The sequence below is a fragment of the Chrysemys picta genome, chromosome 1 (genome assembly GCF_011386835.1).
Source record: "Chrysemys picta bellii isolate R12L10 chromosome 1, ASM1138683v2, whole genome shotgun sequence".
In the NCBI taxonomy this organism is placed as follows: Eukaryota; Metazoa; Chordata; order Testudines; family Emydidae; genus Chrysemys; species Chrysemys picta.
The window spans coordinates 327,346,528-327,401,203 of NC_088791.1; the positions used below are offsets into that span (position 1 = coordinate 327,346,528).

At 46.1% G+C, this 54,676-nt stretch overlaps 1 protein-coding gene across 1 annotated transcript; it reads left to right on the plus strand.

Annotated features, from left to right (window-relative positions):
- The first annotated feature begins 4,933 nt into the window (after nucleotides 1-4,933).
- Nucleotides 4,934-49,479, plus strand: LOC101948261 (high-affinity choline transporter 1-like). Its single transcript, XM_005309143.5, has 8 exons — nucleotides 4,934-5,379; nucleotides 17,226-17,339; nucleotides 28,310-28,465; nucleotides 31,414-31,562; nucleotides 37,296-37,439; nucleotides 42,106-42,259; nucleotides 44,822-45,039; nucleotides 48,595-49,479. The coding sequence occupies exons 1-8, from the start codon at nucleotides 5,202-5,204 to the stop codon at nucleotides 49,126-49,128; spliced, it is 1,647 nt and encodes a 548-aa protein (XP_005309200.1). The 5' UTR covers nucleotides 4,934-5,201; the 3' UTR covers nucleotides 49,129-49,479.
- Nucleotides 49,480-54,676: the final 5,197 nt, after the last annotated feature.

Consider the following 54,676-nt stretch of genomic DNA (forward strand, 5'->3'; position numbering starts at 1 on the left):
GGTTGGACTGGTAGAAATGAGTTTTACCATCACGGCAGTCACCATCTCCTGGGACCCTAGGCAGAGGTGTCATTTCACATAAATCCAGGGGTTGGGGGGGAACCTGCATCAGCATAAAACATTTTATGTGAATAAATTGAATCCTGCAAAATCTCGCCCCCCTCCAACTTCCCCCACAAAAGTGGAAGACATAATGGAGCACACAGACTTATGAACAATCTGGGAGGAGACAACTGCCCCCCTTGCTTCATAGCAAATGACGCCCCAACCCCAGAATCCATTGTGACACCACTGGGCCTTTATCGCCCTGATCCGAAAAGGTGTTCTGGGTAGACTGGGCCAGAGAGTGAGCTCTAGATGACACAGTCACCTCCACCGGTTTTGGCTAAGTCCTGAACACCACCTGGAATGTGAGACTTGGGTTCCTGCCAGCTGCCCCCCCCCATGTGTCCTTTTCCTTCTCCACTTTATTCCTTCTCTTTTATCCTCCTTTTTCATGATGTTTATAAAGAGTCTGGCTTAGCCAGCCAAGACAACTGCATCTTTTGCAACACTCCTGTGAGCCCATGACCAGAGAGGCAGCTAAAAGCACCACATTTGACAGCCTAATGCAAGTGCCAGCCCCCGCCCCCCCTCCGAGCGCCGTGCTGCGCTGCACCAGCCCCCACCCCCCCCAGCGCCGTGCCGCCCAAAGCCCCACCACCCCGAGTGCCGCAACGTGGAAACAAAAAAACCCCCTCCAGCACTGCCCCAACAAACCAATAAATAAATAAATAAATAAAAACCCGAGCGCCGCCCTACCCCAAGGTGCCTCCCCAAGCACGTGCTTGGTCGGCTGGTGTCTGGAGCCGGCCCTGCTGAAAAGACCATACACTGTGCCCAGGTTTCTCCACCCTGAGGTTACAATTTAGAACTACAAGTCAGCACCAAAGATGGAAGCGCATTTTCTATCTTTAGTGTTCTTTTCTCTCCCCTGCACAGGTGCCGGCTTCCTCCTTTCCCCAGGGGTGCTCAACCTCAGCTCAGCCCCAGGCCCCACCCCCACTCCACCCCCACTCCACCCCCCAAGTTCCCGCTCCCACCCTACCTCTTCCCACCCCCGCCTCTTCCCATCCCCGCTCTGCCCCCTGCCCCTTCCCACTCAGTTCTGCCCCCTCCCCCAAGCGCACATATCCCCGCTCCTCCCTCTACCCCTAGTGCCTCCTGCATGCCGCTGAACAGCTGATCACGGAGGGCAGGCAGTGGGAGGAGTTGATTGGTGGGGCTGCCAATGGGCGAGAGGTGCTGGGGTCAGAGGGAGGAGCTGGCTGCCGGTGAGTGCTGAGCACCCACTAATTTTTTTCTGTGGGTGCTCCAGCCCTGGAGCACCCACGGAGTTGGCGCCTACACTCCCCCGCCTTTTGTGGGCGTTTGTCTTCAAGGAAGCAGGATCAGACTTACCAGCTCCAGCCTATCTCAATTAACTTTTTCTCTTTTCCTTCCAGAAAGGATAGTTATTACCATCTTTAGCACCCTTGAACATACTGTGAAATGGTGGTTTCCTTATATATAGTCTCTACAACTACAGGGAAAAGCAATAAAGGGTATTGTTAAAATGAAAGCCTGACTTAATATTTTACCTTTACAATGCTTTTGCTGTTTTTCCTTCTTTTTCATCATATGTAACGAAGTAATAACGATTTTAATGAGGTATTCACCATGGAACTAACAGGCCAAAATCTCTGTACTCAAAACCCTAAATCTTGTTTAACTGTCTAGTGCTGTACGGTGACAGTCATATTAACACCTTTGACTCTCTGGGCCCATTTACTCCACCAAAATTAACTCAACAGTGGCAACTGAGCTTTGTCCCTGTATGTGTTGCTAATGATAACCCCAGTGCCCCTGCGAAATTGGGATATCCTCTCCTTTATCATGGTCCTGGCTAGGCTCCATCACCGATTCCTCCATCAACTCTTGTCTTAACTCCCTCTGCAAACATATACAAATACACCACTTCTGGAGACATTAACTATTCCCCCATTCAGTATAAAAGATGTTGGGGCAAAATGTGGGGAATAAGACGCTACACCAACTCTTGGGCTGTGCATCCAGCAGTGGGCTACAAAGGGCTACATGTGCTTGGAATAAGCACTCATCTCTTTGGGTAATGGGCTGAGTAGAAAGAACCATTAGCATGCTAGCACTGTGATGTGGAGATAGAACGAGGGCTGGCCTTGTAGCAGAAATCTGCTTGTTCTCACTGCAGTTCCATAATAGTTGCAGGGAGAACAGCAAACATGGAACTACCATGTCAGATTACACCTATATTCAGAACACACACTGCACTGCACATCCATTAATTTTACAATGTTGGGTAAAAGCATCATTATCCCTGTTTTACAGATGGGGAATCCAGGGCTCAGTGAGATTAAGTGGCATGGTGGTCACAGAACTAAGTGATGACACAAACAGGACTAGAGAACTCAGCTCCCTGGCCAGTCTCCATTTTACTGGAACGTTTGGCTGAAAGGCAAGTGGAATGCATTTTAACAAAATATGATTATGTCTATTGCTTGATACCAAGTTGTTCTCCTTTTGCTGTTGTTCCACTTCCATATCCTATTTGGAAAAAAAAAGGACATCCAGGACCTTAAACATTTAACCTACTTGTGACATCACACTGGGATAGTCATAACTTCCCAAGGACAGACTTGACAGCATAATTTTGCTGACAGCAACTTCCCAAAGACAGCATACTTTTGCATTTCGTGCTGCTGGTTATTGTATAAGCAGAGGAAATGGGGGTTTTCCACTTATGGAGACCCAACCTCACTGTACAATTACAAAGATACAATCACTTGCAACACTCTTTAATGCTTATATCACACTTCCCATTTTCAAAGCATTGTACAGATACTAATCAGTCCCCAGAACACCCCCATGAGGAAGGTGGTGAGTGTTACTATTCCCATTTACAGATGGGGAAACTGAGATGCAGAATGATTTAGGGACTCACTCTGGACTCCATATTAAGAAAAAGTGAACGCTTAAGGTGCTCAGGTACCATGCTGATGCACCTGGTCTAAAAATGTAGAGTTGAAAGACACTTGTTGGAATCACAGGTTCAAATCACACTATGATCAGTTTGGTCTCTCACTTTTCTGAGGTACAGGGAAACCCCGCTATAACGCGCCCCGCGATAATGCGAATTCGGATATAGCACGATCATAAGGTGGCTCCCGCCGCCCAAGCACGCAAAAAAAAAAAAAAAAAGGGAACGTGCCTTCCCCACTGCCTCTTCCCCCTTACCCCTGCTTCTCCTTTTGGCGGGAAGAGACATTCTCCTCCCCAGCTGCTCCTTGCTCTTCCTCTGCCCCTTGCACATCTCCCCTGCTCGCTGCCCAAAAGAAATTGACCGGCTTGAAACTGACCGGCTTGAAATGGTAAACTTTTCATAACCCCGCTATACCGCGACCCCGCATTTATCACAATCGAATTTTTTGGCCCCCAATCATCGCATTATAGCAGGGTTTCACTGTATTGTGGATAAAGATCCAGACTTGAAGAAGAAGAGCTCCGTGGAACTCGAAAGCTTGTCTCTTTCACCAATAGAAGTTGGTCCAATAAAATGTATTACCTGACTCCCCCATTTATTCAGGTGAGCAGTCTCTTTGAAATCAATGGGAGTAGTCACATGGGTGAGAGTATGCAGGATCAGGCCCAAACAGAGACTCTGGCAGCTTTACTGGGTGTGATGTTTTCTTAGGAGACTTTGAAAACTGAGATCCTATCAGCTTTGCACAAACAGTAAAGATCTTGTATCTCACTTTCCAAGAGTGGGTGGGGCGGGATCTACTGCCCTTAGCCAAATTCCACCTCTCTCCCACTATGAGCCAGTTGCTTTATTGCATTTCAATGGTGACAGATTATAGAGATTAGATAAATAGTAAAGCTCTGGGGGATAATGGTGCTCTATAAATGTAAAACATAATAAAGAAAGTAAGGCCATTGTTTTCTCAATTGAATTTTAAACACATGAATTTATTTATAGCTGGTTTTAATTAAAGTGAATTTAAATCTTCAGACCTTCAGCTGTTAATTAAAACCCCGACTCAGAGATTTTGGAGGAGGCAGGGATATTGCAGATTATGGTTTGAACAGTATAAAATACCAAGACTCCTGGCTCTCTTTTTTAATATCTATTTTTCCATTGCTATGACAGCACAGTTCTTGAAATATTATTTAATATTTTGGGATATCTAGGTTTTTAACTATTGTAGAGAAGAGACAAATAATAATAATGCTTAGATTCTTCACAAATAGAGCTGGAAATAGGGTGGGGAAATTGTCAGAGAATATTCGTTCAGATTTCAAAGTGGATTTAAACTGACTTTTTGCCTTCCACAAACATTCAATCCCTAGTGACAATTAAAAAGACAGACTTTGGAAGGACAGTCTGATCCCTTCTGCTCAGGACAAGCCCATTGGCAGTGCAGTCTGGGGAAACCTTGCTTTGCTATATCTCTTCTGGAGACAGAGGACTGGAGTCTCCCAGGTTCTGAAGACTTGATGCAAAGCCCATTGAGATCATTGCAAAGACTCCCATTGATGTCTATGTGCCTTGGATCAGGCCTCAGTCTGGTACTTTACTCAAGTACCACGTTCAAGATAATCATTTGTAAATGCTTTGATGTCTTATTTTGTATTCATTTTGTGCGTCTTTCATAGTCTGTGTCATTTCCCAGCTGATGTGGGGCTGGATTCTGCTGTCATTTAAGTCATTAGCAAAGCTCCCACTGACTTTAATAACAGCAGGATTTAGCCCTTAGCCAAGAAATGTCTCTTCTCCTTGACCTATCTACTGATGCAGGATTGGCTATTTCTTCACTGAGGGCGGAGTCTGAAAAGAGAGTGAGAGTCTGAAGGGAAAGAGCATGTTTCTCTTGGTGCCAGTCTGGGGCATGCTGAGTGCACGTCAGCTTTTGGATCATGTAATCATTCCTATCACTTTGGGAGACCACTGTTATTTCTTCCTCTGGGTTCTTACAACTCAGCAGGAATTCAAAGTGAGCTAATTCACCACAATAGGGCATTTGTATATAAAAAACAAAACAAAAACCCTTAATGCTTTTCCAGTCATAAGACTTTTAATCTTCTATGAGGTGCTTCGTGTTAGTCCTGGTGATCAGAATTATTTTATAATACAGCCTTTGCAGAAAATGGCTCTAAACATCCCCGGTCTGGTAGCCACGATTGTGTTCTATGCGATAATGTTGGCAACTGGGATTTGGGCTGCTTGGAAAACCAAAAAGGAGGAGAAGAATGCAAACCGAAGTGAGGTTGCCATGGTGGGAGGCAGAAACATGAACATTTTTGTGGGATTATTCACCACAACTGGTGAGTTTGTTTCTTAATATTAATTCCTGTTCTAGTTTATAATCTATATTTTAGATCAGTAAGAGTTTCTTAAATTCTGTTGTGTATTCTCCTTATATAATTAACCTAAGGAGCTGTCCTCTACATGTATTTGGTTTCAGATATTTTGGCTAGAGGAATTGTTCTTCTATGTACCTATTTTAATTTTATTGGCGCTCTTGGTTTGTTCTTTTTTTCCAGTAGCACAGGATATCAACAGGTGATCAACGGCTCCATGTCTAGTTGGCAGCCGGTATCAAGCGGAGTGCCCCAAGGGTCAGTCCTGGGGCCGGTTTTGTTCAATATCTTCATTAATGATCTGGAGGATGGCGTGGATTGCACCCTCAGCAAGTTTGCAGATGACACTAAACTGGGAGGAATGGTAGATATGCTGGAGGGTAGGGATAGGATACAGAGGGGCCTAGACAAATTAGACAATTGGGCCAAAAGAAACCTGATGAGGTTCAACAAGGACAAGTGCAGAGTCCTGCACTTAGGACGGAAGAATCCCATGCACTGCTATGGACTAGGGACCGAGTAGCTAGGCAGCAGTTCTGCAGAAAAGAACCTAGGGGTTACAGTGGACGAGAAGCTGGATATGAGTCAACAGTGTGCCCTTGTTGCCAAGAAAGCTAGTGGCATTTTGGGCTGTATAAGTAGGAGGATTGCCAGCAGATCGAGGGACATGATCGTTCCCCTCTATTCGACATTGGTGAGGCCTCATCTGGAGTACTGTGTGCAGTTTTGGGCCCCACATTACAAGAAGGATGTGGAAAAATTGGAAAGAGTCCAGCAGAGGGCAACAAAACTGATTAGGGGGCTGGAGCACATGACTTATGAGGAGAGGCAGAGGGAACTGGGATTGTTTAGTATGCAGAAGAGAAGAATGAGGGGGGATTTGATAGCTGCTTTCAACTACCTGAAAGGGGGTTCCAAAGAGGATGGATCTAGACTTTTCTCAGTGGTACCAGATGATAGAAAAAGGAGTAATGGTCTCAAGTTGCAGTGGGGGAGGTTTAGTTTGGATATTAGGAAAAACTTTTTCATTAGGAGGGTGGTGAAGCACTGGAATGGGTTACCTAGGGAGGTGGTGAAATCTCCTTCCTTAGAGGTTTTTAAGGTCAGGCTTGACAAAGCCCTGGCTGGGATGATTTAGTTGGGGATTGGTCCTGCTTTGAGCGGGGGATTGGACTAGATGACCTCCTGAGGTCCCCTCCAACCCTGATATTCTATGATTCTATGATCATGTCAGAAATCCTCCCCCTTCTATCTCTTATACCCTGGAGGCAGTGCCATCTAGGGGTTAGGGTCAGGGGACTATAAGTAACATGGTTTCTGTTCTCAACTCCATAACAGACAGTATCTTAGCTACCTCTGTGAAGTGTTTTGAGATCTTCAGAAGAAAGCTGCTATGTAAATGAGGAGTGTTGTTATATGAAATACAAGTGTCTGTCTGCAGCTGAAACACATACAGGCTTCACCACCCCAAACTGTTGAAAATTCTACTCAGATCTTACACATAAGTGTAATAAAATAAGTTGAGCCCTCTATTCACTAGGACAGTGGTTCTCAAACTTTTGTACTGGTGACCTCTTTCAAATAGCAAGCCTCTGAGTGCAACGCCCCACCCCTTATAAATTAAAAACACTTTTTATATATTTAACACCATTATAAATGCTGGATGCAAAGCGGAGTTTGGGGTGGAGGCTGACAGCTCGCGACCCCCCATGTAATAACCTTGCGACTTCCGAGGGGTCCTGACCCCCAGTTTGAGAATCCCTGCACTAGGAGAAATGACAAGTAAGGCTGAATATCAGGCAGAATGTCTTCCCATTGAGACTGTGGAACAGCCTCCCAAGCGGAGTGGAGCGGATCCCATTGGCGCATGCAGATGTTCAAAACCGGACAAAGTCTTAGAAAATAAATGGAAGGGAACACTGCATGGCAGGAACATTGACTATGGCCTGATCCTGCAAGTCACTGAGGGGAGTTTTACAAAGGCACAAAGGGGAGTTAGGCGCCCAACGGTGAACACCTCGGAAATCTCCCCCAAGTGCCTCCTGCAAATATCTAGCATCCTCAGTGCCTATTGCAGTCAATGGAAGGTGTCAGTCATTCATACATTTGAGCCTTAAATGACTTGACTTAGAGTCTTTTCCACCTCTCTGATTGGTTAATAGAACTTTAGCAAATTGATCCAACCCTACCTGGAGCAAGTAAACAGAAGGTTCAGTAGAACCACCCAGAGGCAGATTAAAAAAAGTTACCTGAACTAGGGATAGGAAGGAACCCATTAAAATTTTAGATACAGGGTTTCCTAAGATGAGATTTGGCCTCATAACCACACCAGAGACATGAGTGTATATAAATGTGTGTATGGTAGTTGTGAGGTTTGTGCCAGTGAGAGTATAATGTGTGTATAAATGTGGGGTATAGTAATTGTGAGGTTTGTGCCAGTGGGTAGGTACTCTTAGGGTACTTAAATTTTCACATCCTTGCTTCTGTGGGTTGTGAGAGTTATGTTGCTGTGTAGCAACCTTACCTGTTTCCTCACAAAGTTTTTTGTGTATAATGTTTAAGCATTTGATGTTGTGCCTACATTCAGATTATCTGGTGTCTCCTGCTGGGATAATGGGGGAAGGTGGAGCTGCGTCTGTAGCTGCCAAGAGGGGTAAGGCAAGGATCTGTGCCGGGGGGCTGGGATCCCTGACAGCTATGCAAGTGGTCTGACAGCAGAATTTAGACAACTTTCTATGATGGCCATTGCTGATGATTTCAGCTATTTAATAAATGATTGGCACACCAGGTGGCAGCTCCCGGGGGTTTCTGTGATCCAACCCATCACAGACATATCTCTCTATAGGGATCCAACCCTATAGATCACAGATGGGTTGGATCACAGAAACCCCCTGGGAGCTGCCACCTGATGTGCCAAGACTACTTCTGCCCCCTGCTTTCCCTGCCAGCTCGGGACCCCAGCATCCTGTCTTGCTGAGCCAGACACTCCCGTCTGCTCCAACAAAGACCCAGGGTCTGTATTACTTGCCCCAAAGCTGCAGGTTTACCTGAAAGCAGCTAACAGAAGTGTTTCTGTCTTTAACACTCAGATGCCCAACTCCCAATGGGGTCTAAACCCAAATAAATCAGTTTTACCCTGCATAAAGCTTATACAGGGTAAACTCATAAACTGTTCGCCCTCTATAACACTGATAGAGAGATATGCACAGTTGTTTGCTCCCCCAGGTATTAATACATACTCTGAGTTAATTAATAAGTAAAAAGTGATTTTATTAAATACAGAAAATAGGATTTAAGTGGTTCCAAGTAGTAACAGACAGAACAAAGTAAGTCACCAAGCAAAATAAAATAAAATGCGCAATGCTATGTCTAATCAAACTGAATACAGATAAGATCCTCACCAGTTCCAGAATGCTCCCTTTTACAGACTAATCTCCTTTTAGCCTGGGTCCAGCAATCACTCACACCCCTTACAGTCACTGTCCTTTGTGCCAGTTTCTTCCAAGTATCCTGGGGGGTGGAGATGCTCTCTCTTTAGCCAGCTGAAGACAAAATGGAGGGGTCTCCCAGGGGTTTAAATAGACTTTCTCTTGTGGGTGGAGACCCCCTCCTCACCCCTATGCAAAGTCCAGCTCCAAGATGGAGTTTAGGAGTCACCTGGGCAAGTCACATGTCCATGCATGACTCACAGTTTTTACAGGTAGCATCCATTGTTTACATGCTACCTTGACAGGTTTCAGAGTAGCAGCCGTGTTAGTCTGTATCCCCAAAAAGAACAGGAGTACTTGTGGCACCTTAGAGACTAACAAATTTATTAAAGCATAAGCTACAGCCTACTTCTTCGGATGCATATAGATGCATCTGAAGAAGTGGGCTGTAGCCCACGAAAGCTTATGCTCTAATAAATGTGTTAGTCTCTAAGGTGCCACAAGTACTCCTGTTCTTTTTACATGCTACCTTGAACATCCTCAAGTAGACTTCTTATGTGGATTGGAGCATTCCAAGATCTATTGTCCTTTAAGTGTTTCTTGATTAGGTACTTAATTTCAACATTCCTTTCTCTGGGAACTGACCAAATGCTCTACTAAGGTTATTTAGAAATCAAGCCAGTACACAGCCAACATTCATAACATTCATAACTTCGAATACAAAAATGAGACATGCATACAAATAGGATTAATACATTCAGTAGATCATAACCTTTGAGATATGTTACATGGCATAGGTAGCATAAAACACATTCTAAGCATATTTCCATAAAGCCTTATGGGAGATACCGTCACACATGGTTACTGGGCTAATTGCACGTAAAACACCTCTTGGTCTCTCCAAGCACACCTCCTTCTAGGTCTGAGAAAGAAGTGATGGCCTTAGTGTGGAAACATGGGTTTCTCCCACTCTCAGACCAGCTGCTGGGCTGCAGTTCCTGGTGTGTCAGCCATGATCACCTTAGCAGGTCTGACTGCTCAGACCCTGCAGTTCTATTCCCTCTGGGACCAATTAAGGTTACCAACATTGTATTTCAAAAATAAGGGTCTGTTTTCTTAGCACCCCTGCCCCACCCACCTCCCGATATTATCATTATTATCTTCATGATTATTATTATTAATAATAAGCAGTACCCACCTACATTCACTAGGGGTATTTCTTGCTGCTTTTTGTAGCACTCAGCAACTCCCAATCTTGTTGTGCAGAGATGAAGAAATAAGAGACCTCCCTTCTAATAAGGGACTGTTGGCAACCCCACAAGGCATTGACAGTGGTAATTAGAGATCAAGCAGCTTCCTCAAAGCAAAGTATTATTTACTTAGAACAGTGGTTCTTAATCAGGGATGTGTGTACCCCTGGGCGTATGCAGAGGTCTTTCAGGGGGTACATCAACTCATCTAGAGAAATGTGTCTCAACCGGGGGGGGGGGGTCGCAAAGCCTAGGGGGGCGGGTTTGCAGGATAGGTTTAAGAGGGTTGCAAGTGCAGGGCTGACATTAGAGGGGCAAGCAAGAAAATTGCCTGCAGAGGTGGATTTACAGTAAAACACAGGGTGCCCTGGCACGGGGCCCCCCAACAACAGGGGGCCCCAGGCAGGGCCGGCACTTCCACTAGGCGACCCTAGGCAGTCACCTACGGCGGCAGGATTTGGGGGGCCGCAGGATTTGGGGGACGGCATTTTGCCGCCCTTGGCAGAAATTCGGCGGCGGGGGGTCCTTCCACTCCGAGTCTTCGGCGGAAATTCGGTGGTGAGTCCTTCACTCGCTCCAGGACCCACCGCCGAAGTGCCCTGAAGGCGCGGAGCGGAAGGACTCCCGCCACCGAATGCTCAGAGGAGGAGCGCTGCTGCCTAGGGCGGCAAAAACCCTGGCGCCGCTCCTGGCCCCAGGGCCAGGCAGCTGCGGGGGCAGAAACTTGGTCCTGCCGGCTCCACACTCTCTCTGCACATATCCCACCCCAGCCCGTGAGCCGCTCAGAGCAGGGGGCTGGGAGCACCCCCATGACCCCAGCCCACCCCCAAGCCCCCTGACTCCTGCACCCCCCCACATACCCAGCCCCCCCACACCCCATGCCCTGACTCCTGCACCTCCCCATCCTGAGCACCAAATGGGAGCTCCTGCACACACACACCCACATTCCCACCTGCACCCCTTGCACCAAATGGAAGCTGCCCCAGGTAAGCGCTCCATACTCCAACCTCCTGCCCCAGCCCTTTCCTGCACCCTAATTCCCTCCTAGACCCTGCACCCCCAGCCGACTCCTGTACTCCCCTCACACACACCCAGCCCTGACTCCTGCACCCCCCTCACACACCCTCAGCCACCTGCCCTCCTCAACTCTTTTGATCGCTAGTTCCCAGCCTGGCAAAACAAGGTTTACAGTGGTTTGGGATCACAACAGTGGTGAATTTTAAGTGCAAACGCAGGGTTTAGAAGAGCGTACTCACTACTAGAGTGCCCCCTCACGGCTGGGCATAGCAGCTCTCTCCTTAGCTAATGCTCCCCACCAACACTCGCTCTGGTCCTACAGCTATCTGCTTCTTCTCACAAGTCAGCCCTCATGCCAGTCCCACCCATCCAGAGTAATATAGTCCAATAAACAACCATCCAATGTCCTTACAAAAGGTCTTCAGGCCTGACTCTGGGCCCCGTGGCCCACGGACCCTTCTCTCAGGGCTCTTAGTCATCCTTATCCCTTTCTCAGGGGCTTCACACCATCTTATCAGGGGCTGATGGGGAACCCAGGCCCACCCTCTACACTGGTCTCCAGTCCAGGGACCTTAGGACAGGCAGTCAAGGTTCACTCTGCCAGACTTTTTGCTGCTGCCTCTTTGGACTTCAAGAAGGCTTGCCTGTCAGCAGGCCTCTCCCACAGCCTCTCTAAGTTCCCCCTTTCCTCTCAGGCCTCCCCCTGGAATCCCACAACAAAATCCATAACTAAATGTAAATCCATTTCTGCCCTCCTCAGGCTTCATGTTTCATTTCTCTTTGCTCATCTGATGAACATGTCTCAGGGCTCTCTCCCTGGAAGTCCAGACCCTCCCCTATTATCAGGGCTCCTCACCAGAACTTGCTTCACCCCAGTTGCTGCTCTGTGTCTCTGCTGGCCTCCCACAAGACTTCTCAGGAGATGATCTTGGGATCCTTCCCCCTGGTCTTTCTAATCACAACCTCTCTAGTCCCAGAGAGTGACTACAAAGTTCTCCCTGCAACTAGGGTTGCTCACAGTTCCTTATTTCTTCATCTCTCTTCAGCAAGATCAGAAGCTGCTGAGTGCTGCAAAAAGCAGCAAGAAATACCACTGACAAATGTAGGTGAGTCCTGCTTATTGTTAACAATAATATCAGGAGGAGAGGGTGGGGCAGGGGTGCTAAGAACACAGCCCCTTATTTTTGAAACACAATGTTGACAACCAGACTTGCAGCCCCTCCAGGTGGTACTTCCCTTTTTTATAGCCACTGCTCAGCTCCTTCCCCAGCTGGGCTTCATCACCCTTCAGGTGCAGCCAGAGAGCATAATTGGCCTCTCAGACACACATTAACCCTTTCATTGCCAGTGTGGGGTAATATCACATCACATAGGGAAAGCAAGTATTGTGGTAGAAAAAAAGGAGAGGGAGGTGCGGAGAGGCAGGGGGAGACACTGGTCTGCCGGGCCCGCTGGCAGGCGGGAGGCACCGGAGGGTGGAAGGGAGCTGATGGCGGGTGCTCAGCACCCACAATTTTTTCCCCAGGGGAGCTCCAGTCCTGGAACATGCACGGAGTTGGTGCCTATGGTCACCCTTACTTATGGGGAAGGCCCTGTAATCTCTTCTGCAAAAGTTAAACTGACACCCAAATCACTGTAAAAGCTTGAGAAGGTTCAGGGAACCTGACAGTGGTTATACTGCAGGATATGCCTTTTGATCTATTGCTGGGATGTGATATAACTGGTTTGAATCTAGAAGGCTCAGATGCAAACCCCAGTGCTGATAGGGAAACTGAGGCATGGCTGAAAGGTGCTGTGAAGACAAACTCAGGTGAGAGAAGGGAAAGCAAGGCAGCTAAGGATCATTATCAAACCTATGGCACCCATCAGAAAGAAGGAAAAGCACAAGTTAAAATCATTGCTTGGGAGAATTCAGAGACTGCAACAGCTAAGAAATAGCCTGATTTTCAGAGGCACTGAGCTCCCACAGTTCCCACTAAAGCCAACCAGGCACCAGAAAAGCCACTTGCCTGCACCACCAGAGTTGGACAGGATGGAAAAATACTGCTTACTGTCATTTACATACTGAAAGCACCTCAATCCTTTTCTCCTCACTAATCCTCCTAATGGTCCCATACAGGGGCGGCCCGTCCATATAGGTGAACTAGGCAGTCACCTAGGGTGCCAAGTTAAATCGGGCGCCAAATTCAAGGGGAAAAAAATCAAAATTAAATAAACAAATAAATAAATAAAAAGATGAAAAAAAATACAAATAAAATAACGAAGATGACGTCACACTCCAAGCGGGTAACCGTGAGGAAGGGGATTACTTTCCAATCAACCAGTGTCGGGTTATAACATCAGAAAAGGTCATTTTGTTTCCATCTATATGCTGTAACTAACTGTTTTAATAGGTAAGTGAGTGTATGTTACTAATCGTTGAACGTTTAAGCAGTGAAAAGATGTGTTGGGATGGCTGCAATGTGGTTTAATCGCCAAAGCTGTGGTGTGTCAGCCCTCCTTAACGCTATAATGCTTGCAGTCGGGAGCACACTATATAACAATATTCAAATGCCCCATGGCAGAAAGAGGGAAAAGAAAACCCTCAGGAGCTGAGTATCGTAAACGAAAGGCTGAGAAGGAAAAGGACCAAGCAAAACAGCAGGGATCCTTCCTGAAATATCTTCTCTTTAATCCAAATAAATATGGAAGTAGTTCACAGCATCCAGATGATGCAATTTTACTTGGAGAGAAGGTTAGCTCACATCCACATGGAAGCAGTTTGGAACATCAAGATGAAGGTATATTACTTCGAGATGAGGGTAGCTCACATCCACAAAAAAGGAGTTTGGAAACTCAAGATGATGGAAACTTACTTCTAGATGAAGGCAGCTCACAGCATCAGACTGATATGGAAGTGGAGAAAATTTATTCACCTTCAGAGACACATGCAGAAATTGAAGTAATGAAGTAGCAGGAAGAAAGGATGAGGAAGTTACAAATAAGTTACAGTATAGGGACTCAGCTTCATGGCCCAGATGTGATGACAGTGTGTGGCAAATTCTTGTGGAACATGGACCTGAACAAGTTCATGAATTTCCCTTCCAGAAGGATGGAAATAAAAGAAAATTCTCTGCTCAGCATTACAAGAGGAAACTCATTAATGGGGAAGAAATTCATCGAAACTGGTTACAATATTCAGCGTTGAAGGACTCTGTGTTTTGCTTTTGCTGCAGATTGTTTAGAAATCAAGCAATTGGTACATCAATTACTGAAAATGGTTCCAAGGACTGGAAAAACATATCTTCAATTCTCTCTTCACATGAAAGAAGTACAGAACATTTGGAATGTTTTCAAAATTGGAAAGAACTTGAATTACGATTGAAAAAAGGAAAAACTATAGATGAAGAAAATTTACGTGTGATCAAGGACAAAGAAGAATATTGGCAACAAATATTAGAGAGTCTGATTGCTTTCGTGAGAGTTCTTGCTGGGAAAAATGTAGCATTCTGCAGCCACAGTCGAAATGAAAAATTATACACTCCAGGTAATGGAAACTTTTTAAAATTTGTTGAATACCTGGCTTTGTTTGATCCAGTCATGAAAGAGCATCTACGTAAAATAACTGATCATGAAACACAGGTTCATTACTCAGGAAAAAATATGCAGAATGAACTGATTCAAATCCTAGCAAATGCCATTAAAAAGAAAATTGTAGAAGCTGCCCATTCTGCAAAATACTTTTCAATAATACTGGACTGTACACCAGATGTGAGTCATGTTGAACAAATGACGATGATCATTTGTTTTTTGGATATGGAAAAGTCTGCTGATGAAGATAATGTTGAAGTGCTCATAAAGGAACATTTTTTGGGTTTTGTATCACTGAAGAAGACGACTGGAGCATTTATGACTGAAACTGTTCTACAGGAGCTTGAAACAATGTCATTATCTGTTGAAAACTTATGTGGCCAAGGCTATGATAATGGAAGTAATATGAAGGGTAAAGACAATGGTGTGCAAAGGAGAATGATGGAAATCAATCCCAGGGCCTTTTTCATTCCTTGCAGTGCACATTCTTTTAATTTGGTTGTCAATGATGCTGCTAGATGCTGTTTGGAGGCAAGCAGTTCCTTTGACCTGGTGCAATGTGCTTATGTGTTTTTCTCAGGCTCAACACGCCGTTGGGAGATTCTGACTCGCCGTGTGAATTCTCTAACTGTGAAACCATTTAGTCAGACAAGATGGGAGAGTCGCATTGATGCTTTGAAGCCTCTTTGCTATGAACTTGGAAACATTTATGATGCCCCAATTGAAATTTCTGATGATACTACCTTTACTGGATCATCTGGCAATACAGCACTTTCAGATCAGAAGTTCTTGCAAATGGCCTTTCCAAGTTCAAATTTGTGACTTCACTTATTTTGTAGTATAATATCCTTTTCAAGATTAACCTCACTAGTAAGCAGCTTCAGGAAAAGAACTTGAACATACAGTCTGCTATTCAAAAACTGCAACAAACTAAAAATCTTCTGGAGGAATTCAGAAGTGATGAAGGGTTTGAAAGAACACTGGTAGATTCTCTCGAGCTTGTTGAAGAAATAGAGTTTCTGACAGAATTTGAACCAGAGCCAGTTCGCATTCGGCAAAGAAATCAGCAGTTTTTGTATGAAGGATGAGACACACTCATTCAGAACCCAAAATAAAGGTTCAAAGTGAATTTCTACTTCGCAGTCCTTGATTCATGTGGTTGACAAAAAATGTCAACAGATGCAGCAGCTAGAGTCAGTATTTGGCTTTCTATATGATACCCACAGTTTGCAAAAGAAAACAGCAAAACAGATAAGAGACTTTTGTATAAAACTGGAGTCAGCATTGACTCATGAAAATTCAAAAGACATTGATGCTACAGATTTGTGTAGTGAGCTTCAGGCTTTTTCAAGATGACTTAAGAAACATTCCACTCCTGAAGAAGTACTGAAGTTTGTTTGTGAAAATAAACTCACAGACAGTTTTCCAAACATTTTTATAGCTCTACACATTTTTTTAACTTTGCCAGTTTCCGTAGCTAGTGGGGAACGTAGCTTCTCAGAGTTAAAATTGATAAAAACATATCTTCGTTCAACAGTGATGCAAGAGAGACATGTTCGACTTTCCACAATGTCAATAGAGCATGAAATAGCTGGAAAACTGGATCTAAAAGAACTAGTGACTGAATTTTCAAAACTTAAAGCAAGAAAAGTCATATTTTAAGAGCATAGAGTGTTTTATATTCGGAGTGTTTTGTAAATACAGGTTAAAGTTCATTGAAGAGTTTTCTTATTTCTTTCTATATTGGATGTGGTGGTAATGGCAGTTAAAGCAGGATAGCACAATGGATGATTTTGGATTTGTAATAATAAAAATTATAATTAACATTTTAATGCATTTTTATTTGAAATCGGACTGAAATATCATCTAGCTGTTGTGTACAAATCTATTCTGAAAATTTCATGTCTCTATTTTATCTGAGCTCAGAAACATTGGTTGGACAGACAGATGGACGGACAAACTGAATAATTAAGCCTCTGTTTAAAAAATAAAAAAATGCTTAAAAAACATTAAAAGGAAAAAAAGGGCAAAATGTTTCCCAGTTTACCAAAAACCTCAGCCTAGATCTGCCCTTGGGGGTGGGGGGCATCGATTGCATGGTTCACCTAGGGCGCCAGTTGCTGGCAACTAGTCTAGGGCCGCCCCTGGTCCCATACAGGTTAAGTAAGAGCAGCAACTGCAGAACCATACATCACATCAGTGGCCAGCATGAATTACTTATCAAAGAACTTTTCTAGTAGCTTAGTAGTTCCTAAGTGTCTTGCTGAATAGGGATAGATTTAAGTACTTGTGCTTAAGTGCTTTGCTGAACTGAATGATAGGCACTCAGCATCTCTGAAAACCAGCCAACTTATTTAGATGCCTACCTTTAGTGGCCCACATTTTGAAAATTCACTCTGTAACATTATGTCCTTGAAGTTCTATCTTTGCTTCTGCTTCATATGCATTATCTTCTAGCACAAAATATGACAGTAGCTCTGAAATAAAGGAAAACCATATGCTTTCTTCTTTTTCTCAATTTCCTCCTGCTTTTCTTTTTTTCCAGCAACTTGGGTTGGAGGTGGCTACATCAATGGAACATCTGAGATCGTGTACCTCCCTACACGAGGGCTGGCCTGGGTCCTGGCTCCAGTGGGATATGTTCTAGCTTTTATCATTGGTAAAAACGACAATTTGATTCTTAAATGTTTTCATTGCAAAGCAGTTTTAGCAACATGAAAATTTAGCCTTCTTGTTGTTCAGATGCCTGTATTCTGAGTTGTCCAACCCAAACGGTTGCATAAAAGTGGTTATGAAAGTCAGCAAAAGTTGGACACAGACAGGCACAAACTGGATTGTTGACATTAAAAGAACTCTGAGGGGTCTTCAAGGATCCTGTTAAACTCCTGGTTTGGCTTAACAACAAACTGAAAGATTCTAGAAATGGGAGAAAATTATTATCATTTAAATCACCAAAATGCATTTTGATTGGTTAATTTTAACAAAATGAGGTTGCTCCCCCTTCTTGGACACTGCTTATTTTGGGGACTGGTAGGGGTGAACTTTATCAGCTGCCTCTCCCATCATGTCCTGGGGTTACCCGCACACTGTAGGATCACCCACCTTTACCCTGCTCCTAGGGCTCAAGGCATAACCCCACACTCTAGGGCAAAAGTGGGCAAACTACAGCCCGCGGGCCACATCTGGCCTGTGGGACCGTCCTGCCCGGCCCCCGCGCTCCTGGCCCAGGAGGCTAGCCCCAGCCCCTCCCCTCGTGTTCCCCGTCCCCCGCAGCCTCAGCTCACTCGCTCCGCCGCCAGCGCAATGCTCTGGGCGGCGGGGCTGTGAGCTCCTGGGGCAGCGCAGCTGCAGAGCTCAGCCTGACCCAGTCTCTGTGCTGCATGGTGGTGGCAGCGGCATGGCCCAACTCCAGCCGGGTGGCATGACTGTAGCGCCGCCGGCCACTGGTGCTCCAGGCAGTGCGGTAAGGGTGTGGGGAGCGGGGGGGTGGGGGGTGGTGGTGGTTAATAGAGGGCAGGGGAGTTCAGGGGGGTAGTCAGGGGGCGGGGGTGTCGATAGGGGTCGGGGTGGTGGTGGTGGGGAACAGGGGGTTGAATGGGGGCAGGGATCCCGGGGGGGGCAGTCAGGAAGGAGGGGGGGGTTGGATGGGATGCCAGGGGGCAGTCAGGGGCAGGGGTTCCGGGGGCAGTCAGGGGACAGGGAGAAGGGGTGGTTGGATGGGGCAGGGATCCCAGGGGGGCTGTCAGGAATGAGAGGAGGCATTGGATGGGACGGCGGGGGTCAGGGGACAGGGAGCAGGGGTGTGTGGATGGGGCAGGGGTCCCGGGGGGCCATCAGGGAACAGAGAGGGTTGGATGGGGCAGGAGTCCTGGGGTGGGGCAGATAGGAGGTGGGGGCCGGGCCATGACCCTTTCCCCTAACCGGCCCTCCATACAATTTATGAAACCCGATGCAGCCCTCAGGGCAAAAAGTTTGCGCGCCCCTGCTCTAGGGCACCCACCCACCCTTACCCTTCCATGGGCTCAGGGCGTAACCTTACACTCTGTGGGTTTGCAGGGTGTTTTACCAGTGAAAGAGTCTCACACAGTAATATCCTTAACCTCTATTTATTATCCTTAACCTCTAAAACAAAATGCACATGCAAAGCATACAGTGCTCACCACTCCCAATAAAGCTGATGAGCTTTTCCTGCTGGCCAGTCAAGATCAGGTCATCCAGGGACTCCAGCTTCTGCACGATATAGTTGGCAGGGTGTTGAGGTCTGGCAGCTCTGATCTTGGGCTATGTCCCAGAGTTGGTTCCAAAGAACTTCCTTTTGGATCCCACTTTATATAGTAAAACTTGAGTCCTGCTTAGCTATTCCTTATCCAATCATTTTACTGAAGTATTACATAATAATTCTTTGACCAATCCTAACATATTGTGAAACAATTCTTCACCCAACCATGTCCCACCACTTTAGTTGATTTACACCTTGCAAAATTAGTTATGTAACAGTCAGAAACTAAGAACCAGACAGAAACCATGCAGATAAACAATAGAGAAGTAGGGACTATCAAGCCAAAACAATAGAGATTTCATAATCACAACTGTTGATAAATGATTCCTTGCCAGTCAGAATGCTATTAAACAAAGATTTCTTTAAACGTCTTAAGATCTGTTTTTTTATCTGGCAATGGTGGCTACTATTAGAACAGGATCTCTTTCTTAACAGCCCGATATTATATTATTTTAATGTAATTTAGACGGAATGTGAGGATGTGACTTTCTGCTTCTTGGCTCATGACAACTGCTCTTCTATTATGGTTGCAGAAAAAGGCCTCAGGCCTTACACTGGGGCCTCAGAATCTCCCTTGATACTATTGGGCTGTAATCATTCTGATCCTGAAAGGCTACCAGAGCAGATTTAGCCAGAGAGAACCAGGTGAAATTACCACCTCCACTATTTTCATCTAAATCCTGACCACCACCTGAGTTTTGAGATTTGGGTTCCGGCCATCATCCACCTCCCTCATATATTATTTGCCCTCTCTATCTTGTCTCTTCTCTAGACTATCTTTCTCATCCTACCTTCTGTCTAATAAAGTTCCATGAAAGTGCCCTTACGCATGCGAAAGTTTCGCAGCCACTGGGAATCGTCCCATACCTGCAGCACGATGCGGTCTCACCAGTCTGTGCTTGTTTCCCGGGCCCAGAATCGGCGTTCCACGGTATCAACCTGCCCCAGTAACACCATGATTTCCACATTGCTGGGGCCTGTGCCTTGTGAGAGGTCTATGGCCATGTCAATTTCCTCATCACTCTCGTCGCCGCGCTGCAATCGCCTCCTCGCCTGGTCCGGGTTTCGCCTTGGCATGTTCTGGCTCTGCATATACTCCAGGACAATGCGCGTGGTGTTCATAGTGCTCATAATTGCCGCGGTGATCTGAGCGGGCTCCATGATCCCAGTGCTAGCTATGGCGCCTGGTCAGAAAAAAGGCGCGAAAGTAGTATCTGATGGACCAGGAGAAGGAGGGCGGGAGGGAGGGAGGGCCGAGTGACGACATGGCGTACAGGTACAGGAACAGGGAGAAACACAAACAACTGTCACACAGAATGGTGCCCCCAAAGATTAAACTGGAAACCCTGGGCTTAGCAGGCCGTTGATTTCACGGAGGAAGGGGAAGCAAATGAACACAGAACAAATCTATTTTTTACATCTTAAGGTGGCAGCCGACGCTGCAGCATGAGTGACAGCCATACCAATACGACGACGATGGGTACCAATCATAAAATACCATCATCTGCCAAAAGGCAAGGGGCTGCTGCTGTGTAGCAATGCAGCCCCACGTCTGCCAGCCCCACGTCCGCCAGCACCCAGCATCGCCCTCGGCCTCTTCTGGGTGCTTAGCAGACAATACTGGGCAATTGGCAGAAAATAGTATATTATGACTGGTAACCGTCATCATCAAAACAGTAGCATGTCTGCCCAGGTGGCCATGATTGACAGCCATACCAGTATGACGACGATGGGTACCAGTCATAATATACCATCGCCTGGAAGGGGCTGGTGCAATGCAGCACTACGGCTGCCAGCCCCACGGCTATCACTCATGCTACACTATCTACCGCCAAAAGGCAGTTAGCAGCTGCTGCTGTGTAGCAATGCAGTCCCACGTCTGCCGGCACCCAGAGGACATATGGTGACGGTGAGCTCAGCTGAGCTGAGCGGGCTCCATGCTTGCCGTGGTATGTTGTCTGCACAGGTAACCCAGGTAAATAGGCGCGAATCTATTGTCTGCCGTTGCTGTGACGAGGGGGGAGGGGCCTGACGACATGTACCCAGAACCGCCCGCGACACTGTTTTGCATCATCCGGGCATTGGGATCTCAACCCAGAATTCAAAGAAAAGGCGCGAACCGCTTCTCGGCTCGAGCTGTGGCGCAAACGTAGTATCTGACGGCCTAGGGGAAGGAGGGAGGGGGGCCGAGTGACGACATGGCGTACAGGCACAGGGAATTAAAATAAAGAACGGTGGCTGTGCATCAGGGAGAGACACAAACAACTGTCACAGACTGGTCCCCCCCCAAAGATTAAACTGAAAACCCTGGGTTTAGCAGGCCATTGATTTGACGGAGGGAGGGGGAAGCAAATGAATACAGAGAAAAATCTATTTTTTTACATCTTAAGACGACGGTGCAGCGTGACTGATAGCCCTCGGCATCTTTCTGGGTGCTTGGCAGCAAATACGGGGCGGTGTATGACGATGGTCTTCAGGCCTATTGCACAATCGGCTGCTCGGGGAAGACTCTGCTAACGTGCGATGACCCGACTTGTAATAGGCCGGCTAACAGTCATAATACACCATTTACTGCCAAAAGGCAAGCCCCACGGCTGCCAGCACCCAGATCGCCGATGAAGGCTACCAGTCTACTGCACCGTCTACCGCCAAAAGGCAGTTAGCAGCTGCTGCTGTGTAGCAATGCAGTCCCACGTCTGCTGGCACCAAGAGGACATATGGTGACGGTAAGCTCAGCTGTGCTGAGCGGGCTCCATGTTGTCTGCACAGGTAACCCAGGTAACCCAGATAAAAAGGCGCGAATCTATTGTCTGCCGTTGCTGTGACGGGGGAGGGAGGGGCCTGACGACATGTACCCAGAACCGCCCGCGACACTGTTTTGCATCATCCGGGCATTGGGATCTCAACCCAGAATTCCAAGGGGCGGCGGAGACTGCGGGAACTGTGGGATAGCTGTGGGATAGCTACCCATAGTGCAATGCTCCGGAAGTCGACGCTAGCCTCGTACTGTGGACGCGGTCTGCCGACTAGAGCACCTAGAGCATTTTATGTGTGGACATACACAATCGGCTGTATACAACCGATTTCAATAAAACCGGCTTCTATAAATTCGAACTAATTTCGTAGTGTAGACATACCCTAAGAGTCTGGCTTAGCCAGACAAAACAACTCTACCTTTTGAAACACTGCTGTGAGCCTGTGACCAGAGAGGCAGCTAAAAGCTGCGGCCTCAGACAGCCTGACAGAGGTACAAGTTTGCCAGGTCTGAGTGACTGAGAAGATGGCATGTGCTGGGCCTGTGTTAGTCTAGAAGGGAAGTTACATGTGAAAGTCAGCACCAGAGACAGAAGCTGCGTTTTCTCTCTTTGCTATTCTTGTCTCTCCCCTTTTGTGTGAGTTTGTCTTGTACTTGGTTTCAATGTTGTAACTGCCTTTCCTTCTTTTTCTATGTTTTGAATAAAAGATTTAAAAATGGCTAATGGTGGTTGTTATAGTGGAAACAAGCCAGCTAAACCTGAATACCTGAACTGCACATAACTATTTAATGTTGTAACACTGAACAAGGGTTTTATTAATATTTTATCCCTTATTGGGCCCCAGGCACTGTCCTATCAGCACACCAGATACCAGAGTCCAAATCAGAATGTGAAGGTTCTACTCATTTGTGCCTGATCCCATTGAAGCCAATGGAAAGACTCTCATTGACTTCAATGAGTGTTGAATTAGACCCCAGCAACCTATTACTTATGAAGCCCTAGCCTTGTTCACCTCAACTTAATGACAAAACTCCCATTGACTTCCAAGATGCAAGACCATCATCTTAAATTATTATTATTGTTATTGTTGGGCCAAAACTTGAGGTCTTTGCTCAGTACATACTCAGACACAGTTCTACTGAAGTCAATGGAAGCTTTCTGAATGGAGCTTTCAGTTTTCAGAATGGAGAGAGGTAAATAGTGGTGTCCCCCAGGGATCTGTACTGGGCCCAGTCCTATCTAACATATTCATAAATGATCTTGACAAAGGGGTAAACAGTGAGGTGGTAAAATTTGCAGATGATACAAAACTACTCAAGATAGTTAAGTCCAAAGCAGACTGTGAAGAGCTACAAAAGGATCTCAAAAAACTGGGTGACTGGGCAACAAAATGGCAGATGAAATGTAATGTTGATAGATGCAAAGTAATGCACATTGGAAAACATAATCCTAACTATACATATACAATGATGGGGTCTAAATTAGCTGTTACCACTCAAAAAAGCGATCTTGGAGTCATTGTGGCTTCTTCTCTGAAATCATCCACTCAATGTGCAGCGGCAATCAAAAAAGCAAACAGAATGTTGGGAATCATCAAGAAAGGGATAGATAATAAGACAGAAAATATCATATTGCCTCTATATAAATCCATGGTACGCCCACACCTTGAATATTGCGTGCAGATGTGGTCGCCCCATCTCAAAAAAGATATATTGGAATTGGAAAAGGTTCAGAAAAGGGCAACAAAAATGACTAGGGATATAGAACGGCTTCCATATGAGGAGAGATTAATAAGACTGGGACCTTTCAGCTTGGAAAAGAGGCGACTAAGGGGGGATATATGATAGAGGTCTATAAAATCATGAGTGGTATAGAAAAAGTAAATAAGGAAATGTTATTTACTCCTTCTCATAATACAAGAACAAGGGGCCACCAAATTAAATTAATAGGTAGCAGGTTTAAAACAAACACAAGAAAGTATTTTTTCACCCAATGCACTGTCAACCTGTGGAACTCCTTGCCAGAGGGAGTTGTGAAGGCCAATACTATAACGGGGTTCAAAAGGGAGCAAGATAGATTCATGGAAGATAGGTCCATCAATGGTATTAGCCAGTATGGGCAGGAATGGGTGTCCCTAGCCTCTGTTTGCCAGAAGCTGGGATTGGGTGACAGGGCATGGATCACTTTATGATAACCTGTCTGTTCATTCCCTTTGGGGTACCTGCCACTAGCCACTGTCAGAGGACAGGATACCGGGCTTCATGAACTTGTGGTCTGACCCAGTATGGCCGTTCTTATGTTCTTGAGGAAGGAATTCAAGATTTTGCCCATTATCTGTTAGCATTTATATAGCACCAACAGCATACTAGGCACTTCAGACAGAAGATAGGCCCCTTGGTCTGGGGAGCTTACACTGTAAATAGATGGCCATAATAGATGAAGGAAATGACAAAAGAGGGTGGAACAGCAAAGAGGATAAGCATTCATCTTTGTGATTCCAAGGTTTTCTTTGTTATCCTCTAATAAGAGAAAGACTATGGCCTGGTCCACACTACACAGTTAGGTCAACTTACCGTAGCTATGGAAGTATCTTCACTTACATTTGACTCAGAGGGAAGAGTGCCACCTACTGCATTTGGTGTGAACAGTTTCTTCTACTATATTGCACTCTTCTGATGTGAAATTAACTCGGTCAGACAAAGATGGGTTTATATATGCTTGAGGGAGCTCCCTGAGAAATGTGCCTCCCTGTGGTAGTTGGAAGCCCCTTGAGACTATGGTTTGGGTTGCTTGCATTTCTGGAACTGACAGAGTCCTTCCGCTGCTCGGGGTATACAAGATTTTGTCCAAAAAAGAGTTCCTTTCCCCCTAACCGAGGGCAGGGAGGAACAAAATAAAGAGAGGAAAAAGAAAAAATAGATGCTCAGTCTCTTGGGCAGTCTTTCTGTCACCCCTCTGGGTCCCAGATTGTCTATAGGCTTTTAATCATCCTGATCAGAGTTAGAATCCTTCCTTAGATGCCCCACCCCTTTTGGTGACACCTGATCTGTACCTAGTCCAGGCAGTCTCAGGGGTGTCTGGGTCAGTGACTGTCTCCCTCTTCGCTGATCTATCTCTGTAATCAGCTGTCTGAGGCACTGCAGCTTCCCCAATTAACTGCCCCTTCCTGTGACAGGCTTTCCCTTTTCCTCCCCCACCAGGCATAGGAAGCCTTGCAGGTGTGTCTAGATAGTGCTGGCCAAGCCCATAAGAGCTTGTTAGTTTCCTCCTTGATAGGGAGAGGGTGTGCCCCCTCACATAGCCCACCACTCAAGTTGGGAGGGTGGTCTGGGGAGGGCTGGCTCCATCTCCGACGTCCCATGAATAAAAAAATCAGTGTTAGCATGGGCCTTTCCCACCCAGTGTTGCTCCCTGAAGCTATAGTGCTGTAGTATGAGGTACCATCGCAGTATACACAGTTCAAGTCTTTCATGGTACGGAACCAGCATAGAGGAACATGATTCATGATCAAGGAGAAGGGGCTGCCCAGCAGGTAATACCTCAGGGAATCCATGGCATGTTTAATTGGTAGCACCTTTTTCCATAATTGAGTAGCCTTTTCTCTAGGGAATTTCTCCAGCGCATCAGCTGGGAGGTGTAGTTAGTCCCTTGAGCTGAGCTGATTTCCCTAAGGAAATCCCTTGCATCAGAAGAGGTTCAGGAGCTCTAGGTCTATCACTGTAGCTTTCACTGAGTGAAGGGGAAGAGCCTCTGGGGAGCTTGTCACATAGTTGAAAATTACTAATATGTACTGGTGCCCCAATGTGGTCCTTTCCAGGGGCCCAACTACGTCCATTCCAATTCTTTCAAAGGGTGTCTCAATCCAGGGCAAAGGGACCACAGGGAGCCCCCTGGCTGCTGAACAGCTGGCACTCCGGGCAGGAGGAGCAGTATTCTCTCACCTCCTGATGCCGCCCAACCAGTAGAATCGAGCTAGTACTCGTGATAGTGTTTTCTCTCTTCCCAGGTGTCCAGCACATGGGAGGTTGTGCTCAGACTGTAATACTGTCCAGTGATACTTGCGCAGCACCAGCAGGTTGACCCTTCTTACCCCATTCATGGATCTCTTTCAACTCAGTAGAGGTGCTCTTTCTTGAGCATGGATACTGCTTGACCCTCTGATGTGCCATTACTTCCCCATTTATAAATGCCAATTGATTATATGCACGAACAATTGGCTATATGTGTAGGATTGCTTTTTTGTTCCTGAACAAAATTCCTGCCCCGTAGGAGCACTTCCTCATCCAGGCTGACAACCTCTTCCTTCTCTGCGGGGGTCGACGATCATGTTGCTCGTGATGTTCCTTCTTTGGGTCTTCCACTTCCCCGAGGTTTACCAGGCTTTGAGAGTCACGCTGCAACAACTGACCCTGAACCCCATTCATTGGGCAGACCTGTACAGTAACAACTTGCCAAAAAATGGCCAGTCCCAGCCTATGATTACAAGTTGGGCCAATTTCTTGGCCAGGGCTACAGTTATCACCTGACAACATGTCCACAGGGTCAGCTATAAATGTTGGCTGGGGTATGTTTTCATGTTGTCATATATACACTGCGGGTAAATCCACTTTCTGGGGGACGTCGTCACCTATAGCTGGAGTCCCAGAGTCTTGGAACACTTTTCCCTTGGATCATCACCAGCACTGTCAATTTGAGGGGTGCCATTTTTTGTGCACTGGTTTCTGCAGTCCAGAACCCTGGTTGTACTCACATTCATTAAGAGAGAATCCTTTCTTTTAGTGTCCTGTCTGTCCAGAAGAGTAGCAAGTCACGCAGGGGCACTGAAGGTAACCGTTCTAGCTGGAGGTGAACTTGGCCATGGAGTAGTGGCCAGCCTCTGTTCTGCAGGTCCTGCTTCAGCTGCTTGAGATGACTGATGGTCCCACTGGCAGTGTCATGTCTGAGCCTGACCCTCTTGTTCCCCGCTGGTCTTCTCATGGTCTAATGGCTGGCCTGATCATCCTGGAGGACATCCCCAAGGGTGGACCCCTCAGAGTGGGTGTTACCAATTTGAGGTTGCCTTCATGGGTTTCTCTCAAGCCTGTCCTGTGTGGCATCAAGGCCTTGAGGAATTCTGTCTCTAGCGGCCCTTTTGGTCTCTAGAAAACTCTCCATTAACCATACTGTACCTGACAAAGTCCCAGGTCATGGTACAATACCCACTTTCTGCCTTTTGCTGCCAATATCCTTACAAATTATTTGGTCACAATTGATTTAGCAACCTGAGCCCAAGACCTTTCTTCTGGGTGGAGCCATTTCCAACAGTATTTCTTCGAACACTGAGCTACTACCGAGGGTCTAGCCCCCTTGGGAGGGGTTTCGGACCTAAAAGATAAACAGTGAGTTTCCCTGGAAATTTCCAAATAGTCCAAAAAGCTGGACTTCACTTGTTTATAATCCTAGTCTGCTCCAAATCCGGGTTATGGTAGGCCACCTGTGCTGGACTTGTCAATTATAGAGCCAAAAATCAAAGCCCACTGAGCCCAGAAAGCTCAGTCTACTTTCTCAAAGGTAATTAAAAAGGCCCTAGCATCATTGTCTGGCCCCATCTTGTTTAGCTTCATGGGTATTGGTGGGGGGTCCCACTATGGCAGTACTGTGCCCAGCAGGGACTCCTGAGGAGTGCAGGGTTGGCACAATACATTATGTCATCTTCTTGTGGAACTCCTGCTGCTGGATCATCAGCTCCCTCAGCAGCAGTTGCCGTTGCATCGTGTGAACTTGCTCTTGGGTGGTCCGGTGCTGCTGAGTTGCTTGCTGCTGCTGCATCTCTGCTAGCCACTTACACCACTGCTCAGGTTCCATCTTGCTCAGAGCTACTGAGCTCTGTCTCCCTCTGTGGGTCCCCCCCCCTTGTATCAGGCATAAGCTGCCCGCATTCTCCACCACTTGTGGTGGGTGGAGACACCTTGAGTCCCCATGGTTTGGGTTGCTTCCATCTCTAACACTCACATATGCTCTTTTAGTACCATTATGGAAAATCTGAAAAAATTCTGGATTGGAGTCAACTTTAACCTCTTGCCATGTTTGATTTCTAAACACACACAAAACAATGATTTTCTGTGCTTCTGAATTGGTCTTTCATCTCTACTCTGAAGTAAATGATGAGCTTAATGTAAAAAAATAAACAATTTGGTAATAGTGACCCATGAATGTTTTGGGGAGGAGAGAGGAAACCATCCAATTTTTATTAGGAAGACATTAGTGAAAGGATATGATATAATGTATATCTCTTAGTTTTAATGCTGATGTCCTCTAGAAAGACAAGATAGTTCTGATCAGGAGCTACTCTATACATAATTAAATCCATAATTTAAATATATTAAAAATCATAGAACTAACATGAAGTTTGCAGACACCATATTGTTCACTCTGCCTGTCATATCCCTTTTCCTCCCCTGTGTCTGTCTTGTCTATTTAGATTATAAGCTCTTTGGGGCTGGGACTGTTTATTACTCTGTCTGTACAGCACTTAGCACAATGAGGCCCCATTCTTGTTTGGTTCTTAGACAATAATTAAAATAATAATTCACCTTGTCATTTGATTTTTGCTAGGGGGCCTCTTTTTTGTAAAGCCAATGCGATCCAAAAGCTATGTGACAATGATGGACCCCCTCCAAGAAACCTATGGGAACACTATGGGAACCCTTCTCTTTCTTCCAACATTGATAGGAGATGTATTTTGGTTTGCAGCTATTCTTTCTGCTTTAGGTAAGTATATAGCTTATACATACACTCCTTCAGAATAGATTTCCTTTTCCGCTCGCATGATGTAGCTTTTTTTAAGAGTCAGTAGTCTCTGGATCCTTATAGTATTTGTGCAGATACACAGAAATTTGAACAGAACGCAACTGTTAAACCATAATAGGGAAATAAGCAATAAAAATCCGTACAAAAGATCCATAGAACTGTTATTACACAATTGTAAGCTGTAGTATCTGAACTACTGCTGCAGAGCATTTGGACTACTATGGCAGAGAGAACACTGTAGTGTTTTATTTAATATAAGGGTGGGGTTAATTTTGTTCTAGTACTGGGCAGCGGTTCCCCTAGGGCAAGGGTGACAAACACCTAGATTTGTAGCCCTCGTGTTTGCAAAAGAAATTTTCTACGTGACCTAGGACAGGGCAAACTTTTCCCATCAAAACAGTTTTTTGTCCAATGGAAAATTCGGTTTTTGACTAAACAAAAATTATCATGGAAAATGAGAGGAAGAGAGGCAGGGGGAAAGGAGGACTGAGAAGGACGAGTGACAAAGGGTAGAAATAGCAGTGATGTTAAAGGTAGAATATTCTCCCTCTCGGTGATGCTGAAGGTGACGAAAAGGTACTAAACAAATAATGATAAAAACGAAACATTTACCTACTACATACTTCCACCCTGTGCAAACCTGCCATTGACTTCAGTGGGAAATCCACTTGTGCTAAATTTATACCCTTGCCACAGAGCATGATAATTAAGGAAAATTTGCTTTCTCCTCAAAGGGGTAGCTAGCACACTACAGGAAGTCCATTACAAGCAGCTGGACTCTGACTGCTACAGTATGGATGTGGCCTAAATCTGTCCATGGATCCAGTGGTGAAGAAGCTCCATGAGGGAGAGAGAAGCAGGGACAAAATGACACAGTGGAGAAGCAGAGAGGGAAAAGCAGAAAAACAACCTCGCTCTTAACACACTGGCCATTGGGAAAGAAAGGGGAAGCTGTGGCAGCAGTCTTAATAAGAAAGAACAACTGGGGTAGGACAAAAGAGGGAAGAGAAGGACTGAAGGTGCGTGAAGGGAATAGAAAAGGAGAGTGACTGAGGGGGATATAAAGTGGGGAGCTAAAGAAATGAGCAGGGGGACTTGAGGAGGAAATAGGAGAGACAGAGAAAGAGTGAAAGAGGTGGGCACAAGTACAGAAAGATGGGGAAGAGGATGAGAGACAGTAGATGAGCGAGACCAGAGGAAGTGTCCAAGAAGGAAATAGAAAAATTCAGATGTAGAAAAGAATTAAATTGGGAGATAGAAAAATGGGAATGGTTTGTTGGGGTGTTTTTTTCTGAGAAGACTTGTAAAGAGAGTTTTCAGAGACAGGCAATGAGAATGATTAAGGGCCAGGCAAAACTTCCATGTGAAGAGAGAATGAAACGATTGATTACCCTAAAGGGGAAGGGAATAAAATGGGACATGATAAAAGCAAACAAAATAATGAGTGGCCTAAAGAAAGTAGGTTAAGAACTTCTATTCACCCTCTCCATAATACAAGAGGAATGGGACGTTCAATGAAATTGCAAGACAGCAAATGTAACACTGATAAAAGGAAATACTTTTGCACAATGCACATTTAAGCTGTGGAACTCATTGTCACAAGATATCACTGAGTCCCAGAGCTTACCAGGATCAGAAAACGATTAGATATTTATATGGATAATAAATATATCCAGAGTTATGCTAGTAAAGAGCTTTTTTTCCAAAAGAACAAAAGTTTGAATAGGATAAGCCCTCATACTGCAAGACATAAGCCAACCTCTAACTGGCAGGGTTAAGGAGCTTTCCGTATGAATAAAATATTCCACGATTTCAAGTTTTCTTCCGCCTTCCTCTGAAGCATCTGGTACTGGCCACTGTCAGAGGCATAATACTGGGTAGGATGGAGCACTGTTCTGACATAGTCGGGCAATTCTTAAGTTCCTAGGAAACCCAGACAGAATGACCAGATTGAGAGTCTGGGGATTTAGATGGGGGAGGAGAAAGTATGTGGGTGTTGTATGGATGGGAAATGTGGAATACGAGGATATATTTTACCAAAGATTTTTTTTCTGGCCTAAAGCCATTTTACACATCACCTCTGACTGTTACAAATGGGTGTAAGTGAGCTTGAAGGAAATAGAAATATCCCATCTCCTAGAACTGGAAGGGAGCTTGAAAGGTCATTGAGTCCAGCCCCCTGCCTTCACTAGCAGGACCGAGTACTGATTTTGCCCCAGATCCCCAAGTGGCCCCCTCAGGGATTGAACTCACAACCCTGGGTTTAGCAGGCCAATGCTCAAACCACTGAGCTATCCCTCCCCCCAAGGAGCCAAAAGGAGTTTAAGCTGGTGTAATTTACACACTGACTGAGCTGGAAGATAGGACTGTAGCAAGAAAACCAACTCAGAGGAGGATTTAACTTAAGTATGCCTCATCTTCCTTTAACTCACACTCTTTTCCAGCCTCTGGGGGCATAAATGACACCAACTTAGACCTCCTTAAACTCCTGTTGAGACCTCCATCTCAAGTATCATTTCTGAAATTGGTCCTTGGTGTTTCCACTCACAGAGGAATCAAAAGGGAAAGGGAACATTGAGACTGAGGATGGTTTGTTGCACTGCTTGAGGCTAGCCAAATTTTATGGAATAATGGAATAGTCACAAAAACCACCATGTTGGGGAGTCATTTAAAATAAAATTTTAAAAATTGTATCATAATTTCTGCTCCATTAGATGCATGAAGACTCCTTGCATCAAGTTTTGGTTAATAACAGGAGGATTGATTGCAGTTCTGTGACTGGTATGGTGCCAACTGTGTAACTATAGTGTGTGTGTGTGTGTAACCCACGCACTTGGTTACATATGTATGTATGTATGTTTGTGTGTGTGTGTGTGTGAGTATATATATAAAGCTGTCTTTCTTTGCAGGGGCTACAATGAGTGTGATCTTGGATATCAGAGGATATTTAGCTATCATCATTTCAGCATGTACTGTTATACTCTACACTTTACTGGGAGGACTATACTCAGTTGCGTACACTGATGTGATACAGCTGGTTTTTATGATGGTCAGCCTGGTAAGGCCTATACATGTCTGTGATTTTAGATTGAAGTGTAGAAGAGGGACAGCACAAGAAACCTGTTTATGTAGAGAAGGGGCTTCTTTATTATTTCCTGACTCATTATTGCATGGTTAATAACAATCTAAGGCCTCATTAAAAAGCAACCTTTGCTCCAAAGGCAATTACATACAGGATGTGAAACAGAGCAGTTCTGTAGTCATAAAACCAATGCCATTTTATCCACCATTTAAATGCAGCCACTTCTGGGGTGGATGGTAGTAACTGTTTAACAGCACATACGCTCTCTACACAACAGTTTGGGAGAAGAAGAGAAAATACCAGATATAACTGAAACTACAGGAAGAATTTAGTTTGATTGTACTAATTGCCCCACTTGGAATCGACCCAGTCACTGGGGCTAATGCTGCTACTATTGTGAAATTGCCATAAAATCCTATAATGTATAGTGACAACCTCAGGGCAGGTCTACACTACAGCCGGGATCGATGCTCTGAGATCGCTCCACCGGCGGTCGGTTTAGCGGGTCTAGTGAAGACCCACCAAATTGACAGCAGATCGCTCTCCAGTCGAACCCGGTACTCTACCCCCAACAAGAAGAGTAAGGTAAGTTAACGAGAGAGTTTCTCCCATCAACCCCCCGTGGTGTAGACCCCACGGTAACTCGACCTAAGGTACGTCGACTCCAGCTACGTTATTCACGTAGCTGGAGTTGTGTAGCGTAGGTCGACTTATCATGGTAGTGTAGACGTAGCCTTAGTTTTACATCTTATCTGAAAGATGACACCCTCCAGCAGCACAGAAACCCTGGAAGGCCATACTGCAGCTATCAATTGACGGGGGGAAGAGCTACCTACTGAATTCCCAGAAAACAGCTGGAGATTGAATCCAAATAGAGGGAAATAGTTCAAGCAAGTTCATGCTCCTTTGGGAAAAAACAGCTGACTCACATACAGTCCATGAAAGATTCTCTGATTTACACCAGTATAAATCTGGAGTAATCCCACTGAAAATATTTTCCATCTACAAAATCCAGAGCAGGATTTGGCCTCATAGATTTATGAGTGTAACTAGATCAGAATCTAACCCACAGTTTCAGTCCCAAGGATCTTTCAGTATGTCCACCCTCTCTCCAAATCACTGTAAAACTGAGGTACAGTTTTAAAAATATAAATAGATTTAATAACTTAAGGGGGAAATATCTTCAGAGAATATTTTAGGTATTTTTTAAAAAGATTCAAAATTCAGATTAAGGTGACACTTGTGGGGGGAACCACGCACACGTTGGAAGCTTTGGAAATGCTGATTTCAGGTACCCAAAGTTAGGTGACAGTTTAAAGAAAAGACTAAACAGTCCTTGCCCAATGGTACTTAAAAACAACTCAATTCTATAAGCACATGTGTAACTTTACTCATGTGAGTGACCCCATTCATTTCAATTAGAGTTATGCACATGCTTAAATGTTTGTAGGACAGGTACCTACCTTTCCAGTCCTACACTGAGTTCTACGTGGGAGGATCCCTGTATTTAGATAGAGCTCCAGTGAAATCCATGGGTCTGCAGGCAGGCACGGGGGTCTGTGTAGGATGTGGGTTTCAGAGCACAGTCCTACAAACACTTATGTAACCCTTCTGCCAGGCCAAGTTGATAGCAGCAAGGGCCGGGTTCAGTACATAGGGGTCCCTTCCCAACAGCGTGACACAGAACCAGCTCAAGCCCCCACCCAGTGACCTGGGAAAATCTTACACACACCCCTAGGCGCCTCGAAGAGGCAATACTTCCCCTCTCGCAAGCACAGAGCCTCGGTGTAGCAGAAAATGTTTAATAACATGAGGTAAACGACATAGCATTAAATTGGGAAAACACCACAACTAGAGTTCATAGACCAAACCATGAGCGAAGACCCACCCCAGCAAATTGGGCCGTGTCCTTTCCCGTTGGTTCTTGAAACCAGCGACCCAAGAATCACCAAAGTCCCAAAAGTCCACCAATCCCAGAGTCTCTTGGGTCAGCAACCCAAGAATCACCAAAGTCCCAAAAGTCCGACAACCCCCCAAAGTCTCTGTCCCTGATCAGTGCAGCCCCAGAGTTCAAGGGGGGGGGTGTGAGCAGGGTGTTAAGGGGCACCTTACGTGATCCGAGGCCAACCGGCTGCTTCTCCGTGGGGTTCCACCGCAGCCTTCACCACGAACTGCTCCACTCCACCCGCAGTCCCACTCCTGCCGTCCCACGAACTGCTCTGGCAGCTGCTCCGCTCCGCTCTGCTCCGCTCACCAACCTGTGAGCCACTCCGCTCCGCTCACCGACCTGCGAGCCGCTCCGCTCCGCTCCAGCCGTCCCTTGGGCCGCTCCCACAAGGCCCCGCTCTGCACTGCTCTGCTCTGCTAGCTGCTCCTCCAGCCGCTCCGCTCCGCTCACCGACCTGTGATCCGCTCCGCTCTGCTCTGCTCGCCCCCGCGAGGCTCCACTCTGCTAGCTGCTCCGCCAGCCGCTTAGCAATATAGCTTCAGGCTTCCCCACTAGTTAACACAGCCTCAGTGATCTCAGCTCTTAAATAGCTTTAGCTCTTTTATGATTTCAGCTCTTAGTGATTTCAGCTAGTAGTAGGGGAGCCCCAGTGCTGGTGCACTATTGGCCCAAAGTGAACTCAGCTCAGCAGCCTGTAACTAGACTCCTGAGGGAATCAAAGTTAGCTCTGACATTCAACAGTGGAGAGAGGAGGCGGTGCAATTGGTGTTTCAGGCCCACAAAAGGGACCCACACCACCAGGTACTTCACTTGCACCTCTCTCCCTTCACTGGGTTTTGTAACCCATGCCCCTTGACAAGCAAATGTTACTTAGGTAATGGTGAATGACTCACTCAGTCCTTCTGTCATACAACAATTCCACTGGCCTTGATTTGTAATGAACGGGTCTGTAACAGCACTCCTAAATTAGATGGGCTGAAATTAAAACTCTTTAAATCAAAAACAGTGTTTAGTCTTAGCATATTAGAAAAAGATCATGATGATTATGACTGTGTATCCACTCTGGATCCAACACCACCAATCACTGGAACTCTGTCTTTGAAGGGTCAGATTACTGCACATATTTCTTAAAACAGTTACCCCACATATTCTAGAGACAGAGAGTGCCTACACAGGCTCTTCTTATGCCAGGATTATTATGAGTATTCCGAGTGGAAGAGGATGCATTCCATAAGTGATAAATAAGACACTAATACTCGCACAACCTACAGCTTCCGACCCAACATCCCTTCCACAGAATGCTCCTCCAAGGCTTAACATGGGAGCGACTCACCAAGCTCTGCAGAATATTAACTCCATGCAGCCTGACTCTTCTCTCTCTGACACCAACTGTATGCCAATGTAACTCCATGGAGCTAATCCTGATTTACAGTGATGTGAGATGTGCTTCAGGTTGCATGGGTTTTGGAAGAGCTAGGTTTAGGACACAGCAGCTGCATCCCTTCTCCTGGCTATAGTTTTTCAGGTGCAGAGATAGCATAAGCCAGGATCTGGCATCTGCATTTTTGTTCAGACTGTTTTACTCTAATATCACAAACAAAATAGTCACTAGGGAATTCAGACAGGAAGATCCGCACAGGCCAAAGTGGGGAAACTTTAGTCTTCAGTTTATCTTTCCTTAAATGTTGCAAGAAACCTGGTATGACCCAAGGGATAGACTTTATTTGAACTCTGCAAAGCTTTATTACTGCAGTTCTCCAACTGCTTTCATGGAACAGCATAGGCCCCCTCTGGTGGCTAGGTTAACACTAGTCACTTATCTGGCAGCTCAGCCTAATGTGATCCAGAACATGGCTATAAACAAAACAGCTGTCTTCAACAGGTTGTAGCCATTTAGGCAAGATTGATTTTTTTCACCCAGAATGGGTGCTCAAGGTGGGGTGAGGGAAGCAGCAGGCACCAGGACACTCACACATAGCTAGAAATAACTGCTGCACTTGTGTCCAGAGAGCGCAAGGAGAGTGCAGGCTACCACCCACATTGGCACCAGCCTCTCCCAAAGGGGCAGGACAGACAAATGCCCTCACCCTATCTACGCCAGCCAGCAGAGACGCTCCCCACCGTGAGCAGTGTGGTGTTCTTCTTGAGGCCCAGAGAGATTATATTTAACATGACATTATTACTTAAACACTTATAACACAGCAACAAGATCCTGCTATAAGTAACAGCCAGCCACAGCTTGCTCTGGCCCGGCAGTCTGGAACCCCGCCTTCCAAAATGGAGGATGACCTTTGGTCTCTGCTGCCACATCCCACATTCTTACAGCACAATCACAGCTGTTCCCCACTGGGAGGGCACTATGTACCAGGGGCATCCAGGTTCACCCCCTCCAGCCCAGCTCTGCTCCAGCCCCAGCACTTGCCCTGTTCCGCCCACCCGCCGGCACTCCAGCCAGGGGATAGGGTCAGGGCGTGAGGGCTTGCCCCGCTCCACCCACCCAGTGCTCCAGATGGGGAATGGGGTCGGGGGCTTGCTCCGCTCCACCCGGCTGCCTAGCACTCCAGTCGGGGAGCGGGGTCAGGCACTTGCCCCGCTCTGCCCGCCCGGTGCTCCAGCCAGAAAGCGGGGTCAGGGTGCATGTGCTTGCCCACCCACCCAAAGTCTGGGCCCACCCAAGTGTCCCGGCCTGGCTACGCCACTGCTACATACAGTAGTACAACATAAAGGGGAGTGTACCAGTGACACTGCTCTTAGTCTTGTATTCTACAGGGCTCGTGTCTTCACATCACCACCTCCATGGGCCTTACAGCCAAAGCTGAGCTCTTAAAGATTTAGGGCAAAAATAAACCTTCAGTTTTTAGGTATGTTCAGGACAGCAGCCTCATGTGCAGATCTGTAAAGAGGGTCAGGGCAATGCTCTCCAATTGAGTGAGTCACATCCAGGATTCTCAAGGGGGAAAGTGCTTGCTGTACCTTTAGAAGGCTCTCTGAGTTATAACAGTGTTGAGTTACCAGTATCTATTTCAGCTGGGAAAACATTATCACTGCTTAATCATCATCATTGTTCAAGAGGCTGCATGATTAATATTTCAGCTGCTGTTTTGTTAGAGTCAAATGGGATTGATTCCATTTGATTTGCCACTGGCTGTTCCCAGACCCATAGCAGTGTATTCTGTAAAGAAGCTGAGGTAAACTGCACTGGATATGACTACACAGGGTCAGGACTAGGTGAGGCTATGCCTTAGAACACAGCAAGACACCCACAGGACCTGTGCAGCAGTCTCTCTCCAGGTTTATAGGAAACCTCAGGTGTGAGGAAGAGTCCTCTGACATGCTTCCCCACTTAAACCAGCTTTAGGGCTGGTTTGTAGCACCAGAGCAATGCAAAGCAACCTCTGTATACAAAATCAGCCACGTTATAAAATTACAGGGACAGAGTACCCATGGGAGCTACATAAAAAGAGCTCTTGAAAAATAGAGAGAAGTTTAAATGGAAAGGTTAAACAGGTCTAGGTTAACCAGTTAATTTCCCCCTTCCCAGCTTCAGTCTACTCACACCACCACCCTTAACATTAGAAAAATCCCATATGAGAGCTTAAAGGTGGGAGGCAATTTCAGATTTCTGTGGAATCCCACGGTTTGGTGGTGGTATGGTATGGGGAGGGGGAATTGCAGGTTTATAGGGAAAACAGAGGAGTTACAAATGTTGTCTGATGTACATTAGCCTATTGTACTGATAATTGTTTTCATGCTAAACACAGTGGACTTGTGTGCCATTTGCACTGCTGAACTCTGCAACTGAAAACATTTATTATACTGCTGTTAATGAATTCTATCAAATACCATGGATTGGCAAACTGGAAACAGAGTATCTTGGAAGATGGCTAGATGAACTTCTGTATGTGGTAAGATCTTCTTTTTTCCATCCTTTCCTTATAATAGTTCACCTGGAGTGTCAGTAAAAGCAAAGCATCTTTTTATAAACCCACTAGTACAGCCTGAGTTTTACACGGTAGAATAGAGGAAGAAAGACACTTCGGAATTTCAGATATTTGTATGGATGCAGGGCTGTCCTTAGCCATACGCAAAGTATGCAGCTGCATAGGGCACCAGAAAACTTGGGGCACCAAATTTCCTGGTGCCCTGCGCAGCTGCGTGCTGCTCCAGCCCCTGCTCTGCCTCTTCCCCAAGCCTCCCACCCCTGCCCTGCCTCAGCCCCACCTGTTTCCACCCCTGCTCCGCCCCAGCCCTGCCCCACTCCACCCCTTCCCCCCAAACCCCTGCCCTGCTCCACTCCTCTCCCACCTCTTCTCACCCCTGCTCTGCCCCCGCCCTGCCTCTTCCCACCCCTGCTCTGCCCCAGCCCCGTCCCCACTCCACCCCTTCCCCCAAAGCACCCGCCCTGCTCCCCCCGCCCCGCCTCTTCCCACCCCTACTCCGCCCCCACCCCGCCTGTTCCCGCCCCTGAGGAGTGCAGCAGGGCCGGGCCTGCACTTACCGGCGGCGGGAAGTGCAGGGACCCGACCCCAGCTGCGCCACCAGTGAGTGCTGGGGGTGGTTCCCCCCTGTCCCCCAAACCAGCCCCGCCCCCCGCGGAGGCCTGCCCCCCAGAATAGCTAGGGATGGCCCTGTATGGATGCATCTTTATTATGGTTAAGGCTAAGATTTTGTCATGGGTATTTTTAGTAAAAGTTACGGACAGGTCACGGGCAAAAAAGAAAAATTCACAGAAGCCGTGACCTGTCCGTGACTTTTACTAAAAATATCCAGGACAAAATGGGGACCTGCGGGTCCCCACACTGCCTGAAGCAGGGCAGCTGCTTGGGGCTAGGAGCTGCTTGCAACTACTGGGGACTGCAGGGTACTCCTGCCACCTGCAGCTCCAGGGGTCCCCCACTCCTGTGGCAGCTGGGAGCTGTGGGGTGCCCAGGCCTCCCATGTCAGTCGGGAGCTCCAAGGTACCCCCGCCGCCCACAGCTCCAGGGGCCTGCGGCAGCCGGGAGCTAGGGGGTTCCCCTGCAGCCACAGCAGCTGGGAGCTGTGGGGTGTCCCCACCATTCGCGGGGGCCGGGAGCTACAGGGTACCCCTGCCACCCGCAGCTCCGGGAGCCCATGGTGGCCAGGAGATGCGGGTGGTACCCCCCATTACCTGCGACGGCTTGGAGCAGCAGGGGCCACCCCCACAGCTCCCGGCCACAGCAGGCTGAAGTCACGGAGGTCGCTGGAAGTCACAGATTCCATCACTGCCACAACCTGTGATTAAATCATAGCCTTAATTATGGTGCATTAATGTCAGGTGAACCTCACAGTTGACACATTGCGTTCAGGTGGGCACTCCAAATCTGGCTGTTTATCAGAACTACCTGAACCTCTTTGACCTGTAGAACTGGACTGTAAATTTTAAGAGCATAGGCATTGCAGGGACACGTAATATACATTCCGGGCCAGATTCTCAACTGGCATAGCACCACTGACGTCACTAGAGCTTACAATAAGGGAGAATCTGGCCCCTCCCACTAGCCAGGCTGGGAATACCATTACAACAGCCTTACTCACAGTATTTTGGCATGGCTACTTCAGGTCTTGAACGGATCCTAGAAATGCATAAGGAAAACAATTAAACAGCAACTTCTCTTTTCCAACTTGCCAGAAATGTTTGGTTCAGATTCACTTCAAGGGAGAGGTGAAAGGTTGGTTGGGTTCTTATTTTACCAGACCATTTCTCCTATAGCCACAGCCTACAAAAGATTTCATCACTCATTCAACAGCAGGAGTGAGAGTGCCAGGGAATGAAACAGATGTAATATATACATAAATAATAAATAGGGCTGTTCATTAATCGCACTTAATTCACGCGATTAACTCAAAAAATTTAATTGCGATTAATGGCACTGTTAAACAATAGAATACCAATTGAAATTTATTAAATATTTCTGGATGTTTTTCTTAATTTTCAAATATATTGATTTCTATTACAACACAGAATACAAAGTGTACAGTGCTTACTTTATATTATTTTTATTACAAATATTAGCACTGTAAAAATAATAAACAAAAGAAATAGTATTTTTCAATTCACCTCATACAAGTACTGTAGTGCAATCTCTTTATCATGAAAGTGTAATTTACAAATGTCGATTTTTTTTGTTACATAACTGCACTCAAAAACAAAACAATGTAAAACTTTAGCGCCTACAAGTCCATTCAGTCCTACTTCTTGTTCAGCCAATTGCTAAGACAAACAAGTTTGTTTACATTTATGGGAGATACTGCTGTCTGCTTCTTATTTACAATGTCACCTGAAAGTGAGAACAGGCATTCGCATGGCACTTTTGTAGCCGGCATTGCAAGGTATTTATGTGCCAGATATGCTAAACATTCATATGCCCCTTCATGCTTCGGCCACCATTCCAGAGGACATGCTTCCATGCTGATGATGCTCGTTAAAAAAATAATGCGTTAATTAAATTTGTAACTGAACTCCTTGGGGGAGAATTGTATGTCTCCTGTTCAGTTTTACCCGCATTTCATGTTATAGCAGTCTCAGATGATGACCCAGCACATGTTTGTTTTAAGAACACTTTCACAGCAGATTTGACAAAACGCAAAGAAGGTACCAATGTGAGATTTCTAAAAATAGCTACAGTACTTGATGCAAGGTTTAAAAATCTGAGATGCCATAGGGGCTGACTTTCCCTCTGCCCTGTGGGTGCTCGACCCCCCCCCCGCCTCTGGCCCCACCCCTGCCCCACCCTCGCCCCACCCCAATTCTACCCTCTTCCCCCAAGTCCTGCCCCTGCCTCACCTCTTTACTGCCTCCTCCCCCGAGCGCACCACATCCCCACTCCTTCTCCTCCCTCGGGCACTCGGGAGAGGAGGAGGGGGTGGGGGCGGGAGGAGCTTGGCTGCCAGTGGGTGCAGAGCCCCCGCTAATTTTTCCCCGTGAGCACTCCAGCCCCGCAGCACCCACGGAGTCGGCACCTATGTGAAATGCCATCAAAAATTATTGTTTTGTTTTTGAATGCAGTTATTTTTTGTACATAATTCTACATTTGTAAGTTCAACTTTTGTGATAAAGATATTGCAGTACAGTACTCGTATTAGGTGAATTGAAAAATACTATTTTTTTTGTTTTTTACAGTGCAAATATTTGTAATAAAAAGTAAACATAAAGTGAGCACTGTACAATTCAATTGTATTGTAATTGAAATCAATATATTTGAAAATGTAGAAAACATCCAAAAATATTTAACTAAATGGTAATTCTATTATTAACAGTATGATTAATCGTGCGATTAATCGTGATTAATTTTTTTAATCACACGCTTAATCATGATTCATTTTTTTAATCGCTTGACAGCCCTCATAATAAATGATAATAATGCTATATGAGAAGCAGGGTGCTCTTATTGCTGTGACCCTTGTCCTACCTCAGCCCATCCCTCTCCAGGAAGTTTGTTAATCTCGGCTTGTGTTTAAACCTAGATTGTAAGGTCTTAGGGTAGGGCCAGTCTTATTATTTGTCCTGTGTACTGGGTGCTGTAAAAATAATAAATGACAACAAAGGAGTTCCTGTGCCAAAGACACCCTGAGTGCCTGACAGGGAAACTCCTGCTACTTTTCCCACAAAAACAGTGGAACAAGGGCAGCTCTGCTCAGGGCCACCTAGAGGATTCAGGGGGCCTGGGGCAAAGCGGGGGGGGAGGGGAGCGGACTTAAAAAAAGGCGCCACCCGCTGCAGCACTTGTACTCACCAGGCGGCACTCCGAATCTGCAGCGGCGGCAGTGGGTCCTTCAGTCGCTCCGCATCTTCGGCAGCACTGAAGGGCCCCCCGCCGCCGAAATGCCGCCGAAGACCTGGAGCGACTGAAGGGCCCCCCACCGGGTGAGTAAAAATTAAAAAGGCGCCTCTAGCCAGGAAAGGGATTCTCGGCCAGGGCTCGCGGGGCCCCTGCGGGGCCTGGGGCAAATTGCCCCACTTGTCCCCCCCCCCGGGAGGGCCTGGCTCTGCTACAGAATGAAGGAAGCCTAAGCAAGGAGCATACACCCCTGTGTGCTATGAAGCCTGGTTCTGCAGGGGATCTTTCCTGGCTGCAATGGAAAGTGATGGGGTTAGGAGAGGGACAAGCCAAGGGAGAAGTGGGGGCCAAGATAATGGATCTGTGACTCCACAGATCTACCAATCACCCTCCCCTGCAAAAGGACAGAGTGACAGCCAGAAGGATTATTACAACCCCAAGGTTGCAGTAGCAGTAGTAACCCCAGAATGACTACTGTCTGGAGGGAGGAACTGCCTTCATGAGGATAGGTTTGCCCCAAATCAGAGGTGTCATTTCAGAAAAATTCAGGGGAGGAGGGTGAAGTTGCGTCAGCATGTAGATCGTTTTATGTGATTATATTATATCCTGCAAAGTTGGGAGGGAGGGGGACAAAGAGTGGAAGACATAATGGAGCATATAGACCTATGAAAATTCTGGTGGGGGAGGGGGCAAATGAAGGTCTATAGCAAATGACACTCCAACCCCTAATAGTGATGCATGAGTTATTTTTAATGGTTTACCTTCATTTCAGGCTCTTGGAAGTATTCCATGGCAGATCTATTTCCAAAGAGTCCTCGCAGCCTCCTCAACCAGACAAGCAAGGCTCACTTCTTATTTTGCAGGGTTTGGGTGTGTTTTCATGGTCATTCCATCTGTTCTTATTGGCGCAGTAGCTGCTTCTACAGGTACCACAAAAGCTGTTTCTTTCCATTAGCACCTTGAGGCCATAATCAATGGCCTATTTTGCTAGGCACTGTACACACACACACTTGTCCGTGCCCCCAAAATCTTGCTGTCTATATGTATGAGGCACAAATTATGGATAAAACAAACAAGTGGAGGAAGAAAAAGTAAACAGTGACATAATGAATAGCGAAGTAAATATCAATCTCACTGTAACAGGCATCTTACCTCTCCCACACAGAGATGCAGTGGCTGTCTCAGTTTCCCAATATGTGGTGATCTCCTTTTAGCTGGCTGGAAGGAGGTCTCAGAGAGCCCTGTTGTCAAACTTAAAAACATCCCAGTATACAAAAGTCACAAAGAAGAGTCCAAACAAAATGGAAAAATCCAAATCTTCCAGCCAGTCTCTTTTGCTTTCTTTCCAGGGCCTTCTCCTTAGTTGCAGAGGTTCCCATCTCCTATAGGTGGCACCATAAGGGAAGTCCAGATCCATCATCTAGTGCAGTCTTCAGCCCAGGCTTCCTAAAACACTAAGGGTAAAGTCTACACAGCCATTAAACACCTGTGGCTGGCCCAGGTCAGCTGATTTGGGCTCCCGGGGCTTGGGCTGCGAGGCTGTAAAACTGCTCTGTAGACGTTCAGGTTTGGACTGGAGCCCGATCTCTGGGACTCTGTGAGGGGGAGGCTCCAGCCTGACCCCAAACATCTACACAGCAATTTTTAGCCCTGTGAGGCTGAGTCTCCTGAGCTGGGCCAGCCATGGTCGGGCCAGCTGCAGCCACGCCGCGGGTCTTCTATTCCAGCGTAGACATACCCTAAGCTGCTGTGCACTGTATTAAAATCCCTGCCCTGCTTCACTTTTTTCCAGACACTTCCTACTTTGGCCCATCTCATCCTAGGCCTTCTGAAATGTCTTCAGCAGACACCCTCCCAGGCTTCTTCCCTGGCTCTCTCTCAAGAAGGAATCACACCACCTTCATCCCAGCCTCTGAAGAGCTTCCTTACGCTTCTGCTTGCCTGGACCTTCTGTCCACTCTAAGGAAAGCATTATAGCTATCCCCAAGCATTCAAAAACCATGAGTCATGCTTCAACAATCATGCGACTAGTTTAAAAATCATGAGATTTTTTTGAAAAGGTTACTTTGCCTTTTGGTTTCTGAGCCTTAAAGCTTGGGTCACATTTTCAAACTTTTCTCCATGACCACATGGCTAGAAACGAACTTTAGTTTATAAATGAAAGTTGAGCTTCTATATGAAGCCGGGGCTTTAAGAAAGTCACCCAATCTTGTGAAACTTGTGATAAGATCACAAGAGTGGTAGCACTGCGAAAGGCTGCCTCTTATAGTCTCTTCCTTTCCCATCATGCATTGCAGCCCGGCCTACAACTCCTAGAATGTCTGGCAGCTGTAGGCTAGAATATGGAACAGGGCAGGCTGGACCCAGGCCTGCTATCCTTGGTCTCAAAATTCTTTTGACCCCTAAGATCATTCTTTCCACCCTGGAGGTTATATTTTCCTCATTAATTTTTCTGTTATGGTTAAATAGGCAATGCTCTGGTACAAAGAGGCTTGTTTGTTTTAATCCCTAGTCATAAATAATGGGGGCTAGATCCTCAGCTGGTGTAAATCTGTGTAGCTCACGCCAATTTACAATAGCTGAGGAACGGTCCCTCAGAATTAAAAAAAAAAAAAAAAAAAAGTAAGCTCATTGCAATATTAGGCTTACAGAGTTACAGTCACAGAGATTCAAAATCTTAGCATTGCCAACTCTCATGCCCGGAACAGTACTTAAGGTGCAATCTCAGCAGGCAGAAGAATGGCCTCAAGGTTACACCATAAGAAACTCAGAAAATCCGAGCTTTGTTCCGAGTTCTGCCACAAACATATACTTAATCCCCGTGCCTCAGTTTCCCATCTGAAAAATCGGGATATTACTACTTCCCTATGTCAGAAAAATATTGAGATGCTAAACTCATTGGCGTTAGTGAGGTGCTCAGATACTACGCTGATGGGGCCTAAGTATCTATATAGAACAGTGCTATGTAGACAGGAGCTGTCATATCCTTTCTTCTGCCTGTGCATCCCCAAATTGCATCGACTTTTGTTTGTTAACCAACTGATTTGATGAAGTTCTTGTTTTATGACATTCCAAATATCTTCCTTCTATGCTGTGCTTTGAATTATTTTCCTTCAGATGAATGTTCCAGTGTTTTTCAAGGTTGAATTTCATTTAATTTCTTCTTCCATTTTCATAACCCCAAAACCACAGACCTCAAAGTATGATGTAGCTTAGAAAATTTTGGTGGATTTTTGACAATTTAGAGATCTTACAGAGCCCAGGGATGCTGACAGTGTTCCTAATGATCTTTCCCTTCAGTGTTATTGATTGTTGCAGGGGAAATAAGTATCTTACTGCACTTTGCAAAAAAAAAAAAAAAAAAAAAAGGTCAAGATCAATGCAGAATTTACTGTTAGCTATTTCAACACAGAAGAGGGTAAAGGAATGAAAAATTAACAAAGCAAATCCAAAACTTCCTGTTAATTAATGTTCTTTCCTTTTTTAAGACTGGAATCAGACAAGCTATGGTCTGCCAACCCCTAATGAAAGAGGGGAGTCCAGCATGATATTACCCATTGTTCTGCAGTATCTTTGCCCAACGTATGTTTCCGTTGCTGGCTTAGGAGCCATTGCTGCTGCCGTCATGTCTTCTGCAGATTCAGCCCTTCTATCAGCCAGCTCCATGCTAGCTCACAACATCTACAGGAAAATTCTTAGGAAAAAGGTGAGGAGTCTTTGTGAGCCTCTGACACCATGAATCACATGGGGAAAGTAATGGAAGGTTTTTAAACTACTCCTCTATATACCCCCAGGAGATTTCTCAAGGTGAATGTTGCTGTAAAATGGTGTTATTGGGCTCTAGACATGGGATGGAATCACTCCAGAGGGTAGACTTTGAACTAGTCATTTAGCAAATGACAAGGCTGTGCCTCTATTTCGTAGTCTCAAATGAAGTCAAAGAGAACAGCAAAAAGCCTTTGGGCAAAGCACTTCAAAGAACTCATGCAGCATTTTAAAGAGAAGAAGGCTTTTTGGCTCCTCTCTGACTATTGTTCCATTTGTTAAAGTGGTTTTGTTTCATTATTAATGACTAGGGTTACCATACGTCCATTTTTTCCCGGACATGTCCAGCTTTTCGGCAATCAAACCCCCGTCCGGGGGGAATTGCCAAAAAGCCGAACATGTCCGGGAAAAATACTGGACAGGCACTTCCTCTCCCGCGGCTGCTCTGCTCCTCCCCTGACTTAGACTTCGGCTCTGTTTAAGAGCCAAGCTACCCGAGCCAGTGCTACTGGCTTCGGGCAGCCCCCTTGCCTCCGGACCCCAGCCGCTGGCCGGGCACTTCTCCTCCCCGGCTCCAGCTGCTCTGCTCTGGCGGCGCAGGGTCCAGAGTCAAGGGGACTGCCCGAAGCCCGTAGCGCTGGCTCGTGCAGCTCGGCTCTTAAACAGAGCCGAAGAGTCAGGGGAGGAGCACAGCAGCTGGAGCCTGGGAGGGGAAGTGCCCAGCCGGGGGCGCAGGGTCCGGAGGCATGGGGGCTGCCCGAAGCCCGAGCGCTACTGGCTTCACGGTTTGCCGGGCAGCCTCCAGACCCTGCGCCCCCGGCTGGGCGCTTCCCCTCCCGGACTCCAGCTGTGCTGGGGAAGCGCCGGCCGCGGGCGCAGGGTCTGGAGGCTGCCCGGCAAACCGTGAAGCCGGTAGCGCTTGGGCAGCCCTTTTCGCGTGGCTAGGAGGGAGGAGGGGGAGTTAGGGCGGGGACTTTGGGGAATGGGCGGAGTTGGGGCGGGGACTGGGCGGAGTTGGGGTGGGGTCGGGGGTGGGAAAGGGGCAGGGCCAGGGCCCCGTGGAGTGTCCTCTTTTTTTATTTTTTAAATATGGTAACCCTATTAATGACTCCAGAAAGAGAAACCTGGCCTTCCAAACAAACATCGGATGCTCTCATATGACACAGAGGAGGCAAGAAAACTTAAAAAATTGGAACTAAAAAAAAGTGACAGAGAAGTTTTCTAGCCGGGTACAGCATTTCAGTGGTGGTGAAATGATTTATCTATAAAGCTTGTAAATCATACTGATATCCTGTAGTTTAAAGGTATATAGTAAAGACAGGACAGTAAATTGAATTTTTGGGGGTCTGTACTTTGTTACTTGATGGCCTGAGTTTTTTATTTAAACTCTGGCAAATACAATGTGTTATGACAAAGGAAAAATTAGGAGGCCAAGATTAATGCACAAGGTGACTGTATCCTAGAAATGGGTATTATTAGTCTAATTTGTATAAGATGTGTGGCTAGGTTTTCAATATCAAGCTGCTTTAGAAAAAGATATCACTAATTTGACTAGGCAAGTAATCCTCCAGAATGAACAGGCTTGTCTGATTTTCGTGAAAGGTTATTCTCACTTCATTACTAAATCAAAATGGCTGCTAAAACAATGGGGCCTATTGTGCACAATTGTGCACTCTTTACTCATGCTAGTGAGCACTTGCTCACACGAGTAGTCACACTGACGTCAATGTCAATAGCTTGAATTGCTGAAATCAAGAGGTTGCATGGGAATCTCAGCTTTCTTTTAAACAGAAGTTTCTAATCCTCATAGTGATGGAGAAAAGCTGAAAAATGGGGAGTACATATTGAAGGTTTAGACATGAGAATGTAAATAAAAACAACCCAACATTTATTTATTGTTTTTAGGTCTCGTGATTTTTAAGCCAGTCTTGTGATTTGGGGGGGGCGGGGGGGGGCGGGCTGACTCATGATTTTTCAGTGCTTTGGGTTGGTAGTTGTGTCTGCCAACAACCACATTCAGGGCCTGTAATGCTCCATGTGGGGGAAGGGATAGCTCAGTGGTTTGAGCATTGGCCTGCTAAACCCAGGATTGTGAGTTCAATCCTTGAGGGGGCCATTTAGGGATCTAGGGCAAAAAATCTGTGTGGGGATTGGTCCTGCTTTGAGCAGGGGGTTGGACTAGATGACCTCCTGAGGTCCCTTCTAACCCTGATATTCTATGACTCACTGAAGTCAGTGGCAAAACTCACCAGGATATTTTAAATAGATTTGGCCCAAATCCTCATCTGCATGAGGGATGGGGATGGAAACTGTACAGATTTCTCACTTGGGGGAGTTCTGTTTCAAACAGCAATACATCCAAGTGCACCACAGAACAGCTAAGAGAGTCCCCTGGCCTGTCTATGCTACAGAGCGTTTGCAGGCATAGATATGCTGACAAAGCCCCCTAGTGGAGACACAGCATATGCCACCAAAAGGAGTTCTGCCAGCATAGCTACCCCCACCTCCCTGAACATTAGCTCTGCCAAATAAAGCACTCTTGTCAGCACAGTTGCATCCACATAAGAGGGTTTGCTGGCATAACTATGTCAGCTGGAGTGTGTGATTTTTTTCATACTCCTACCTGACATAGCTGTGCTGGCAACACTTTGTAGTATTGGCCAAGTTAGCATAAGTTACACACGGAGAATTCCAGAAGGTGTAAGTTATAGTTGCTTACACTCTTTTATATATGTTCATTTAGACTTGCTCTGATTTCATCCCACATAATCTATCCCAGCATGAGGCCCACCTGCGGGACTTAAAAGCAACTCAGAAAAGCTTTCTAGTGCAAGGATGCATGATAAACGCCATTCAACAGGGTTAAAATCTACCCTCACTTCTGTAAACATTACTTTAATTTATCAGTTTTTAATATGGAAAATTCCTTACCACAGACAAATAATACAAATGTAAAATCTGTAAGGATCAATATTATTAGTTTGGTAAAACATATGAATTCTGACCTGGTTTGATATTAAACGCTAACGTCCTGGCCTCTCCATTTCCATGCCTCAATTTTTGGGAGCTCAGCTGCAGACACATGGTGTGGTGTGATGTTGAGAGGAGCTGAACACCTGCAGCTTCCATTGGTTTCAAATGCAGCTGTGGGTGGTCCATACCTCTGAAAATCAGGCTCTGGCGTCTAAAGTTGGGCATCCAAAATTCAAGGCAGCTCTACTGATGTGCTGGCCTCAGTCATTAATCAACAGTACAGCTAATAAAGTTTCTCCTTTATTTTAAGTGGTGGAGGTCCAGGCTTTGGTGCTGAAAGTTCTGAGTTCAAACACTACTGGCAAGGTGGGGGTTGTTACACAAGCACTAGCGTGCACTGTTCTAGTAATGCCAGCATCTATTAATAAACTCCTCTAACTTTTGTAACCTTGAGATCCGATTCAGGGTGAGATTAAAAATGAGCCAATGATGATTTCTACAACAATACTCTCTTATTTTACAGGCTACGGAGAAAGAAGTTGTCTGTATAATGAGGGTCTCCATGGTGGTTTTTGGGGCAGCTGCTGCAGGCCTGGCTTTCCTTTCTAACTCTGTTTATGATCTGTGGTTCCTGAGTGGCGAGCTGGTGTACGCCCTTCTCTTTCCCCAGCTCTGCTGCGTCCTCTTCATCCCCAACACCAACACATATGGCTCAGCTGCTGGATTCTTCTTCGGGTTCCTGTTAAGGCTGCTGGCAGGGGAGCCTTCCCTGAAAATCCCCCCTGTAATCCACTACCCAGGTTGCTGCCTTGTGGACGGGGTCTACGTTCAGCTGTTCCCTTTTAAAACCTTCACCATGCTTCTCACTTTGGGGACTATCGTCGCTGTTTCATACCTGGTGGCATTTTTGTTTAAGAGAAACATCCTCCCTCATGGGTGGGATGTTTGCAGCGTAATAAAAGAAAGTGAGGCTTCTGTTCCACTCCCTGAGCTAGACGAACAAGCGGGCTTACAAATAAATATAGTTTATATTAATCCTATTGAAATACATACTTAATATTGTGTACTTCATAATATGGGTCAAGGTATTTTTCATTACATGCTGAATTATTTTTTATTCATGATTATTTATAATATCCCCCTAGAAAGCTGGAAGCTAAAATCTCTTTTCTGAGTAACATTTTGTTTCTTTCATTATACAGACATATATTGGTTTGTTATTATAAGATTGAACATTTGCGATGAAACTGAACCTAAACCCCAGAGCCAAACACATCCACATATGGGGAGAGTTCGAGATGTGGATCTGAACTTTGGGACTGGTCTCTGTCTGTATAATAGATTAAACCAAATCACCTGAGCCAAGATAATACATTTAAAACTAATAAAGGATGTATTTTTTTCACAACCACAGAATTCACATGTGAAATCGCTGCCACAAGCTATCACTGAGGCTACAAGCTAAAAAAAGATTCAGAGAAGGATTAGAAGTTTATAAAGATAATGAAATAAATCCACAGTTCTGTTAGATAGGATTTTCTTTAAACAAGGACATAAATCAACCACTAACGGATGGGAATTGGGAATAAAGTTCCCTATGGGCATTTTATTTCATAGCTGTCTATTATGGGGTTTTTTGCACTTTCCTCTGACAGATCTGGTACTGGCCTTTGTCAGAGAGACAGGAGGACACCGGACTATATGGACCTCAGCTGTGAGCCAATACTGCAATCCTATGTTATTATGTAAAAGGTGTGTCAAAAATAGCCACAAGAAGAATATTTTGAAAGGCAGGGATTGTGCCCTTTCAGTAAAAAAGAGTAGAAGTCATTCATTTTGGCTGCATAATAATGAAAATGAAGAATCTGAACTCAGTTCATTTTTCACTCTAGTACTCAACTTTGAAAAATGTACGAACAATTACAAGCTTTAAGAGACGCATATATGTTTTATTTAAACATATTGGGGCCTGTTTCTGATGTAACTGTATAGACTTCAGCTGAGTTGCAAGAGGAATGAATGGGTGTCACGAACCAGGATGTGAGTGGTCAGGCCTAGTGGTTGGAGCAGGAGTCAGGAGCAGGGCCGCCCAGAGGATTCAGGGGGCCTGGGGCAAAGCAGGGGAGCAAACATAAAAGAAGGCGCCACCCGCTGCGGCACTTATACTCACCGGGTGGCGCTCTGAGTCTGCGGCGGCAGCGGGTCCTTCACTCGCTCCGCGTCTTCGGCAGCACTGAAGGATCGGCCACTGAAATGCCGCTGAAGACCCGGAGCGACTGAAGGGCCCGCCGCCGAAGTGCTGCCGAAGACCCAGACCGCCGCTGGGTGAGTAGCCAGGGAAGGGATTCTCGGCCAGGGCTCGCAGGGCCCCTGCGGGGTTCGGGGCCTGGGGCAAATTGCCCCACTTGCCCCCCCCCCCGGGCGGCCCTGGTCAGGAGCCAGAGCTGGAGTCAGAGCTGAGTCAAGAAGCCAGTAACCAGAGCCAGGGGTCAGCGTCGCGTCAGGAAGCAGAGCTGGAGCAGACTGGAGCTGGGCAGGAACGAGGCTTTCACAGGAGCAATTGCAACTGTGGACATGTACATTGACAGCAAGAGATCAGTTGTTGCTGTTGGGCTAAAGTGCAGGCTTGCTGACTTCCTTGGCCAATCAGTGGGAGCGGTCAATCAGGCGGCCCTGCGGGGATCAGCTGTGCTCATAGGCTGCCCAGAGACTGAGCAGGGAGCTGCACATCCTTATTCCTGACAATGAGGCCTAAATGTCTCAATTCATTGTCCTCCTAAATGGCAGGTGTGATGATACAGAAGCAGGCAAAATAGTCGAGGCACGTATGAGAAACGGAAATGTAATTGGCACACTGCAGTGCAACCGTGGTCCGAATCCCCTTAGTTGAGCCATCTTTACTGGGCTGGGGAGGAGACACGTTCATCATTTCAGACAGCTGTGGGGGTTCGTGCAGCTTTTAGGCAGATGAATGGCATCATCTCCTTGAAATAGGCTGACCAGATAGCAAGTGTCAAAAATCGGAACAGGAGGTGGGTAATAGTGCCTATGTGAGAAAAAGACCCCAAAATCGGGACTGTCCCTATAAAATCGGGACATCTGGTCACCCTACCTTGAAACAGCCCAATTTCCAGTTCAGGCTATTACAGACCACAGACACCCGGAGAACCTTTGCATGGCCTGAAACCTAAACCAGTGACAGGTCTGCTGGTCCCTTTTCTTCACCCGATTCAATTTCAGTGTGACATCCTGCCAGGTGCGAGAAACAAGAAGGCAGATGCCCTGTCCCAAAAGGATGAACTTGCTGAGTCATGCACAACACCTTGTACAACCATCCTTAAGCCATACACACCGCCTCAGGAAAAAAGAGGGAAAACATAGCAGGAGTTAAGATTATTTCTCAGATGGAGGATGATGAAGTAAACAACAGCAACCAATTACAAAATAGCCACTGTAGAGCTGCAGTTGCTTTTCCCTGCCAAATATAAAGGGCCAACCCGAGAAAGGGATGTTGAGAAAAAAAAGTCCTTATAAAAGGGGAACCCTGCAGTTGGGAGCGGGGGAATTGGCAGGGATTGGGGAATTCGATTACCAAGGAAATGGCTCTTGGAGAAAAGACTGCTGTGTTATACACCTCTCCAATCCTTTGCCTATAGGAAATGTGTGACTACTAAAGATAGCTACTTTGGTGCAAAGAAAAAATTCTTAAAATGACATGGCTCCATATCCTTGCTGGAGCCGGAGCTGTGGCTCTAGTGGGGTGCTAGTTGTTCACAGTGGCAATCAGTAGCACAGTCATGTATCCTTAGTTTTATAAATTCCGTATTTGTCCCCATTATTGGCCCATTGATTGACACATTTACACATCTATGCAAAAAACAACCTCTGGCCTCCAATGAAGAGCTGTCTTTGGATGTGATTGTGCTGCGTGAGCATATTAAGCAAAGCAGTCAATGCTCACCTGCAGATGCACCATTACTGCTCCTAGCTTATTTTCACGCCTGCTGCCACTCACACTCCTTGGCATTGAAGAAGGTATCTATGCCCATCTGGGCATTGTGGCTGCATAATTTTATACCCGCCTTGATTTTATTAACAATTCTCTCAAAAAAAGTTTAGGTTGTACAGTTAAATTCTCGCCAGGAAATGACAAAACTAAGGATGTATATGTAACATTAACGCTGCCCCCTTTTGCACATACATTACCCTACCATCTTTAATAACTAGATCACACACCATTTCTAAAATAATACAATATAATTTTTCTACACCTTATATACACATATGTAGCATGCTGCTCTGTGGAGGCCAGACATACAGAATCTATGAAAGTCACTTAAATCCAAGAAATCGGACCAACCCAAGTGGTCAAAAATCATGAGTTAAGCCCCCAAAATAATATATTTAGGATTCTTTTTATTTACCTTCTTATTTTTAACCTTAAAGGAGTCATGTTTTCAAGCTTTTCTTAATGGCAACATTACTTAACTGAATACGGAAACAGCTTCAGACTTTAGTGAAGTTGTACCCACTTAACACATTGCTATACTTAAGCCTAGCATCTTGCATCTGAAGAAGTGAGGTGTTTTACCCACAAAAGCTTATGCCCAAATAAATCTGTTAGTCTTTAAGGTGCCACTGGACTCGTTGTTTTTGTGGATACAGACTAACAGGCTACCCCCTGATACTTAAGCCTAGGAATCCCTCACCTGGGTTGAGCAAATTAGGAACTACAGAATTGTTGCTTTTTGCCTGTTTAGAGCTGTCACTCTTCCAAGGAAGCAAGATGGTAGCTGTTTGTGAGACTAACTTATACCTGTGGCCATTACCAGCTAGTATATGACTTCACAGGACTTCAGCCAGTATCCCTAGCAGGGGTGCTGGTACAATTTTTATAGTGGGGGTGCTGAGAGCCATTGAACCAAACTGTAAACCCTGTATATGATGGAAACCTCTTCAAGCCAGGTGGGGTAGCAGTACCCCTAGTTCCAGCACCGAAGAGCCCTAGGTACATAGATAATTAACTCTCTTCTCATTCCTGAAGGTGCTCCCTCCAGTTAGGGCTAAAGTCTGCTGCTGGATGTGTGTAGGGAAACTTGCACTGCTGTTGTCTATGCTGCACCTGTTCTGTGATCATAGAATCATAGAATATCAGGGTTGGAAGGGATCTCAGGAGGTCATCTAGTCCAACCCCCTGCTCAAAGCAGGACCAATTCCCAACTAAATCATCCCAGCCAGGGCTTTGTCAAGCCTGACCTTAAAAACCTCTAAGGAAGGAGATTCCACCACCTCCCTAGGTAACCCATTCCAGTGTTTCACCGCCCTCCTAGTGAAAAAGGTTTTCCTAATATCCAACCTAAACCTCCCCAACTGCAACTTGAGACCATTACTCCTTGTTCTGTCATCAGGTACCACTGAGAACAGTCTAGATGCATCCTCTTTGGAACCCCCTTTCAGGTAGTTGAAAGCAGCTATCAAATCTCCTCTCATTCTTATCTCCTGCAGACTAAACAATCCCAGTTCCCTCAGCCTCTCCTCATAAGTCATGTGCTCCAGCCCCCTAATCAGTTTTGTTGCCCTCCGCTGGACTCTTTCCAATTTTTCCACATCCTTCTTGTAGTGTGGGGCCCAAAACTGGACACAGTACTCCAGATGAGGCCTCACCAATGTCGAATAGAGGGGAACAATCACGTCCCTCGATCTGCTGGCAATGGCCCTACTTATACAGCCCAAAATGCCGTTAGCCTTCTTGGCAACGAGGGCACACTGTTGACTCATATCCAGCTTCTCGTCCACTGTAACTCCTAGGTCCTTTTTTGTAGAACTGCTTCCTAGCCATTCGGTCCCTAGTCTGTAACAGTGCATGGGATTCTTCCGTCCTAAGTGCAGGACTCTGCACTTGTCCTTGTTGAACCTCATCAGGTTTCTTTTGGCCCAATCCTCTAATTTGTGTAGGTCCCCCTGCATACTGTCCCTACCCTCCAGCGTATCTACCACTCCTCCCAGTTTAGTGTCATCTGCAAACTTGCTGAGGGTGCAGTCCACGCCACCCTCCAGATCATTAATGAAGATATTGTACAAAACCGGCCTCAGGACCGACCCCTGGTGCACTCCACTTGAAACCGGCTGCCAACTAGACATGGAGCCGTTGATCACTCCATGAAGAGGACTTCAATCTCTAGGGTTGGCAAAGCCAATCTGGTGCCTTTTTTGAGTTTTAAATGCCACGAGGAAAAGAAAATACAAGCAAGAGAACAAAAAAATCCTACTTTTGGTCCAGTTCTGCAAACTCTTCACTCATGCGGGTCATCCCGTCGGAGTCAACGGCATGACTTGTGAGAGAAAGGATGGATTATTCTGCCACCCACTGAGGAGTCCCTTACCCCTGAAATAGCCAAAGTGAATAATGGTGCGAGACTGGGGCCTTCAGTGATTGAGAGTTTTCAGGATCAGGTCCCAAATGTGTATCAAGCTTAATTTCAGTATGGAAAAACTCATTCTGATTGTTGTTACTGTTTGTATTACCATAGCGCATAGGAGGCCTAGTCATAGACTAGAATCCCATTGTGCTAGTTGCTGTACACAGGACAAAAGGACAGTCCCTG

Bases quoted from the DNA above. Each gene is read 5' to 3' on its own strand.
- LOC101948261 (XM_005309143.5), top strand. From the start codon at position 5,202: ATGGCTCTAAACATCCCCGGTCTGGTAGCCACGATTGTGTTCTATGCG. The intron at 17,340-28,309 runs GTAAAAACGACA...GATTTTTGCTAG, and splicing joins TGTTCTAGCTTTTATCATTG to GGGGCCTCTTTTTTGTAAAG. The intron at 31,563-37,295 runs GTAAGGCCTATA...TGCTAAACACAG, and splicing joins TTTTTATGATGGTCAGCCTG to TGGACTTGTGTGCCATTTGC.